Source organism: Talpa occidentalis, unplaced genomic scaffold (genome assembly GCF_014898055.3).
Source record: "Talpa occidentalis isolate TD23 unplaced genomic scaffold, MPIMG_talOcc4v2.1 talOcc4.2, whole genome shotgun sequence".
Taxonomy (NCBI): domain Eukaryota; kingdom Metazoa; phylum Chordata; class Mammalia; order Eulipotyphla; family Talpidae; genus Talpa; species Talpa occidentalis.
The window spans coordinates 103,556,648-103,628,736 of record NW_023602073.1 but is presented as its reverse complement, the minus strand read 5'-3'; the positions used below and the strand labels follow the sequence as shown (position 1 = coordinate 103,628,736).

Genomic DNA, 72,089 nt, shown 5'->3' with positions numbered 1-72,089 from the left:
ACCTTTAGAGACATGTCACTGCATTAGAATATTGATCTCAGAAAGCATGCATAAGGGATCTTTGCCCTCTGTTGTCAATACTTCATGACCATGAGCATATAGGATCAGTTTGCCTGGTTGCTTGGTTGTCATTGGTGAAATAAGAAAAGAGTCTTTGAGAGAGCAGATGCAGAAGAACAGGTTGCCTGAGGAAGCCAGTGCCCCAAACAGAGTGTAGCCAGGGCTCTCTCGACTGCAGGAAAGGAAACGAGGACTTTGTCTACCACTGGCCCTGCCTTACTAGTCCTCTGACAGCCCTGGGTGATGGGTGCCAATTAAGAAAGAAGAAGAGAAAAATGGTTTTCCAGAACAGGGGAAAACCTCCCTGTCTATATCTAAACCTTCAACCTCACTTGAGTACAGTGCATGGCCAACTATAGCAGGTCTTCCCAACCAACATTCTTCAAACCCCTAGCATTTATTTTTATATTTTTTAAAAAATTTGGTTTTTTTAGGGGCCTCCCCGGTGGCACAGCGGGTTGAGCGCAGTGCTGTGAAGCTGTCTGCAGCCTCTGCAGTGCAGGTTCCACTCCCCACCGGCCAGTGAGGAAGATTCCCACATGGCGTGGCAGACCTCTCACCCGCTGCTCCCCTCAGCAGTGTCTTCAGTTTGTCTGCCTGTTCTGCTCCCCATTCTGTCTCTGGTGAATCCTCTCACCCTCCTGCACCTCTGACTGTACCCCAGTTCTTGTACAAATAAATAAATCTTTTAAAAAAAAAAGATTTGTTTTTTTATATACCTACAAGAACTGGGGTATAAGCCAGAGGTGTGAGGGTGGAGGGAGGTGAGAGGATTCACCAGTGACAGACAGAGGGGGAGCAAAACAGGCAGATCTACTGAAATACACTGCTGAGGGGAGCAGTGGCGAGCAGGAGAGGTCTGCTGTGCCATGTGGGTTGCTCCCTGGCTGGCTGGGGATTGAACTCATGCTGCAGAGGCTGGCGGTAGCTTGATAGCACTGTCTTTAAACCGTGCACCACCAAGGAGACCCCCAAACCCCTAGCATTTAATAGCAATAAAGATATGAGGTCTGCTTCTATTTTTCAATAACACCAATATATGTACCATTAATCTGAATAATTTCTCCAATAAAACAGAATGATTTGAGAGCCATAAGTATGCATCAAATGACCAAGACTGATAATGAATACTCTTCCGCAGTACCAGTTATTTAGTCATTTGTGATTTATCTAATTACCAATTGCCACATTGTGGTTTTGACTATTATGCAGTTCTAGATGTTTTCATTCTTAATCATGTATTGTTTAATTTATAAATAAAGAGCAGTCATTAAAAGCAACAAGCATAAGGGTACAACTCCCTACCCTCACTCCTGTAGATCTCATATCTATGGCCAGCTTTCCATGATTGCTTTTAAAGTTTGTCTTTGTCTAATCCTTTGCTTGGTTTCCCTATATTGCACACATAAGTGAAACTATCCAGTATTTATCTTTCACCTTCTGGGTCACTTCACTTAGGATCATCCCAATTCCATCCATGTTGCTGCAAATGGTATGAGTTTCCCTTTTACACTGTTGGTGGGAATGTAGACTAGTCCATCCCGTATGGAAAGAAGTATGGAGTGCCTTCAAAAGACCTAAAAGATAATTGTACAAAGATGATCCATACAAAGATAACCCCCAAAATGCAGTTCTTGCAGGGGTTTTCCAGATTACAAGTACTATGAAAGGGGTTCATGTGTCAAAAATATTTGGGAGACAGTGATCTGTAATGTCAATGGTTCCTTACGAGTGACAATCTTCCTGTCCACCATCAAAGTCACATGCAGTCAGAAAGAGCTGATTAAACTCTTTAAGGTTCAGTTGTTACATTTATAAAATTAAAAGAATAGTGCTTCTTTCCCAAGATAACAATACCCATAAGTGAGGTGAAAAATGGAAGGAGTTAACTCAGCTCAAGGCATATGCTCAGCATTCAATAAACTGCAGGTGGGTGTGTGTAACACTTGCACATGAAGATCTACATCCCTAGAAGAAATGCACTAACTTGAATTCTCACTGTAATCTAATTAACTTGCATTAGTGACTTTACTGAGAAAGAAAGCAGAACGTGAAAAGAGGAAGATAAGGGTCCAAGAAGTGATGACAGAATAGGTACGCAACATATTTTATGTTTACAATAAACAAAATATCTACAAGTAAATGCACTTGCCTCCCTCCAAAGCAGTGGAGCACTGGCATCCACAGAGGCCTCTAATGTTGAGAAGGAAAGATTATGTGAAGATCAACCAACTTCTGGAAAGTTGCTGCCTTACAACTAACAACAATCACTAATTAAAACACCGCTAACTGAATACAATCATGGGGCCACAGGATGGTACAACTGAAAGGGACTCGACCAACCATTTCAAACATTTTGTATAAGGCTAAACAAAAATCCTAGGTGACCCATTCAATGTCACCTAAACCAATAAGAGGCAGAGGCCAAACTTGAATTAGGATTTACAATATAGTGCCCTCTATTTTTTTTTTAAAGATTTATTTATTGCATGGGCCTCCCCATGGCGCAGCAGTTGAGCGCTGGGCTGCAAAGCTGCCCACAGCCTCTGCAGCACTGGTTCAATCCCCAGCCACTGGCGAGGGTCCCACATGGCGGGCAGACCTCTCCTGCCACCCGCTGCTCCCCTCAGCAGTGTATTTCGTCAGTCTGCCTGTTCTGTTCCCCACTCTGGCTCTGGTGAATTCTCTCACCCTCCCACGCTTCTGACTGTACCCAGTGCTTGTATAAATAAATAAACAAATCTTAAAAAAAAAAAGATTTATTCATTGCATACAAGAATTGGGGTACAGGTCAGAGGTGTGGGGGGTGAGAGGATTCACCAGAGACAGAGCGGGGAATAGAACAGGCATGGATCAACCAAAATACACTGCTGAGGGGAGCAGTGGGTGAGTCAGGAGAGGTCTCCTGTGCCATGTGGGTCACCTCCCTGGCTGGTGATAGAGCTCATGCTGCAGTGGCTGCGGATAGCTTCACAGTGCTGCTTCTTGACCTCTTGTACCACCAGGGAGGCCCCTAGTGCCCTCCCTTGTTTTGGGGACATGGGGGGTAGACACTGTGTAGGTGTCAGGGAAGAGCGCTGGAGAGTATTGCGAGGAAGAACCTCCCGAGTATACAAGGGAAAGATTTCTAACACTGCAAACAATGTGTGCTTGGCGCTGGCAATAAGGTCCAAGTTTGACAAGGCAGCAAGACTTTCCCCCAAGGACAGAAAACATGCTAATTCTTCCCCCTACATAGCAAATTGGGTAAGCTCTCCCTGCTTTCCAAATGACCGCTGCTTTCAGAAATGTTTTCCACCTACTCTTCTGAATGGAAATGAGCCCAGACCTCTTCCTTGGAAGAGTTAAGCACAGAATCATCACTCAGATGGAGCAAGCAGCTTGCAGAATGGCTGCAATGAGTTGGTTCCCCAGTAAATAGATTGAACATTATCACTGTACTTCATACCCTCAATGGAACTCGGCCCTATGAATGGGATGGTATATTATAACTGGCATAAAATAGGCCACCACTTTAGTTACAACACAGGATTGTCCAAATAAACAAGCATTAATCATGCATATTATGTAGAGCATAATGCTTCAGAGAGCTTCTGCAAGCAACTCCAAATGAACTCGACCAAATTATACCATCTGACAGCTGTTCCGTGACCTGTGGGAAATGAGTTGGTGGTCTCAGTCCAGTTCCTAGTGGACAGGTGTCCAAAGCACAAAAACTACCCTCACAATTGGGCCTAATTAGCAACCTGGTTGTTGCAGCCGCAGTAAAACCTGGAGCCCATGTCACCGCCGTGCTGTTGGAGCTTGTCTCGACATCAGGTGGCATGCGCTGAAGGTTTAGTGCAGAAATTCTCACAATGGCTCCTACACAAGATGTTGTTGCTTCAGGAGAAACAGACAATGTCCAGAACTGGCTCTCAGCCTCCTGCCTGACACCTCTAGGTCAGATGCCAGAGACAGAGATGGAGTCTGAGCACGGCTTTAGTAACCAGAGTGACTATGCTTGTAACACAGTGTTATTATGAACACCTGCCTTTCATAAGAGCAACAAACTCACCTATGGCACAAAAACTCATATTGCCTAGATTCACAGTCTTTTCTCAAAATCTTTTCCTTCACCTCGTTGTCTTAATTGAAACCTTTCTGCTTCTGAGGATGCCAGCTCCCCAGGTGTCATCCCAACTGTGCACTTGTTCTCCCAGGCTCTACATACTCAGCACCAGCAAAAGGAGAAGGATTTTCCTTGTTCCTAAATATCATTCCCAGGCCATTTCCTCCCTGCCTTTTCAAACTCCATCTCTGACACCCTATGCATTTGGCTCTGGCCCTCTCTGTAGACTTTCCATTCAATTCTCTTACACAGAACAAACACTAACTCTTCACTTACAAGCTTCTTTGCTTATCCTCTCTTCTGATATCATCAGTAATAATTTCAATGCCCACTTGGGTGAATGATAAACACTCTCACTTCTGTTCATTATTATCTTCTTCATTTAATGATCTTTTTCCTATCAGCACCACAGCCACCCACTACTGTGGCTGTTCTCCAGGCTTTGTCATGACCAAACTGCACCATCTCCAAAAATCAAGTCCTCTGCTACTCTCTTGGACTACAAATAGCCATTCTTGGATCAGTGGTGTCAGTACCCTTCTTAGCAAGTCCGTGCCACATGCAGGCCAGTCACCCCACTGGCAACAGCTTCCTCATTATTCACTGACTCCTCTTCCTTTCTCTTCTCTCATGTCATTATCTCCCTTTTTCTCATCCATTATATCCAATCTAACTTCAAGCTCTTTCAACTTTATTTCTAAATCATATTCACTTACTTTTTATTCACAAGTGTATCCCCAGTTTGTGATTCACAATATAAACTTAATAATACTGGCTTAATGAGTGAAGCATTATTTTTTTAATGCTGGCTGGGGATTTTCACTTCTGCTTAGAATATAGAAGCTAAAGATAAGGGCATTCCCACACTAGCAATGGGAAACAAATGGATCTTCTACAAAATCCTACATTTTATTCATCCCAAAAGATAGCTAAAGTTGCAAGAAAGCAAAATAAACTGCATTCCAAAAGGGGACAGACCCCAACAAAAACAAAATAGGATACATGTAAAGTTTCAGCTTTGGCAAAGCATTTGATAGAGAAATGGCTGCCACTGGGGTGGGGTAGGAAAACTCAGATAAAAATTTTTTCCTAAAGACCAGTGAGAGTAAGGGGTCTCCCTGGTGGCACAAGGGGTTAAGCACTGCACTATGAAGCAATCGTGACAGCACGAGTTCCATCCCCTCTGTCAGGCAGCTTTACAGGAGACAATCATCAGGAACGTCTCCCCTGCCCACTTAGGACCAACCAGAGATACATACAAGGCAGAGTTTGGCTGCCAGGGGAGGAAAAGAATAATATAAGAAAACACCAATTCGGGCTTCCCTGGTGGCGCAGCGGTTGAGCGCTGGGTTGCGAAGCTGCCCGCGGCCTCTGCAGCGCCGGTTCAATCCCTGGCTGCTCCCCAGCCACCAGAGGAGGATCCCACATGGTGCAGACCTCTCCTGCTGCCCGCTGCTCCCCTCAGCAGTGTACTTCGCTTCTGCCTGCTCTGCTCCTCGCTCTGGCTCTGGTGAATTCTCTCACCCTCCCGCGCTTCTGACTGTACCCAGTGCATGTATAAACAAGCAAACAAACAAACAAACAAACAAATAAATGAGTGAATAAAACATGCCTCTATAAAAAAAATAAAAAATAAAAATAAATAAAGAAAGAAAGAAAAAAGAAAACACCAATTCTATGTTCCAAGCACAGAGAGCTGCCTATGACTAGGGCTAGCCCAGGACGACAGAGAACACTCCAGTAGCCCCAACACAACTATGACATTAAGTAACAAGGAACATCAGTCTACTATGAGGGAAGGAGAGAAAGTCTGGGGGGAGTCCCTTATGATACAAAGTGGCTGAAAGCTAAGGGTAGAGAAGGCACATTTACTTTCTTTAAAGCTACTCAGTCCCAACTCAATGGACAAAATAACAACAGCCAACCACAGAATTCTACACTAATGATGTGCTTTAAAGGGTGGAGCCTTATGAACACAAGCCTGTATTAAAATGTGCCCACTGCCTTAAAGACATGTCAGATCTATAATTTTACCTTAGTACAAAATCATATAACTGTGTCAGTGTAAATAAAACCAAGCCCTTTCATAGTTTTACTGAATTGTTACAGGATCACCAGGGCGATTCCACATGGCTGTGTCACTTGCATCTTCAAGAAGGCAAGAGGCCAGCGAGTGTGGATGTGGTTTGCAATCCTGCCCTTACTGGACTGCCAGCCTGTGTCATCACTGATAGAAAGTGGCACCTTTTCTCTAATGATATTCCTAAATAGGAATCTTTATGTAATTTGTGAGCTCAGAGGGTGCATCTTCTTTAAGACACACACAAATACTATAAATGTTTGAAGTGGCCCTCAGAACCATTACCCTTTCTAAAAATAAATAAAGCAATCTCAGTATAACCACCCACCAAGTTAGGTATAAAACGCTCTTTAAATTTTTCTCCGTTCTTTCAACATATTGTGTACAGAACATCTCTGACAAATATAAGTAGAAAAGAACATTCATTTTGCACAGGAACCATTGACTTAACCCTCACATTGCCCCGTACTCTTTTTCATCCCAACCATTAGCTAACAAATGTCTTTTACACATATTCAAAATTCACCTCCTCATGGAACCCTGATGTAAATTCCCCCCCCTTCCTTAAAGATTCTCATTGCTCTCACTAAGCTGTGAAAAACTGATCACCCTGTATATACAGAAAAAGTCTGAAAATAACAGCAAAACAAGATAGTATGGAGAATTTGTACTTTTAGCTTAGTGATACCAGATAAAAGTATCATAAATATATGTTACCCTCCCTCATCCTGCCTTCAGCAACCATAACAATAACTTCTAAAATCTTTTCTTCCTGATACATCTATAAACAATTAGCATCTCTTTGTTATACTCTAATTGCTCTTCTTACACAGCTGTGCCACTGTACAGCTCAAGAAAACGGGCCCAAGTGTTAAGACAGTTATTAATAAAATAATGCCATAAACAACTCAAAGGGACCGGGGCATTTAAGAAAAACAGGTCTCCCCCACATGCTTGCAGAAAACCAATTCATAGATTACAGCTTAAATACTGAGCTTCTCCAACTCTTTCTCTTAAGTATAAATCCACCTTGAGAGGCATGAGGATGTAGTTTAGAACACAATCTCTTCAGCTAAATTGCATGAATCTGAATTCTAGCTTTTCCAGTGACAACTGTGTAACTGGGACATGTTACTCAAACTGTGTTTCATTATCTTCATCTGTAAAATGGGACTAATAATAGTTCAGACTATTGTGAGGATTATATGGCTTACCACCTATCAGAGCTTTTAAAAGTGCCTTACACATATTAAGTGCTCAGTATGTGTTAGATAAACCATATGTATTATTTGTTTTTATTGATGTATGCCTTCCCTTTACTAGTTTCCTTATTTGTTTTGTTTTTCATATTTTTAACTCACAATCTGCAATCTGCCCAAGTCCTCAAAGACTGACTGGTAAAACTGAGGACTAGTACTGAAGTCTGCACCAACTAACCATTAGTACTTCAATATTACTGCTGTCTGTTAGGGCTGCCATAGCAAAGTACCCCAGACTGGACAGCTTAAACAATACAAATTTATTTCATTACAGTTCTGGAAGCTAGAAGTCCAAGATCAAGGTGTTGGCCAGTTGGTTTTCCTGAAATCTCTCTTGGTTTGCTGATAGTCTCCTTCTTGTTTCTCTGTGTATGTACACCTGGGGCCTCTCCATGTGTCCAAATTTCCTCTTCTTGTAAGGATACCAGTCAGATTGGATTAGGGCCCAACCTAATGACCTCATTTTAACTTAACCACCTCTTTAGAGGTCTTATCTCCATACACCCATATTCTGAGTTACTGGGGTTTAGGAGTTCCAATGCATGACTTCAAAGGGGGAACCATTCAATCTGTAACACCTGCCTCACTTAACAACCCTACATCATCAGCTGATGATTTGTGAAACAAGTCAAACCTACCTCAAAAGACCTGAAAATAAGCAAAAAATTAGGTCAATTAGCTCTCAATAAATTCTAGGCTTCCAAAAGTTAAACCAGGCCTAAAAGATACATCGTCAAGCAGATAATGAGAAATATTAAAAAGAAATTGGGGTATGCAGTTAGTTTCCCATTCAACCCAATGAACCTGTCGAAGCTTGGATAGCCAATGTCTTTCTGACTTTGCTTGAGGCACCTATCCCATGCAGAGAATGGATGTGTGTGGAGAAAAAACGTCTTTGCCTGCCTACAAGGCTGCAAATAGTCGACACAAACCCCTCTGTGTACCATCTGCATTAACAGGGAGAGACACAGAAAACCCTGCCATGAGCAACAACAGAGCTTACCCTTCAGCGCCTCACAATCCCCCAAATGGCTCTCACACATGTTCTCTACCTGGATTCCCTGCCAACATCTTCTTCAAGGATTCAGCCAGAACAAACAGGGCATTCTGTTCACAGGTGGTTGGGTTTGTCCCATTCCAATTTTTCCAGGCACCTAAACAAATCACAGCACTCTTACTTCTCTTATTCTCTCTCCCCTCAATCTGCCAGCGAGGCACAAAACTGTAGTGGTTTAATTGGACATTGTTTTGCCACCTTAAATAAGGTTACATTTCCAGGGACACACACACACACACTCTCTCTCTCTCTCTCTCTCTCTCGCTCTCTCTTCTCCCAATTTTTATGAGAGCTTACTTTACTCCAAGATTTTATCTAATCAAATATATTGGGTAAGCTGGCATCAGCATCAGTTTTAAACCAACCACTGAAGCCTGTCCAACCCAACAGCATTGTCTTTTACCTTTTCACATGAGCTGAAATATTGGAGTAATTTTTCCAAGATAGATCGACACAAGTATGTACATTTATGTAAGGACTTGCACAAGCGTGTACTCCCGTGCTTTCAGATACATTAATTGCTAGACTTCTCCTTGATGTAAAAGGGTCCTTGGTCCTTCACTGATGAGGCTGATAAAACAAGTTACATGTTGCCTTTTATGAGACTACTGGAATTCTTGCTGCCAATAAGCTCCAATCATTCTGTATTTCTGATTTCTCCCAAACTCTAAAACAACCCAATTAGTATCATGGAGAACCCAATATGCAAGAAAAAGATGAAATATGTACCAGGAAAGGGCTAGTGGGGAGGGGAAAAGGAAAAGACCTAAAAATTAAAGTTTTTGGAGAAAGCCCAGTAGTATCAATGGTGGGAGCAAAAAAAAAAAGGGTTGTGCAGCAGAGGACCTGCAGTGAGGAGCCTGGGGACCCTCCACAGAGGTGTGGCAGCAGAAAGTGTCTTTGCCCCCAACTGCCCCAAACACACTGTACTCTAGAAACCTTTTCCTCTCATGCTATCCAGGTTATAAGCATGCAGTTGTGGAGATCAGAAATCTAGGCTTCGATCAGGGCATCTATCCAGCAGCTAGAGCATCTATCCATCATCTATCCATCCCGCATGATGGGAAACCCTTGTAAAAGTTCCCCCAGGGTATAACAGGAGGGTGGAGAGAACCCTGTTTTAGAGTCAGGGAAGCTTGGTTTCCAGTCCAGACTCTTCTACTTGTTATCTCTATAGGTTTGAGCAACTTCCCTGAATCTTTGTGCTCTTGTATATAAAATGCTGATGTGGTCAAAAGATTATTTCAGGGATTAAATGAGATACTTTAGGTGAAGTGCCTGCTATATGGTACAACTTAATAAAAGTTTTCCCTTCCAGAAAACCTCTGAGAGATAAGATGAAAAGGGAATCATTGGGCTTCCCCTGGTGGCGCAGTGGTTGAGGGCTGGGCTGCGAAGCTGCCCACAACCTCTGCAGCACCAGTTTGATCCCCGGCCGCCTGGCGAGGGTCCCACATGGGGTGCAGACCTCTCCTGCCACCCGCTGCTCCCCTCAGCAGTGTACTTCAGTCTTTCTGCCTGCTCTGCTCCCGGCTCTGGCTCTGGTGAATTCTCTCACCCTCCCGCGCTTCTGACTGTACCCAGTGCTTGTATAAATAAATAAATCTTTAAAAAAAAAAAAGGGGGGGAATCATTAACCATGACATCTCTTTCATTGTCTAAAAATGGGAGCATATCAACATCTCAGAAGAGACTAACTTTTCCTTAAAACTAAAATAATGAGAGAACTAATTGGATGAAAAACTACTGAATTATATTAGACCAAGAACTTTATATTTAGTTTTCCCACCCACCACATTCCAATGGGAGATTTTCAGTAACTGTGGAGTAAAACCGAAAGCTCAGGGGGTAGAGGAGATGCAGGATCTTTTAGGGTCCAAGTGTCAATGACATCATAGTAGTAAAGTGCACAGAAACTAATATATAGTCCAGCTGTGTGTTTTCCTGCAGTAAGACCCTATGTGACCCGCAAAACCATCAGCCATTGTTCTGGACAGGCCCCTCCCCAGATCAAATGACTTAGAATCCTGGAGGACTGGTACAGGGAATCAGTCTATTTCAAACAAGCATCAGCCTACTTCAAATCTCCTTACATAATTATAATAAACTGCCAGAATTGAGCCTTCTGGTATACATTATCAATAGAAAGGTGATCATGGAGGCTTCTAAGAGGCAAACAAGACTGCTGCTACCTGACCCTGGGACTGCCAAGGAAACAGGTTCTAAAACTGGAACCAAGTCCACAGTAGGGAGGAAGCTTGGTCCTTCAAGGAGAGGCCCCATGAGTGAAAAAACTGTGACCAGATCCTCACCTCCACCAGCAAAGAGCAAGCGGGGAGCCTAGACTTACATCCTCTTTCTAGGCTATAACAATGCTTCCCAATATCTCTAGAGTGGTGTCAGAAAAGGCTAACTTTTATCTCTAATAGGTGATAATGAGAGATTTCCCTGGTCCCTCTTGCCAGTGGTAGCAGAAGAGACCATATGGGGAGCCTGGCAGTAATAAAGCACCCCCCCTCACTTCCGTCTAAAATGATGTCAGGGTCTCCATGGTGGTGCAGGGGTTAAAGACAGTGCATCAAGCTACTGCCAGCCACTGCAGCATCAGTTCAATCCCCCGCCAGCCAAGGGGAAACCCACATGGCACAGCAGACCTCTCCTGCCTCGACGCTGCTCCCCTCAGCAGTATTTCAGTATTTCAGTAGATCTGCCTGTTCTGCCTGTTCTGCTCCCCACTCTCTCTCTGGTGAATCCTCTTACCCCCTGCACCTCTGGCTTACACCCCAGTTCTTAAATGCATAAATAAATAAATCTTAAAAAAAAATAAAGTGATGAGGCTTGGTGAAGTCAGAACTTACACTAGCACATCAGCACCCCTCCATGGTATCACTGGAATTCAAATGGTGAGTGGAGGAGCAAACCCCTCCCCTCATGCTCATCAAAGGCCAACTGGGGAACCTGTACCCCTACAGTGCCCCTGGCACAATGAGGATGTGCCCCCACTGCCCTTCCCAGAAGGTGTCAGAGGCATCAACCTAAAACAATAGGGAAAAGCAAGAGGAGAGGTTTATTGACAAGTTACCTGATCTACAAAATCACCTTTCTAATTTAATCACAGATACTCTAGAGCTAAAAGAAAAGGCAAAATTACCTATCTGTTGAAAAAATGAAAACAGACACAATGTCTTTCAAAGGAGGTAAGGATAAATAATTATGATATTTAATAGCAATGAAAAATGAATGAATTATATCTACGTGAATTAACATGGATAGATTTGGAAGACATACATTTAAAAATACTGCTGAAAGATAAATACAGTACAATATCACTAAGTAAAATTTTAAACACAAAACAATAATCTGTATTATTTTAGGCATATGACATATACCTAACAGTATAGAAATATAGAAAAAGGTTTAAAAAAGGTATTGGTTACTTCTGGGGCAGAAAAGGACTAGAAAGATAACAATTAACTGCAATACATACACTTTAGCTCTTTGCTGCAGGGAAAAAATAGCTATAAAAGACATTCTTGGGAAAACTAGAGAAACTATAATATGAACTGTATACTAGATAATCTCATCAAATTACTGTTAATATTTTTAGAGATGATGTTATGATTTATGTTAGAAAATTAGCCTTACTTCTAGGAGATACAACCCAAAATCTAATGCTCTCTATAAATTATTTTAAAATGAAATAACAAAATATATGTTTTGTGTGTACACACACCTCAGACAGATAAAAGTCACCCTAGAGCCTAGGAAACTAAAAAGAGTAGAGGAGTCCCTAAGAGTCAATCTTAGAGAACCGTCACAATGGTCATTTCTAGAATTGCAGATGAAGGTTTTTGTTTCCAGGCCCAAAATCTCCAGGAGAGCAAAGGCAGAGCCCCCCAGGCTGGTTTCTCAAACCTAGCCTATGCATGGATGATTTCTACTACCTGCAGGACCAATCTGTCCTCTCAGCACACTCTGCTCTCTGCCATTATCATTCCAATTAACACAGAGAGCTATTTTCTGTTTATTTGTCTCTATCCCCTACCAGCGCATGAGCTTTATGACAACAGGAACAATGTCTGGCCTATAGTAAGTGTTTAATAAATATTTGTTTAATCAATCAATTGTGGCCATCTTCCATGGGAAGGTTACCCAATCTGTTCTCCTCACTATCCCTCCATGCCACAAGACACAGTAGACCCCATAAATAAATGCCTTAGAATACATTTCTCATGAACAAATGTTTGTCAAAGTACACAACTGAAGTTGCTACAATTCCTGTGCCTATCCAATAGCTACATTGAAAAGGTTTATTTGTACCCATAGAAAAGGCTACATGGTATGATCTGATGAACCTAAAGATTCTTTTCTTTCCTGCTTATGTGAAAGCATTTATTACCTTTCTGAACCTCTAGTGACAATGTAGACAGATTTATTATACTGTATTCTATTCGTTTACACATATAAATTAATTTATTTCAGGAACTCTTTATTCCATAAATCAGTTACAGATTCAGTAAACAGAAATCTTCTCTATGTAATGACATATTTGATGTTTGTAACCTCATTATTAAGTTTTTATAGACCTATACATCTGTATATATCCACAACGTAAGTGCATATATTTCATTCAAAAGATTACATGGAATAGTCACAGCTGAGGAGCCAAGAGCATTCTCATTCCTTAGATGTCCAGAGAGATCAGCCTGGATTACCAGGAAGGTATTAACAGAGAAGAGATGGTGGCATGAGGAGAATCTGGGAGAAGAATTATATGAAATAGGTCAAAAATAAAATCCCCATAAAAAATTAGGAGGTAAGGAAATAAGAGAACTGTATTTCAGCAGGTAAGTATGATTCTCAAGGAATATGGAGAGACTAAATATAGAGAGGAAAACAAGAGAAGAAAACAAAGAATGAAGACATCATACTCCATGGTCAACAAAACAAACAGATGAAAAATACCTAAAAAGACAAGTCAACAGGTACAGGAAGCTGATAAGCCAGGCATTCCCACCTAACTGAACAATCACTCAGTAATTTTTCTTTTGTGTTGACACAGATTTTCATCAATTCATTTTATTGGAACTATAAAACCTGTGATTCACTCCTCTCTGAATTTGTGCCAAAATATCAAAATTATCTTTCAAGAAACCCTGAAATTTCTTTTTGGTTACTTGGGACAGGAAAACTGATACTGTATTAATTCATTTCTTAAACCAATAAATGACAAACAAATGCTCTTAAAAATTAGATGTTTTTCATTTAAAATTACAAATGCTACTCACATCACATAAAATATTAGATACAAACTATGATTTCCAATTAAGTCTTCATGGAAATACTTTTCCAGTATATTTACTAGCCCCATACCCTGAAAATGCTTTATGTAAAATGTTTTTAATTAATATTATATTCTACTTCCCTTAGGAAATAACATTTTTAAATATAAAATTCTATCAAAAATATTAAATAAATAGTATTTTAATTTAATTTAAGCAAAAAGACTTTTGAACATGTTACAGCACAAGTAATCTTTTGCCCAAAAAAAAAACCCCTCATAGATATCAACCTTCAGGAAAGTTCCTCTATAGCAACCTGTGGCCTGCCCACGAACCTTAATTAGTTTGAGAGATCATGATATGGAGCCTCTTCAAACTGGATAGGAGTGGTAGCTATCTGTGGAGAAATAGAGCAAGCTTTTGTACCAGGTAATTTAAGGAGCAGCAACAGGCTAATATGTAGACAAGAGAGGGTGTAGCATGTGGTGTGGTTCTCAGCAGAGCAGCAGGCCTCTAATGAGGCCCAGTATTGGATAGCAGCTGGTAAACTTGGGGCTCAAAATAGGAGGCTCTAAGGGCCTTTATTTGCTAACAAAAGACTGCAAATTGCTCAAAGGCCTGAGTAGGCAATGAGAACATGTTCATATGGTGAGCCAGTATATAAATTTTCCAAACAAATATTACAATATATGAATTTACATTGCAATGAGAATCAGAAGAGTCCCATGATTGTAGACATTTTGGTAAGAATAGGTACAAAAATTGGCTGTTAAATTTTGTATAAAAAAATCACCACCTGCTCTTCTGTCAGTTCTGGAACACCCAGACTAAAATGCATACAGTGCACATTGTAGCTATTCGTGTAACCATGTGATACACTCTGTCTGCAAGCCCAGACAAAAGGCAGTGAAAGCTTGATATGTTTCTTAGTTACAAAATTAATAGAATTTATGCATGATTGAATTACTTCCTTGTTACCCAAAAATAAATGAATAATGTGAAAATTTTTTCTGAACCACAAGGAAAAGCTCAACTCCCTTGGGATAATAACCAGAGACTAAGATAGACCCAGATCTTAGAGACTGATACTACATAAGAATCAATCTTTGACGATTTGTTTCTGAGTAACAAGTGTTTTTTTTTTTAATTGTATTACTTTTTTATTGAGGTAACATTGTAAACATTAACTTCAGTAGGTCTACTAGCAGGGAGGCACAAGCAGGGATGATCAATAACTATACTATTTGGGTAAATATTGAACTTTTGCACTTGTTCTGTAGGTCCACTCTTAGAAACCTCAGAATTTTGCTCTATTATTCTATATATCTTAACAAAATATGGAAGATGACATGCGTCAAGGTATAAAGATAGAATGAGGCAGGGGTGAGGGCATTTTACAGGGAAGCAGAGGGCTCCCGGGGGCAGTAATGTTTGCAAGAAATGGCAACACAAGACTTGGACATTAGCTAGATCCTTCGGGAAACAGGGAGCTACTGTAGGTCCCTGACCAAAAGTGACACAGCAGACAGCACAGAATCTGAGGTACTCAGGGCTGAGCAGTGAGGACAAATGGGGAGCCAGGGATGTAGCAGCCCATTAACTCATCACTGACCAAGAGATGACATGTGCTCTGATGGGAGTGGAGCTATAAAGGTGAGACATGTTTCTCACCTGCAAAAAGACATCTGTAAGAACTGCTCCAAAAAGTGGTGAAAAGCTACATGTAGGGAGGATGGAGAAAACACAAGTCAAAAATAACAAATTTAATGATCCAAAATGTCAAAAGAATAAAAAGTCCTGCTATTGGGATCTGTGTTAAGAATTTTTGAGGGGTTTTCTCTGCAATTAATAAGTGATTCAAAGTAAGAAAGTGGGAGTGATGTGTTTTTTTGAGTCTGAATCTTTTCTTTTTATTGAAGTAATATTGGTTTATAACACTGTAGAGGTTTCAAGTGCACAGTTTCTCACCTCAGCAATGATATACAACATGCCATCCCCACCACCAAATACTCAGTCACCATCCATCATCTCTCATTGCCCCCTCTATCTGTCCCACCTCCCCATCCCCTCTGGTAACCACTAAACCACTGCCACATTGCCAGTGTCTGAGGGTTTAATTTTGTTTTGTTTACTTGTTTGTTTTTTTTTTATATTCCATAAATGAGTAAAATCACCCGGTATTTGTCTTTCACACTGGCTTATTTTACTAAGCATAATCCTTATACATTCCATCCATGTTGTTGTAAATGGCAGTATTTCATCTTTTGGGATGGCTGGATAGTATCCCACTGTGTATATATACCGCATCTTCTTTATTCATTCACCTGCTGATGGACACTAAGATTGTTTCCATGTCTTGGCTATTGTGGATAGTGTTCAATGATGCACTATTCATCTTTTATCATGCATATTATCTTTTTGAATTTGTGTTTTCATTTTCTTTGGATAAATTCTCAGAGGTGGAATCACTGATTCATATTGGTAGTTCTATTTTTAACTTTTTGAGACACCTCCATACTATTTTCCATAGTGGTAGCACCAATTTACATTCCCACCAACTGTCTGGGGATTTCTTTGGATCTATAATGGTTTCAAGAAATACTCTTCTTCGGAGAAATCACAACGGACACAGCAGAAATCAAAAGAATAATCAGTAACTACTATGAACAGTTATATGGAAACAAGTTCAACAATCTAGAGGAGATGGACAAATTCCTACAACTCTACAATCACCCAAAGCTAGATAAAGAAGAAATAGAACACCTAAACAGACCAATTACAAGCAGCGAAATTGAAATGGTAATTAAAAACCTCCCCAAAAACAAAAGCCCAGGACCTGATGGATTTACAAATGAATTCTACCAAACATTCAGAGACGAATTAGTGCCTATCCTTCACAAACTCTTCCAAAAAATTGAGAAGGAAGGGACAATACCAAACACGTTCTATGAAGCCAATATTACACTAATACCAAAACCGAATAAGGACAACACAAAAAAGGAAAACTATAGGCCAATCTCCCTAATGAACACTGATGCAAAAATCCTCAATAAAATTTTAGCTATCAGAATCCAACAATGTATCCATAAGATAATTCACCACGACCAAGTTGGATTCATTCCAGGGGCACAAGGATGGTTTAACATCCGAAAATCAATCAACGTTATCCAACACATCAACAAAAAGAAATATAAAAACCATATGATAATATCAATAGATGCTGAGAAAGCTTTCGACAAAGTGCAACACCCATTCATGATAAAAGCCCTTGAAATTCTTGGGATACAAGGAACATACCTCAACATCATAAAGGCCATCTATGACAAGCCAACAGCCAGTATCATTCTCAATGGTGAAAAGCTGAAAGCAATTCCATTAAGATCTGGAACAAGACAAGGATGTCCACTCTCACCACTGCTTTTCAATATAATACTGGAAGTCCTAGCCAGAGCAATAAGACAAGAGAAAGACATCCAAGGAATCCAAATAGGAAAAGAAGAAGTCAAACTATCACTATTTGCAGATGATATGATAATATACATAGAGAACCCCAAAATCTCCACAGAAAAACTAATTCAACTCATCAATCAATTCAGTAAAGTGGCAGGATACAAAATCAACATGCAAAAGTCAGTAGCCTTCCTATACACAAACAATAAATCTGAAGAAGAAGAAATCAAAAAAACCACCCCTTTTATTATCGAAACAAAAAAAATCAAATATTTGGGAATAAATCTAACAAAAGAGGTAAAGGACCTATACAAAGAAAACTATAAAACACTGTTAAAAGAAATAGAAGAAGACACAAAGAAATGGAAAGACATCCCCTGCTCATGGATTGGAAGAATAAACATTATTAAAATGGCCATCCTACCAAAAGCAATATACAGATTCAATGCTATTCCAATCAAAATCTCAATGGCATTCTTCAAAGAAATAGAACAATTATTGATGAAATTCATATGGAATCACCAAAAACCCCGAATAGCCAAAGCTTTACTGAAAAAAAAAGAAGGAAATGGAGGCATCACACTCCCAGACTTCAAACTATACTACAAAGCCATAATCATCAAAACTGCATGGTATTGGAACAAGAACAGACATACAGACCAATGGAATCGAATAGAAAATCCAGAAATAAACCCACAGATTTATGGTCAACTAATCTTTGACAAAGGAGCGAAGACTATGCATTGGAGCAAAGAAAGTTTGTTCAATAAATGGTGCTGGGAAAACTGGGTCGCTACATGCAAAAGAATGAAGCTTGACCACTACCTCACACCATACACAAAAATCAACTCAAAATGGATTAAAGAACTAGACATAAGACCTGAAACCATAAAATACATAGAAGGAAATATAGGCGAAACACTACGGGATTTGCACATCAAAGACATCTTTACAGACACATCACCCAAAGCAGTGATAGTGAAGAGAAAGATAAACAGCTGGGACTACATCAAATTAAAGAGCTTCTGCACAGCAAAAGAGACAATAACAAAAACAAAGAGAAACCCCACCAACTGGGAGAATATTTTTGCACCCAACACTAATGATAAAGGACTGATCACAAAAATCTGCAAAGAGCTGATGAGACTCAGCAACAACAAAGAAAATAATCCAGTCAAAAAATGGGCAGAAGAGCTAAAAAGAAACTTCTCTGAAGAGGAAATGCAAATGGCCAACAGACATATGAAAAAATGTTCAACATCACTTGTAATCAGGGAAATGCAAATCAAAACTACCATGAGATACCATCTCACACCAGTGAGAATGGCACATATTAAAAAAACTAGCAACAACAAATGTTGGCGAGGATGTGGAGAAAAAGGAACTCTTGTGCACTGTTGGTGGGAGTGCAAACTGGTCCAACCACTATGGAGAGCTGTGTGGAGATTTCTGGACCTACTAAACATAGAGCTTCCATATGATCCAGCAATTCCACTCCTTGGTATTTACCCAAAGGACACAGAAACATCAATTCCAAAGAGCACCTGCACTCCTATGTTTATAGCAGCACTGTTTACAATAGCTAAGCTTTGGAAACAACCCAAATGCCCAAAAATAGATGACTGGATCAAGAAGATGTGGTACATATATACCATGGAATATTACTCAGCATTCAAAAAAGATAAACACATGCAATTTGCAGCAACATGGATGGCACTGGAAGGGATCATGCTCAGCGAAATAAGCCAAAAAGAAAAAGAAAAATACCGGATGGTCTCACTCATAGCAGGAATCTAGAAAACTTAAATAAGGGACCAGGAAAATGAATATAAGAAAGTGAAAATCAAAATCAACAAAAAACTATGAACCAGAGACACTTTTTGGGGGTGGGGGGCGGGAGGGGAAGGATTGGGGTCAGAATGGGGCATTTGCAATTGTATGGGGGAATATAAAAATAAAATTTAATATTTAAAAAAAAAAAAAATGAAAGAAAGAAATACTCTTCTTCTACTTTAAAAGAGGACACACATAATAATTACTTATACTGGTGCTTTTCTTTATGATTTAAAAATGTTTCACTAAGAGATATAGAACAATAGAAGCAAAATTCTGAGATTTCTGAGTGGTGCTAGGAAATAAGTGAACAGTTTCGATATTCACCCAGTTACATATTCAGTATTCATAAGGATGGCTTTCCTTTGGGAATCCTTCCTTCTGCTTCCCTGCTAGTAGAACTATTGAAGCTAATGCTTGCAAGGTTATATCAATTAAAAAAACACAATTTTAAAAATGTTTGCTATTCAAAAATAAGCTGTCAATAGGTCCATAAGAACCTATTTGGGATCAATCCATAATATATGGACCCATCTTGTTCTCTGTCTTAACACAAGGGAATTGAGCTTTTTTCTTGTGGTTCATTCAATTTGTCACATTGGTGGAATCACAGCACCCTGCCTCCTACTGTCTCTAAACCTTAATTCATGTGATCCTCCATGTAATTGTTTCCTAACTGTTGTGTGTGTGTCTTGGTACTCAAACTAGATTATAGGCAGGAAATTCTCTTCTGACCCTCAAGAAACTTAACAAACATGTATTGAGAGCACTGAATGCATCAAACATGATATTGTTAATGTCCAGTAATTCAGATATACACCTTTGAAATGCTAGCTACAACCCACAGCCATGTGAGATATATTTTAAAGTCTCGTTCTCCATTTGGGATGATTCACGCCACAGCTTCTGTCTGTTAGAGAAAATAATCACACTGACTGCACAGTGACAAATTATTTCACCTCACTCAAGACACACTTTCTCTCAGCCTCTCCATCTCTCTCCTCCCCCTCAACTATGCAATTCATTAAGCTGTATTCATTTTTCACAATATTGTATGTAATAGCCTTGCTGGAAAATGTATCATCATTCATTGGTGAACAGGGTAAGAATTCAATCAACTTAAGAAATGTGGGCAATAATTAGCTTAGGGGAAGAGCAGGAGGACTTGTAGGTTCACTCTTCCTGCTCACACCAAGTTGTCCCTATCCAGGCAAACTGCCTTCATTCCAGTCACATCTTGGGGTCTATGACAGCTCATGAGAAAGAATCTTAAGGGATAGTTCACTTCTATCTATAATATACGTAGCTAACTGATCTTGCTATAAAAGAATTCTTTTACCTCTTTTCAGTCATCATTGTTAGTCTAAGACACAAAGTTTTGTTTATGATTGATGCCATAATAAACTCATACAACTCCTGGTTCTGACTGATTCAGTAAACGTCTGCAGAAACAGAACAGAAGCGAGCAAGTGTGTCCCTCGGCTGCCATCTCAGACTCCCCCCAGCCCCCACTCTCCCTCACACAGCCCTCTTCAAATCCTGATGAGCTGAGCCCATCAAAAGTCTCCAGTGCTATGATGTTCTTTCAATTACAAAGTCCATTCGCTGTTATTATAGATCATAATGAAAATACCCGCCTCAGGCTAGAGGAGTGGTCCATTCGGAAGTAAGAGAATAGGAGCCACTCGGCAGGGACCAAGGAAAGCACCAGGCAGCCGGGGTTGGTGGCCCTAGGGGTCAGTCATTTGTCACAAGCTGCAGTCAGTGAGCTTCTGGCAACATTGCCTAACCTCCTAGATGCCACACTGCAGCTTCCCTACTGACAGATGTAGCCTTTGGTTAAAATACTCTCTGACTTTGGTAAAAGAGTTATGTTTGGTTTTCATATTAACAACTTGCTTTAACCCATAAAATGATCATTTCTAAGATTGATTTAACTTTCTTCTATGCCAAATTTTACTAGGAAGTCCCAACGCTAATGACAGCGGCCTCAGAGTCACTAGCTTTTACTCTAGCTGTGGGAACAACAGTCTCCAGGCATCTTCTCTCACACATATGAGCGCCCTGTCCGCCACTTATTTTTAAAAATAGCACAAGCATACTCTTACTCAGACTAGTTAGAATGCCTATTGAACATATGAAATTGTATTTGCTTTTTCAATTTTTTTCTTCCCTATAGGATAAGAAGCTCCAAAGGGTGCAGGGGGTAACAATGGCCTGTTTTGTTCATCAGCATATGCCCAGCTCCTAAATGCCTGCTCATGAGAAAGAATATTTGTTGAATAAATGCCTCAAACTGTGTAAATGACATATTAACCTCAGCCCTCATTGCTTTCATCAGAATATCTATACCCAGCAGTTAGATGTAAGACAATGCTTTCCAGGCAACTAATAGGACCATTCATCACCAAGAAATATGTCTTATACAAATATAAAGTAAAAAAAAAAAAAAAAAAAAAAAAACAGGAAAATCCTAGGGAGTAGAGAATCTCAACCATATCTCCTCAGATTTCTTCATGTGATTTTTTCACCTGCCTTGCTGCCTTTGGCAAAGATGAATTGTTGCTGACATCCTTCAGGAAGCCATCCAGTGTGAGTAGAGTTTATGTGTGAACAAGATACAGAAATGCATCTTCAGTTTCTCTTTGGTCTCACAGAGGTCACACTTCAGCAATACCAAAATACATGTAGCTTATACCTCCATGACTATGTCTATAATCTTTCCTCTGCTTATAAAACCCACTCTATATAACATTCCCCTCTTCATCTAGTTATTTTCTACTTGTCCTTCAAGTCTCAGTTTAGGTAAGTTCCTCCAGGAAGCCTTTCCTGATTGCCCTAAATTGATTATAGCAACCTTCCCTATACTCCCCTTAGAACACTTTGCTACCTTTATCATCACACTTTGTATTATATTAAAAGGTGTCCGTTATTTACCTATCTCCCCCTAGAGTATTAGTTTGGAAAGTGCAGAGATCAAGTCTTATCCTTCTTACTTTCCTTAGCTTCTAACTAAATACTGGACTGGGTAGATATTCAATAAATGCCATGAACTGATCAAACCAACAGCTCTCACTTGGAAAGATGTAGATGGTAAGGCGTGGGTACATCCATGGACAATACGCTCATCTGGAGAAACATAAGGGCATGAGAAACAGTGAAACTATATGAGTCAGGGCAAGGCCAAAAAGGATGCTGAAAACCCCATGTAGGCAATGAACAAGGAAAAGGGACAGAGCAATGACCTTGAAACCTTTACGCCCACTGAAGGTATGAGTACAACCGAGCAGCATAAGAAATAAAACAGACTGAACATATAAACCAATTCAGCAAAATTCAGGAATAATAAGAGGTTTACAAGACATTATTGTTGCAGGTAAAATCTGGGTGCTGGCTCAAGGTATAGGGGGTGAAAAAATTTACCTGAGACAGAATGGAGAATAGAAAAGGCAGATTTATTGAGATACCCTGCAAGAGAGCAGAGGGCAAGATGCGAGATAGGTTATATGCAGGAAAAAGGGTTTGGGGCTCTCTTTAATAACCTGTTTTCATGGTTGTTGGTTTTTTTTGTTTTTTTTTTTTTTTTCATGGCTGGAGTAGCTGGTCTCTGCAGGTTGCTATCTGCTGGAACATCAGGTTTCAGTGGCCTTCCACAGAAGAGATATCCTGCCTGGTTCTGTTTCCCTGTTTCTAATTTCTTCAGAATTCTCGATAGCCCCCTATTGATCATGTGGGCCAGATTCCCATGGCAACTTTGTGGAGTTCCCTTATCTACTTTATGTCTCCCAGCATTGTTCACCTGAGCTAAGTGCAGAGACTAGGTTTTAACTCTATTAAAAGGTACCCTGACAGTATGGAACAAAATGATAACCCAAATTACATAACTAACTTATCAAAAGGAACATATATTTTTGCCAAGAAAGACTCCAGAGCTGGATGACCCACAATTAAACACTGGGATCTGAATACTGAAGCAGATTGTTTTGTTACCAACTAGCTGACTTTCCATTAGAAAAAAAAAAAAAGTCTGGCTTATCAGGAAGGTAGAAAGCATCTTGTTTCTGGGTTATCCACCATAACATCTACAGCCATAATCACGTTATTCCTTCTACATAAAAGGTACAGAATAAAGTTTCAGAAGAGTTACAAGGACTTATCAGAAAGAACATATTATTTACATTTCCCTTAAACCTCCATGACTATAAATTCTTTCTGTTGACTAATTAGTACCTAGTACATGAAATTCATCATAACAAGAGAGTAAATTTGCATTGCGAAATGTATTTTTAAAAAATTATTTTTAAATTTCATAAAAAGGAATAGTCTAAGTCAGATTATATATATATATATATATATATATATATATATATATATTGCAGAGGCTGTCTGCAGCCTCTGCAATGTGAGTTCGATCCCGGCCGGCCAGCAAGAATCCTACATGGCAGACCAGACCTCTCCTGTCATGCCCACTGCTCCCCTCAGCAGTGTATTTCGTCAGTCTGCCTATTCTGTTCCCTGCTCTGTCTCTGGTGAATCCTCTCACCCTCCTGTGCATATTGCCTGTACCCCATATATATATGATTCTTTTAGTAAACTGCAGGAAGATGTTACTAAATAAGGGTGATTTGTGGGGCTCTGGAGTAAAATAAAATTTCAGAAATACTTAATTAAATACAGATAGACAGCCTTCCAGTAGTTATTGGAATCTTTAGTATGTTAGTTTGGATTTTAAATTCCTAAGAGGATAGTATCTTATGCAGCTTTTCACCTTTTTCTTGGCACATGATTTGGGAAATGTAGGCTAAATCTATTAAAAGGAACTGGGTATTCCTGACCCAGATAGTTGATGGGTGGCCAATGGGGTCATAATAGAAAAGGTAAATACTAGGCTCTGAAACCATAAGCTAGCTACATCGCTATTTATCCACTTCCATATATGATAACCCTAGGCATGGTCTGCCCCCAGCTTCCCAGATACCCACAAAGCAGCAGACGCAAGATGAATGGGAAATCAAGTATTATAAGTCAAAAACATTGACATGCCCAAAACTCCAGAGGAAATTTTTTAAAGATTTATTTATTTATTTATGCATACAAGAAATGGGGTGTAAGCCAGAGGTATGGGGACGGGGTGAAAGGATTCACCAGAGACAGAGTGACGAGCAGAACAGGCAGATCTACTGAAATACACTGCTGAGGGGGGCAGCAGGTGACCCAGGAGAGGTCTGCTGTACCATGTGGTTACCTCCCTAGCCAGAGGGAGATCAAACTCCTGCTGTAGTGGCTGGTGGTAATTTGATAGTGCTGTCCTTAACCTTTGTTTTGCCGCCAGGGAGGCCTCAAAGGAAATCTTAATATGTATTAAGTGCTTACCCATCTTGACTAAATTGAAATATCAAAGAAAGATTGCACCAGAATTTTAAATAGTTCACCTAGTTTTATTTCCAACTGAATTAAATTGAAATTATGGATTGGGCCTCCCTGGTGGCACAGGTGGTTGAGCGGCACAGGTGCGGCGGCACAGTGAAGCTGTCTGCAGCCTCTGCAATGTGAGTTCGATCCCGGCCGGCCAGCAAGAATCCTACATGGCAGACCAGACCTCTCCTGTCATGCCCACTGCTCCCCTCAGCAGTGTATTTCGTCAGTCTGCCTATTCTGTTCCCTGCTCTGTCTCTGGTGAATCCTCTCACCCTCCTGTGCATATTGCCTGTACCCCAGCACTTGTATAAATAAAATAAATCTTTAAAAAAATTATGGATCAAAAATGTGCTTAGGAAAATCTTCAGAAAATTATGGGCATACAAATTAATTTGAAGGAAAATTGAGGAAAAGCAGCAGCACCCGAAAAAGCGCAGCAAATTGCAGTACAGGCTGGAAAGTCAGCAGACAGGAGATGGAGGTAAAAATGTGAGAGACAATTGCAGTGGATTATCAGTGATTTTGTGAATCCTGCCTCACACAGAGCTCCCTCGTAAGAAAAACCACCGCTGATGACTGACTGCACATACGTTGCCTCACATTATTTGTCAACTGACCACACCAGGCCACACAGCTAAATAGGCCTGCGATGGAATGAAACCCACGGTGACCATATGACTGGAAACAGGAAGGCCAAGTTGGGAAAGCTTATTCCCCACTGCTAGCTCATCTTTTGAATAGGACACCCCACCTTCTTAGGGAAATGTCTCTGAGAGAAGCTATATGAGCTAAATTAGGTGGGATGGAGACAGAAAAAATTTACCTAATTATTCCATTCTGTTTCCCTTCAAACTCTTCTCAACCACATGCTTTATTTCCTCTATTCAAAATGTTGGTAGTGTATAATCTTACCAGTCAATGTTACTTTGATAATGAATTTTAGATGTTTTTATCATAAAAAATGGAAAAATTCAGTCAATGCTATTCTCACAATTAAATCCAAGTTTTCTCATTCTCCCTAATAAGTAATTAATATCTTGAAAATAGGAATTTTATAGAAAGAAATACATTTAAGAGCCATTATTAAGGGAGACATTCTTGCATCATATGATTTCATATTTTTTCTCAGTATTTCAAATTTAATTTCCAGGAAATCTCAGATCCAACCTTATCTTCTGTTCTTTTTCAAGCTTCAATATAGAAAGCTGCTCCTCCCAAGCTCTTAAGTTTGGATGAAAGAGAAACTGCTAAAAGAAACAGAAACCGGGCCTCCCCTGTGGTGCATCGGTTGATCGCTGGGCTGCGAATCTCCCCACAGCCTCTGCAGAGCCGGTTCGATCCCCGGCTGCCGGCTGCCAGGCGAGGGTCCCACATGGCGCGCAGACCTCTCCTGCAGCGCCTGCTGCTCCCCTCCGCAGTGTATTTTGTCAATCTGCCTGTTCTGTTCCCCGCTCTGGCTCTGGTGAATTTGTTCACCCTCCCGTGCTTCTGACTATACCCAGTGCTTGTATAAATAAATAAATAAATCTTTAAAAAAAAAAAAAAAAAAAAAAGAAAAGAAAGAAACAGAGGGCCTCCCCGGTGGCGCAGCGGTTGAGCGCTGGGTTGTGAAGCTGCCTGCGGCCTCTGCGGCGCCGGTTCGATCCCCGGCTGCTCCCCGGCCACCGGAGGAGGGTCCCACATGGCGCGCAGACCCCTCCTGCCGCCCGCTGCTCCCCTCAGCAGTGTACTTCGGTCCTTCTGCCTGCTCTGCTCCCCGCTCTGGCTCTGGTGAATTCTCTCACCCTCCCGCGCTTCTGACTGTACCCAATGCTTGTATGTATGTATGTATAAATCAATAAATCAATCAATAAATAAATCTTTAAAAAAAAAAAAAAAAAAAAAAGAAACCATAGATAACTCAGAGCCTTGTATATGCTCCATTTATCCTAAAACTTCAAGTTTCCATACATTTATTGTCCAGGTCATTGATATATGAGGTGAGATGGTTGCAACATTACACGATGGAAGCCAAATTAGATTCAGTGCAATTTAAAATAAAACATCATTTGTAAGACATTAACCTGCATTTTCCTGCATTCCATAGGAACCATGTTCACATGCAACCCAAAATTCATCTTTTAAGTACTTCCTCCAAATATTTGGATTTATTCATCAATTTGCAAATCACATTACATTTTTAAACAGGCCTTTATAAAAATATTAGTCATTTTTCCCAATGAAGCTCTTTCTTTCTTGCTAATTCATTTCAAAAGATTTCATTACAATAGATATACTATCCCCCAAAATACAAAATGTTGCCAATCTTCAGAGAGATGGCACACATTTGCCCTTCTACATGTGCTTCCTCCACTCTGCCATGAACCAGCTTCTACTATCTGAAGTCAGTTCCAGGGCAGCCTTTTGTTTGTTTGTTTGCATCTGCCAGAGGCAAGGCCAGAGGGCCCATGTATAAAACTATCTCACATTCAGAAGGAAACCCTCAGGCCTTTGTGCTGTAGATGTGCAAAGAAGCTTAAGTAAGTGTGGGAAAACAGCAACTGTGGCTCAAAATTTGCCATAAGGCGAGACATAACACAGTTTTTTTCCTGTTTTGCCACAGGCAGATGGAATAAATAGCATAATAAGCTTGGGCAAAGGGTCTCCTGAGCTATTTTCTCCTTTATACACACACAACGTAAAGACACAAAGAGATAGGTACTTAGGAAGGAAGTGTCTCCTTTAGAGCAAAGCCTTCTACTGATCATTCTTTTCATTAAAAAGTGGGAAAGAGGATTGATTTTGCAAAATGCTCCTGTGCTTCCTCCTGGAAGGTCAGCACATTAGTTTCTGAGTGTCAGACTTGTCCCATGAGCACCAGTCTTCACAGGCAGCAAGGGAAAGCACAACCAAGGCTGTGTCTTAGCTCATCTTCACCTAAAGACCTAAGTCCTATCTGTTGGAAAAACAACTGGAATCAGCTACTGGATGTCATCAAAAAATCCACAGGAATAGTTTCAGCCACACTCATCCAGCTGAACTGTATCTTTACAAGGCACAAAAATGAACAGTCACTAGCAATAAAAGAGAATAAGAAGGACAGTAAAATAACCTAAATATTCTCTATTGCTGTCTTACCAAGCACATTTCTTAAAATCTGTTAATTTATGACTGATGAACAATTGAATAAAGAAAGAATGAATAGCAGAAAAGACACTTTTCTCAAAATGACTTAAGCAGATGAAATAAGATTGACCATGAGGGGCCTCCCTGGTGGCGCAGCGGTTGAGCGCTGGGTTGCAAAGCTGCCCGCAGCCCCGGCAGCACCTGTGTGATCCCCGGCCACTGGCGAGGGTCCCACATGGCGCGCAGACCTCTCCTGCCGCCCGCTGCTCCCCTCAGCAGTGTACTTCATCATTCTGCCTGCTCTGCTCTCCCCTCTGACTCTGGTGAATTCTCTCACCCTCCAGCGCTTCTGACTGTACCCAGTTCTTGTATAAATAAATAAATAAATCTTAAAAAAAAAAAAAAAGATTGACCATGAATTTATCTTTGTGGAACTAGGAGATGGACACATGGGGCTTCATCATACTATTGTGTATACTTTCTGTATATGTTTAAAATGTTTTATAATAAAGTTATATCTGTACAGTTTTTCAAGCAAAATATAGCATTGCTATACATAGCGTAAGTAATATAATGTTCAATTTAAAGTTTTTTTCAAGCCTGAGATTCAGAAAATAGTTTGATTAAAAAAGAACCTGCTCCCATACACAATTCTTCCCACAAAATAAGTAGCCAACAGACACCTAAGATGGAGTAATGTAATTATAATACATGTTCACAGAGGTTTAAATGGGACTTGGGATATTTTTCCAAAAAAATAATTTTAAGCTTTTCTGAAAGTTCGATCTTGAGTCAAAATATGTGATACAGAAGACATTAAAAAATGAACATATTCTTTTCCACTTGTAACCAGGAGCTGAAGGGCAAAGCTGAAGCCAAAGGCTATTATAGGTGGTGCCACCACCCCCCTCCAACCCCAGGTGAGGATGACTAGCCCCAGGTGGAATATGCTGGGTTAGGAAGAATCAGTGGGGGTGGGGACTCAGGTAGGGAATATAAGGGACTGCAGAAGCAACCCCCAAGGTCATTGGGATTGGCCCAGAGCAAGACCCCAAAGCCTGCCACAAGTCTAAAACATCTTCCAGTGGGGACCCACAGAAAAGAATCAGAAACAACCAGACAAGTCTGGAGGGAAAAGAGCAAGCTCAAAATCAAGACAAAAACTGCCATTGTCACCTCCCCACGGGTCTCTCACCCACATCTGTGTCAACCAGTCCATGACCAAAAAGGCAAGTGCAGTTTCTTCACGTGTCTCTCGGCTCCATGTGCCTCCTCCAGGTCTCCTTCTGGCTCTCCATCCTGCTTTTCTCCTTCCTCAGTCTCCTCTGCAGCTTCTTCTCTCCCTGCTCAGCTCCACCGTCCTTTTGGGAGGGGCGAGAAACCTGGAACCTCCCCCTTTCCTTAACAGAGGACCACCCTGTTAGTTTTATTCCAGATGTACTGAGGTATAATTGACAAAGAAAAATTGTATGTATTGAAGATATACAAAATGATGTTTTGATATATATATGTACACATACATACATGTACAGTGAAATAATCACAAGCTAATTTTGAATGTTATTCAGAAGTGATATTTAAACACAAAAGGTTTATGCTAAAATCTCCTAATATTTTTACAAGCAGTTTCCATTTATGTCATTCAATTAAAGAAAACTTCTATGATTTAATGCTACTAATATGTATTACTATCTGTAGGGGCAGGAAGGACACTGCAGGTTTTCTATGATTCTATGCAGACAGGGTGAAGGAGGAGTCCTGGAGCCCTCGGTGGCTTTTGCAGGCTTTTATTGGGATTTACCAGGTACCCAGTAGGCAAGGGTGCTGAGGGGGGCTGGGAGGCTGGCAGGGCTCTCAGCCCCCAGCAAGTCTTCACTCTATCTGGGCTCTTTGGCCTTCTCTCATGTTCTCTTTGCTTTTCTTGTGGTTGTGGTTCTGCTTCTCTCGGCTTCTCCTGGCATCCCTGTGACACCGCCCTTATAAGCCCAGCCTCAGCCCAGATGAATCCCATCTACCTATGCCCACACCCTCCTCCAGGTGCCTGCCATCAGACATGCATTCAGGACCGCAGGTTTCCGTCATCCATCCTAATGGCGGGAGGGCAGAAAAGCCTGATCCCTTTTACTTTACCCTACACTATCTTTAGACTAAGAACCAAAATAACATGACTTTATAATAAGACTAATGAGAGAAGATTTGTAGTTAAGCCTAAAAGTGACATCTGAATAACTCAGAGAATAGCTGGATTGATTTGCCTTACATATTGAAAGTAATTAAATAAATTTTTTTCAAGAATAGGCTGTGGCCATTTTAAATGAACTTAAAACACAATTGTAGGGTAATGAAAAAAATGTCAGACTTTTCTGCCCTCCCACCATCAGGATAGATGATGGATCCTTGCAGTCCTGAATGCATGCCTGATGGCGAGCACCTGGAGTAGGGTGTGGGCATAGGTAGATGGGATTCACCTGGGCTAAGACTGTTTTTTTTTTTAAGGGCAACGTCACAGGGACACCAGCAGAAGCCGAAAGAGAAGCCGAGAAAGAAAGCAGCAGAAGCCGAGAGAGAGAGAGAGAGAGAGAGAGAGAGAGAGAGAGAGAGAGAGAGAGAGAGAGAGAGAGAGAGAGAGAGAGAGCGAGAGAGAGAGAGAGCGCGCGCAAGAGAGAGAGAGAGAGCGCAAGAGAGAGAGAGAGAGAGAGAGCAAGCAAGAGAGAGAGAGAGAGAGAGAATGCCGGAGAGCCCAGATAGAGTGAAGGCTTGCTGGGGACTGGGAGGCCTGCCAGCCTGCCGGCCCCCCAGTACCCCTGCCTGCCGTGTACCTGGTAAACCCTAATAAAAGACTGCAAAAAGCCACTGAGGACTCCGATTCCTTCTTTACCCAGTCTGCTGGATCATAGTAAACCTGCACTGTGTCCAGTCCTGACCCTACAACAATGAAAACAGAATGGCTCCCACTTTGTTAAAGGGCAGGTAAAAATAAAAATTGTCATTAGAAATTTTACCAAAAACATTAGAAAAAATGGAAATATTACCACCTGTAATCATCAATAAAATAAACCCATTGTGCCAAGCAAGTATCCAGAACTCAGAAAGACACAATCCTGGCTCTCTGAGCAAGTGCATTTGACAGTGAGAAATTGGTACAGAAACACTGACATGGGCCTCCCCGGTGGCGCAGCGGTTGAGCGCTGGGTTGCGAAGCTGCCCGCAGCCTCTGCGGCGCCGGTTCGATCCCCGGCTGCTCCCCGGCCACCGGAGGAGGGTCCCACATGGCGCGCAGACCTCTCCTGCCGCCCGCTGCTCCCCTCAGCAGTGTACTTCGGTCCTTCTGCCTGCTCTGCTCCCTGCTCTGGCTCTGGTGAATTCTCTCACCCTCCCGCGCTTCTGACTGTACCCAGTGCTTGTATAAACAAAACGAACGAACAAACAAACAAATAAATAAATAAAAACATGCCTCTAAAAAAAAAAAAAAAATTTAAAAAAAAAAAAAAGAAACACTGACAATTGGTACCCTTTTCATTAAAAATAAAAACTTGGGAGGAAATTAGAATGTAATTTTCCTGACAGTTTCCTATTCATTAACATGAAATAACATTTTAAACTTCATAGGTTTAAGAGTTTCATGATTAACATTTTAATTCTAAGAATGAATAAAAATAAATAATAACATTAATATCTATTAGTAACAATTCAAAATAGATCATTTATGTAACATCTCTATGTATTACCTATACATTTTCATGAAGCAAAACTGAAAAGTATTCACATCTGCTTTCAGCAAAATCAACTACCCTTATTCTCATTATACTGAAAGTATCCACACCTGAGTATCATTCTCACTGTGTTCTTGTGTTTTGTAAAGAAGAAAAGACGTAGAAGTGGTTGGTCTAGAAGCTCCCTACAAACAACAATAACTCCCATTGGACCTGGGGGGAGTTAGAAGAAACAGTAATAGATGTACCACTTAGCCACACAGCATCACAAAAGTGGTAATTACCTACAAAACCTGCTGCTTCCCTCTCCTTTCTCTGATTTTCATTCCTGACAGTCCCAGTGGTGTGGACTGTGAAACAAACAAGCCTCACATAAGATCCAGGAAACAGAGGCAGAGTTATATGTTGACATTTTAAAAGAAGGAAAAAAAAGAGAAATAGATAAAAGAAGAAACAGAAAAATGAAAAACAAAGTAACCTAAGGGGAAATATTTCTTTTATTAGTACAGGAAATACAAAAATTGATACAAATAAATATATGATACTGATTGACTTGAGCATTAACTTCCCTTGGTTTTTAATGTGTGTTTCAGTACATCAGCAGTGAATATCTAATAAAAACAAATTCCAGAATGCTGCTTCAACAGTAATGAATCTGGGAAGGAGGTTCCTGGATAGGATTCTTGTCTATCCACATGGTTCCCCCCCCACACACACCAAAATGATAGCCCTAATTCTTTTTTTTTTTTTAAAGATTTATTTATTTATTTATTTATTTATATAAGCACTGGGTACAGTCAGAAGCGCGGGAGGGGGAAAGAATTCACCAGAGCCAGAGCAGGGAGCAGAGCAGGCAGAAGGACCGAAGTACACTGCTGAGGGGAGCAGCGGGCGGCAGGAGAGGTCTGCTCGCCTGGGCCCCTCGCCTGCGGCTGGCCAGGGATCAAACCGGCGCTGCAGAGGCTGCGGGCAGCTCCGCAGCCCAGCGCTCAACCGCTGCGCCACTGGAGAGGCCCGATAGCCCTAATTCTTAATAACTGTGGCTGGTGTTTTATAGACAGGTTATAAATATTTATACACCATCATTCTTATGAGGTATTCATTTTTATTACATGGTGTGGTAAGTGTGGCATCACCCAGCTCTTCCCGGAGGACAGGGACGAAACGGGGGCTGTCCAGGAGATCTACCTTGAGCTGAGACCTAAAGGATAAGTCAGAACCCAGTAGTTATACATAGGAAGGGTGCCTGGCCTCCAGTCAGAGGGGACAGCATGTGAAAAGACAGAGAGGTGTGAGCAGAAAAAAATAATTCATTGCTGCAGCAGAGAAGAGCACTGGTGGCTGAAACTAGATATGCTGAAAAAAATCATGAAAAGTTAGGTACCAAGGTAAAAGGTATTTAGCTTTATGTTTCAGGCACTTATGAGGGTCTCTGCAGACAAGTAGATGATAAGACATACATTTTAGAAAGATCCCTCTGATGAAAGTTTAAAGGATAGAGCTGAATGAAACCAGGTTGAAAACTAAATGACCATTTAGTTTAATAGTCCAGGACAGAAATGAGGAAGTTTCATTTTAAGTCATGACTAGACAGACAGAGAAAAGAGCTACTTAGGAGACAGAAGTTAGAGAAATTCCCTATCATTTTTCCAATTCTAATATAACAGGTATAAATTAACATGTTCACAAAGCACATTTTTATATATTGTATACACTGATCCTTGCAATAATCTTGTGAAAAACAGAGTATTACTATCTCAGTTCTACAGACAATGCAACTGTGACTCAGTGAAGTTCAGCGAGTTGCCCCAGTGCCCAGGGTCAGCAAGTAATGGTGCTGGGAATGAAATTTACAGCATTTGGTTCTAAAACCCTTTAGACACAAAATTCAAAGGCTTTGTGACAAAGTCACAAAGAGGGAAAATGCATGACAGTAGTTGCTCATGAAAAAAAGTCATGAAAACTGTTGAAACAAAGAGAAAGTGGGTGCTTGACCCACGAACAACACAGGGATTAGGGGCACTGACCTCTGGGCAGTTGAAAATCCATGTAAAACTCCTGACTCACCAAAACTTAACTACTGAAAGCCTACTGTTCACCAGAAGCCTTACAGATAGCACAAAAATTAGATTAACACATTTTTATATGGTATATATTATGTGCTAATATTTTTCTAGCGTAAGTATACCATATTAAAGTATAAATTTGCATATTGTTTAACACATAGACTATTTTCACAGAACAAACTTCATTTAGATTTATTTTTAATTGTCATTGTGTTTATGTCAGACTAACTTTATTGTCTGCCCTACAAAACCTAATAATGTAATACTATTACCAAAAAATTTTTTATTCTTTAAAGAAACAGCCCAAACTGAAATGATGTTATAAGGATCATTAGTATTCCATGAGCTGTTAAGAGATATTTCTGAAAGAAATGGCTCCATAGTCAAAAAACTGAACATTCTGCTACTTCAGCCTACCTCTAGAAAGTCATATTTCAGTTAAGAAATCTAAGTTGAATTTAGTATTTCCCAAAAGTATTTGACCATGAAAACATTTTTTCAAATAATATCTACTAATAATCTTAGACAAGAGAGACTGCAAGAATTCCCCTTTCTTTTAGTAAATGACAAAGGTTTTTCAGATCATCCAAATTTAGTTTGTAAAGTTCAATTCAAGTCAGGTACCATGTGCAAATGATTGAGTTACCAGAGTCAGATAAAAGGCCTTATAGACCTGACCTAAAATTTAAACACCAAGAATTCAGGCAAATCAACTTGGCCACTAGACAGGGCAGTGCAATAATGTGTTGTCTAATTAGGAGACCTAGACCTCAGGGAACACTTGAAAAAAGAGATACAAACCACTTATACTTCAGTTAACTTTCCTGGTACATAGGACAACAATGATTAGGTCAGGCTTCATACAAATGAAGCCTCCAGACCTGAAAGACAACTGACATTAACAGGCAAAGACAAAGAAAAACAGGATCCGTGTCCTTGGCTGTGGCCTAGGATGGAGTTACAAAATCACATACCGATCAGGAGCAAAACTGGGTAGGAAAGAACATCTAAAAGTCAAAATTAGTACCCGTAGGTTGTACCTGGGACAAGATGTTCCTGGTAACAGCATTAATGCTAACTCTAGAAGTAGCAAAGATGATCAGCAAAGTAATCACTGAACTCAAAATGCAGGAAGATAACTCAATTTTAAGCTGCACAAGATGACAGGGCCAACATTGCCAATAAACATCCCTTGTCTCAGAAGAACAGGCGCACATGGTTAAGATTCAGCAAAAAGAACAAGCATAAGTGGTTCTAGCTCTGAGAATATCAAAAGGCAGAGAAAAGATGAGGTAGAGACTGACATTCTGAGATTGCCCTCGACTTCTTAAAGAAAAAGAGCTGGGTAGTTGTTATGATTCAGAAAAGATTAACAGCCCAGTTCTTTTCTTTCTAAGTCATTTCTATTCTTACATTTCTATTGTTCCCATTCTGCTCTTAAAAGACAATGAGAAGAGAACTGAAACATAACCTTCTCCCAAATTATTCATACAAGGGAACGAAACATCACAAAAGCAGTCTGGCATATGCTATTCTAGCAGAAAACCCTGTTCTATGGAATCCCTGGCATATCATACCTAACAGGTCACCTGGTTTCACCGCTCTTCATTTAACATAGCGGTCATTCACTGCCTGCCACTAACACTGTTATCACCCAGCACTGTAGTACAAAAGGAGAGCCAAGGGCCTCCCTGGTGGCTCAAAGGGTTGAATCTCAGCACTATGAAGCTCTCTGCAGCCACTGCAGCTCAAGTTCCATCCCTGGTCAGCCAAGGAGCAACCCACATGGCACAGCAGATCTCTTCTGGCTCACCTGCTTCTCCCCTCAGCAGTGTATTTCAGTCAGTCTGCCTGTTCTGTTTCCCACTCTGTCTCTGATGAATCTTCTCACCTCCTGCACCTCTGGCCTGCACCCCAGCTTATGTATACATAAATAAATAAATCTTTTAAAAAAAAAGAGAGAGAGAGAGAGCCAAAACCAATGTATAACTCCAGAAAAATTAAAAATCTAGCTAAAGAGGCAAGAATTTATGAAAGACAACTTATAACCAAGTGTTAAATAATCTCACTGTTTTTGTGAAACAGTGAGGAAATCCTTCATAAAAAGTAAACATAGAAACCACAAAAGTTTACAGTAGAGATTCATTTATCTTCAGCTAGTGTATCTACATGTATGAGACATTTTCCCATATTCTATAACCCATATTACAAATGTGGGAGAAATAGGAAAAGGGTCAATTTACACTGGAACAATAGGAAAGAGCTTTATGAAAGGTTATATTTGAACTAAGCCGACAAGAGAGAGCAGAGATATTCCAGGAGTGGTAGACTAAAAGAACACAGCACACACCAGGGCAGAGAAGATATCAGCAAAGATTTTGTTTGTGGAATTATGGAGGCAACAAAAGATGAAATATATCAGGCAGAATTATACATAGAAGGAATGGGAGTTGGAAATAGAGAGGCTGCACAACTGCAAATTCTTAAGGAAAAACTCAAAGAATCATTGAATCAGAAAACATTAGGATTAAAACAACCTCAGAAATCATATAATATAATTTGTAACTCAGTGGAATAATAATATCTGTATCTGATCACATAGCCACTGCCAGAAATTTCCCAAGGAGAGAGATAAAAATTGCCATCTCAAGAGAAAGAGAGCTCAATTTGTTAGAAACATCTTCTTTATGGATTTACTATTGTTCTCTTATTGATTCACTTATTGATACATATTATTATATAGATCATCCTATTTTCACGTAACAGCCTATTAAATTTCAAGAATAAATCAGTGTTTATGGCACTGCTCAGCAGGATATATTAGAAAGGACAGTGACTTCAGTTCCAAGGAGATGATAACACGTAGTTCCAGAGCCACCTCAGTCCAAGAGTCCCTAGAAATTGGGCCTATTCAAACAAACTCTTTACAGTCAAGAGAGAAATTCCTATCTGAACCTCTCCAACTTACTCTGAATTACACAGGGATTAGAGTCATACAAGACTACACTGTTAGGGCTTTCCCCACAGAGAGTCTAATCTCAAGAAATGAAAGACACAAGCAGACTTTGGCCACAATATATCTGATTACATTAATGTACCACACAATTCCTCCCTGCTAGTGAAGGAATGTGGTTCTATTAAGGAATTTGTTGGTGACACTGAAGCATATTAGAGTTCAGCATATTGCTTCCATTCCACTTTTGCAATAGAAAATAAACAAATCGGGGCCTCCCCGGTGTCGCAGCTGTTGAGCGCTGGGTTGCGAAACTGCCGCAGCCTCTGCAGCGCTGGTTCGATCCCCGGCTGCTCCCCGGCCACCGGAGGAGGGTCCCACATGGTGCGCAGACCTCTCCTGCTGCCCGCTGCTCCCCTCAGCAGTGTACTTCGGTCCTTCTGCCTATTCTGCTCCCCGCTCTGGCTCTGGTGAATTCTCTCACCCTCCCGCACTTCTGACTGTACCCAGTGCTTGTATAAATAAATAAATAAATAAATAAATAAATAAATAAATAAATAAATAAATAAATAAATAAATAAATCTTTAAACCTACTGTAATTATAAGAAGGTGCTTGTTGTTGTTGTTCCTTTTACCATTTTCATTCCTATTTCTTGTCCCCCATAAGAGGATATGGAAAATCAGTTCACTTTGCAATTCCAGTTTTCGACTCTACTATTCTCCAAACCATACAAATAACTGATTTTTGAAAAGGTCATCATATAAAGCACGATTTCTCAACCCTTGCCCTACTGACATGTGGGGTCAAATAGTTCATTATGGATAACCTGTCCTATGCATTATAGGATGTTTAGCAGTACCCCTGCCCTCTGCCTACTAGATGCCAGCTACACCTTCCCTCTCCAGTCAAGAAAATCACAAATATCATGAAACATTGCCAAATAGCCTGAGGGAGTCAAAATGGACCACTAATATAAGGACACCATGGTCTTAGTTAAAACCTGCTCCTGGGGCTTCCCTGGTGGCACAAGGAGTTAAGACATAACCTATGAAGCTTCCCACAGCAGCTGTAGCATGAGTTCAATCCCCAGCCAGGGATCTACCCATATGGCGCAGCAGACCTCTCCTGACTTTCCCGCTGCTCCCCTCAGCAGTGCATTTCACAGTCTGCCTGTTCTGTTCCCCACTCTGTCTCTGGTGAATCCTCTCACCTCCCCCACCTCTGGCCCATACCCCGGTTCTTATATGCATAAATAAATAAATCTTAAAAAAACAAAAACCTACTCCTGGCTCTGCATTCAGGCACTCTTTCAGAGTGGTGGTGACTGACATTTCTGGCTTGTGTCTACATAAAATCTGCTGTTTATTCCAATCTCTTCAGAGAAAAGTGTGAATACCCTGTTTCTTGACAAATGACTTTGATTATTAGATTGCACCACAATGTGCATCAAAGTACAAGGACAGAGCTTTAGCTCCGCTGTCAAGACAACCACTGCCTCTTCAAGCAAAAGGAAAATCAAAGACTTGTAGATGCCAGTTGAGTCGGAACCTTAAGCCAAAGGCAAGTGCTATGGCCATGACTGAGCACCTGGCACTTTCCTATGAGAGCTGAATACTCAAGAAAATTGAGACTTCAAATGAGCTTCCACCTAACAGGCTGCAATTTTATTTCATTGGGGGGAGAGTAGGGGATGAGTTAGGGGAAGAAACCAGAGGGAATTCAACATGACAGTCCATTTGCTAATTCAGCGAGGAGTTCAAGACAATCTTCAGAATGTGGCAAGACAAAAGCGTCATTATCTATAATTACTGCTTACCAGTAGCATGGATTGATAACAAGCTTCCTCTGCCAATCTTAGGCCACCATTATGAGAAGAGGCAATTAAACTAATTAACAAATCAACTTTTCTGTGCAACATTGGTTCAATAGCAGAAAATAATGAGTCAAAGGTAGTTAGTCGAAGGGGTGAAATGAGATAGAAACTGAAGTTAGCAACAGTATAGCTTAAACAACTGACATATATATACAGTTTGACATTAGAAAATCTGAGTACTCTTTGGGCAATATTGAGTTATTGTTTAAAGCCATGGTTTAAATGGAAAGTGCTTTATTTAATCATGAGAATATATACAATTTTAATAATTTTGCACAGTCCTGTGTAATATCACAGGCAAATAAAAAACAATGCCTCTCAATTGAAAAGTTAGGCTGTCAGGAAGCTTTGTCATCTTGGCCATGTATACCAACTCAAAAGGAATCATAAAAAGTCTTGCCAGTCAATAAGTCACATGACCAAATAGGAAGAAGCAAAGAACTTCTCAAAGACCACTGCTATAGTGTGTACAAGAAAATTCTCCCTTTTCCTCAGTCAGAGAAGGGCACCATGTCTTATAACTGTCTCTAGTCTAATGCCTTTTAATATATCACAGCTCCTCAGCAAGCAACTTTAGCCATATTGTCCATTGTAGTAGTCACAACCACATGTGGCAACTGGGCTCTTGAAAGATGGCCAGTGCATCTGCAGAATAGAGCATTAGCTGCCATAATTTAATACTACGGAATGTTTAATGTGCTAGGTGTTGAGCTGTTTAATTTCTGCTTTCTATTCATTGTCTTGTTTTTTCTTCTTGGGTGTTATTTTTTTTTTCCCTGAATAAAAATAAATAAATAAACTCAAGAGTCCAGGTATTATAATTTCAAGACCTGGAAAATTACATATTTGTCATTGAGCATCTCTGATTTTCATAAAAGAAAAATCTGAGGGCCTCCCTGGTGGCGCAAGGGATTAAGACACAACCTATGAAGCTTCCCACAGCTGCTGTTGCATGAGTTTGATCCCTGTGGGAGCTACCCACATGGTGCAGCAGACCTCTCCTGGCTTGCCCACTGCTCCCCTCAGCAGTGTATTTCAGTCAGTCTGCCTGTTCTGTTACCCACTCTGTCTCTGGTGGATTCTCTCACCATGCCCCACACACACCTCTGGCCTGTACCCCAGTTCTTATATGCATAAATAAATAAATCTTTAAAAAAATATATATTTGTGGACCACAGAATACCCAGGATTCTGTGCATGGCAACCACTATTATGCTTTGTTCTATAAATTCCTTTGGAAATATCTCATATTCCTTTAATTTTCTCCTAGAATCATTTCTCTCTTGTTAGGAAGGAGAAAGAAATCAATTTTTTCTTTAATTTCATAGGTCCCCACAGTGAAGGCCAGCATTCCCAACAATTGTTTACTGATTTTTATTTGCTACATTTTTCCAAATAGGTGACATAAAGGAAAAGAGTACTGCGTCAATTTTAGAACCTCTGCTGACAGGCCAGGCTGTCCTCACAAGGGTTTGCCCATCTTGATTTACAGGGCAGCAAAGTACTACAAACCAGCACCTGTGAGTCCAGCAACTCTGTAGCTGGGAGAAAAAATCTGACATGTCACCAGGTCCTGTGACAACACTGGCTGGAATCAAAAAACATTACTTTATGGAAATATTAATGTAAAAGACTTTTAAACCCTTAACTGAATTGTTTTTATCTTGAAATGGTTTATTTCTCAGGATTCTTTGTACTACTTAACTTTTACAGGACTCCTTATGATTCAGTCCCTTGGAAAACAACATGTATCTTTAATGTTATTTTTTTCAAATCTGTTATGTATAAATCCTAGAACAAGTTATTGAAGAGTCATGATAACAGCTGCAATTCCAAACAATCTTATTTTAAAAAATCTACATATAGAGATGTGTTTGCATTTGATTTATTGTTTAGTGCTTATAAATATTCTAACTCCTTTTTATCTTGTTTCTTTTAAATAAGCTTTTGGACCTTCGAAAAGAATATACTTTTTTTGCATTCATTTGAACATCTTTTCTGGTTTAGAACTTGTCTGAAGGGAAAACCTTGAAAGAAAATTAAAACTTCTTTTTTTAAAGCTCACAACAATTTATTAATATTTTATATCTTTTCAATACAGTTATATTCACAAATTGAATTTACAGTGTTTGATATAAAACAATTGTTTTAGCTCCACTTCAAGTGCTCCACTGTTTTCAAGCTTGTTAATTAAATGTTTTATTTTTAAAAAAATATTGCACAAGTTTCTCAAAACTTCATCTGCACCTGCTCCATTAATGAAAAGATGTCCTTGGAACAACTCCAGTTTATTAAGTGGGAAGCCATTTATTTCACATAAGAATTCAGTCTTTTACCTGTAAGCTTTAACATGATTTATTATGCATTGTATACTTTCACCTTTTATTTGCTGTCAATTAATACAAGCATTTTTAGTGTGTGGAGGGGAAAAAAAGACATGTCATTTGAAATGTCATTTCCATTGCCTGATGCTCCTCTGTGTGTGTTCCGCTGACATCTCTGTAAAGCTATTTGGTGTTTTTATCTTTCAGCCTGGCCCTTTTGGTCTTTCCCCATCATTCTTTTACCCAACAAGATTGTGTAGTGTGATCTGATGAGATATAGGGAATTGTGTGGAGCAGTAGAACTGCCACAATTTCTCAGAAAATTTCATATTAGAGCCCAAGTGAGTAAACTTCTTTCTACCATAGGAAAGAAATGAAACACATTGAATCATATGGAATCATAGAGCACCACTGAGACCTCAATCTTGCCAGGAGCATCTGAAATTGGTAAGATTCAACACCACTAAAGATATAACTTAGGTGAATGAATTTTAGTCACAGATTAATTTAGGATGTCTAAATATCACAATTATAGTGCCCAACTACCTAACCCTTGCCTTAGTAGAAAAAGCTCACAGCTTCTGCTAAAAAAAATGCAAGACTAAGAATTATCAATGACATATTGTTAAACTTTTTTCAAAAAATAGATTGCAAAATCATGTAAGGTAGTTTCATTTAAATAAAAACCACATATGACCATATATATGACAGAGGAGAGTCTAGGAAATAACAGACCAAAATATTAGCACTGATTTTCACCAGGTGAGTCTTATGGCTCTTATTTTTAAATATTTTCTATTTATTTGAACTTTCTGATTTTTCTCTAACAAACATGGAATTCTATTCTGCCTTAAAAGAATAAACTTTTCTAAAATATTCTTTAAAGATGTGTTGAACTATTATATCAGTTACAAGAATAGTAGAAAAACAAATCTTTAATCATCAAGAGAATCCATGAAATAAGCCAAGAGAATTCCTTTGGGGAAGATATGTCACTATTTAATAAATAGCTTTAAAGATATCCTAACAACCATAAAAGTATAGCAGAAAAATTTTTAAGTATGAAAATGTCTTTTTCTATTTTCTAGATGTCATAAGCAACTGACATTGTTTTACAACTGTTTCTTTTTTAATTTTACAACTGGTTTTTTATTTAACAATTTACTGATTCAGACATCTGAACCCATAGGGGACTCTTAATATCTCTTCATCCTATAATCAAAAAAAAAAATCAAGTCACACATTTTTTCAAAGACAGATGCATTTTTTCCATTAATAAAGGGTAAGAATGTTTTCTTAAAATTAAGAAAATCTTCATGTGGTTCCCTCAATTACAACAGCCCATGTGGTGCCCGAGGTAGATCTCTCAGTACCAGCTGGGTCCTACCAAGAACGTGCTGCCCAGAGAAAGATGGAGGGACTGCTTTATGCTTCTCTACATTTAAATTTTTTCTTGTTGTTGAAGAAAACATACAACAAAATCAACTATAAAATCAAATCTACTATATAACCAGTTTTTTATTATATCTTTTATTTTATATATTTTTACATCATTTTTCATTTTTATACAATGTATGTATTTTCTTTTTTTATTTTTTTTACATCATTGTTCATTTTTAATGCCTTTTCATCTTGGTTATAGTCCCCATAAAATTCCCCCCATCCTTGTTTGAAACAACTCCCTATTTTCCCTACTCCGAGTCATTGGTAACACTATTCTATCTTTTTTTCTTTGAATTTCACTTCTTTATATACATCCCCATGTGTGGAATCACAAGATATTTTTCCTTTTAGGACTAGTGTATTTTACATAGTATATTGTCCTCAAGTTTCAACCATGTTGTTACCTAATCTGGCACTATTTCCTTCCTTTTAAAGGTTGAATAATATTGCATTGCATGCATATACCATATTTTGGTTAGCCATTTATCTCAAGATCAACATGTGGGTTGCACCTACTTCTGTGATTGTGAACAATGCTACTATGAACCTGAACCTGTTAAAGTCTCTGAGAATTTGCTTTCAGTTACTTTAGATATGTATCTAAAATTTGGATTATTAGGCCATGTGAATGTTCTATTTTCAGTTTTTTTAAGAATTGCCATAACTTTTCTCCATAGCAGTTATTCAATTTTTTTAATCCCAGCAACAGTGCACAAAGCTTAGATTTCTCCACATCCTCACCAACAGTTGTTATTTTCTGCTCTTTTTCTTTTAAAAATAGCTACCTGGATGTGTGGAAGCTGATCTCACTTTGGTTTCATTTACATTTTTCTAAAGATCAGTAATGTTGTGCATCTTTTCATGTTAGCCATTTGTGTATCATCTTCAGAGAAACATATATTCAAATCATTTGCTCATTTCTTAATCAGGCTCTTTGGTTTTTGTTGTTATGTTGTAGGAGTTCTTCATATATGTTTAGAAACTTATAACTTATCAAATATGTGATCATAAAGTATTTTCTCCTATTCTGTAGGTGATCTTTTCACTCTGTTGATTGTGTTCTTTGATACACAGAAGTTTTTACACTTGCTGTAGTCTCATTTGTCTATATTTGCTTTTTTACCTCAATTATCTTTATTTTCTTTTTCCCCCAGCGTTACTGAGATATATGGACATGTAATATTGAGTAAACTTAAGGTGTACAACCTAATAATTTAATACGATGCTCAATGGTTACCATATAAGGTTAGTTAACACACTCATCACCTTATATAATTACATTTTTTTAAAGATTTACTCTTAATAACTTTCAAATATACAGTATTGTTAACAATAATCACCACAGTATACATTGCATTTTCAAGGCTTATTAATCTTATTAGGAGAACTTTGTACTTATTTTTTATAGTGGAAATCTATATTCTTTTCTTTTTTCTTACATCGCTGCTTGTTTTTGTACAATATTTGATTTCTCCTTTTAGGTGTAGTCCCCATGGTTCTCCCACCACCACATCACCCATGGACCATCACCAGAGTCCCTTGTTCTCTTCCCTCCCCTGTTTTAATCCCTCTCCCAGCCCCTCCCCTGCTGTATGCCTCAGATCTATGCTCAGCTTGCAAGTTTTGTCTTTTTCCTAACCCTTTGTTGGGTTTTCCTATATTCCACCTATAAGTGAAATCATTCAATATTTTTCTTTCTCCTTCTGACTTACTTCATTTAGCATAGAACCTTGTATTTCGTCCAACCCCCAGCTCTCCTCCCTGGCAAGAACCAATCCATTTTTGTGGTTTTTTTTGTTTTTTTTTTTAGTTTTTTGATTTGCCACTAGTTTACATAACTGTATAATTTGGGGAGTACAACTTCATATTTTGGTGCCTGTGTTTTTCATATCATATTCAAGAAATCAAAATCACTGACAATCCAGAGTCAAGAAATTTTCTCTTATGTTTTTCTTTAGGAGTTTTATAGTATTACATCTTATAATTCGAGTTTCTTTTTTAAGATTTATTTATTATGCATACAAAAGCTGGGGTGCAGGCCAGAGATATGTGCAGTGAGAGGATTCACCAGAGACAGAGTGGGGAGCAGAACAGACAGATCTACTGGAATACACTGGTGAGGGGAGCAGCGGGGAAGACAGGAGAGGTCTGCTGTGCCATGTGGGTAGCTCCCTGGCTGGGGGTTGAACTCGTGCTGCAGGGGCTGCGAATAGCTTCATAGTGCTGTGTCTTAACCTCTTGTGCCACCAGGGAGGCCCCAATATACTTAGAGTTTTAATACATTTTGAGTTAATTTTTGTACATTCTATAACATAAATATCCAACTTCTTTATGTTTTATGCGGCTATCCAACCGGTCCCACATTGTTTGTTGAAGATTGCCCTTTCCCCGTTGAGAGGTCTTAGCGCTCTTATCAAAAATCATTTGATCACACAAGCAATGGGTTATTTCTGGCTTCCCTATTCTTCTCCTATCCTCTCCTGACAAATCTGCTTCCACACAATTCCTTGAGGGCCATGCCATGCCTCTGTGCTACCCTCTAAATCCCTTCCTGAGTGTCATCTCCTAACCTCAGGATTTTTCCTCCCATGATCTTGGCACCTGGTTACTTTCTTTCCTCTAACTTTGCTCCTTTTGTCCTTCTTTGGAACTTCAATATCCATGTTTTGTTTTCAAATTTTCAACAGTACCACATTTCCTTAACATTTTAAACCCCAAAGATTTTACTTCCACTGTACTTTAGCAGTCCATATGAATGACAACATCTTAGAGCTACCATCACCCAGAAAAATTCTACATCTAAAATCTCCAATAACCCCTCATCGTTCTACCTTCCCCTCAACTGACTGTACATGCAACTTTTGATTGCATCATGCTACCATGCTGAAGCAATTCAACTCTTTCTTCTTCTCTGAGTACATAACCTATGCAAACTCTTTCCCTGTGAAAATGCAAGATTGACACCTCCTCACTTTGCAAAGACTAAACTATGGAAAGAACCACTCACACCCATTCTCTTACTCTTAAACTGTAGCTAACCTGTTCAGGGAAAACAATAATCACAAAGAGCTTGTTCCTGCTTGCCTTCTGCCACTAGATTGTAATCTCCTTAAGAGCAGGGCCTCCCTGGTGGCTCAAATGGTTAAGCACAGCACTATGAAGCTCTCTGCAGCCTCTGTGGCACCAGTTCTATCCGACAGGTCAGGGAGCAACCCACATGGCACAGCAGACCTCTCCTGACTCACCCACTGCTCCCCTCAGCAGTGTATTTCAGTCTGCCTGTTCTGATCCCCGCTCTGTGTCTGGTGAATCCTCTTAGCCCCTACACCTCTGGCCTGAACCCCAGTTCTTGTACGCAAAAATAAATAAATTTTAAAAAAAAAAGAGCAGGGACTTACCACTGTACCCACTTGCACTTAAAATGCTGCCTAGCATTTTTTCAGCCTTTGTTGAATGAATACAGATTGGAAACAAATATAAATTTGTGGTTTAATATGTTTTCTCACCAATTAAGTGGAAAATAATATTACCTAACTCACAGGATGATTAAAAGGTCAAAATAGGTAATATAAATAAAGGGCTTAGAACAATGTCTGACACACCATTTGTTATATTACACTAAGCATTAATATTATTTCATGTGAAAAGTTACAAAGTATTAGAAATAACTGAATAAAGATACTATGGTATACGACATCTGAACATAGTACATACAAAAATAAGATGTTAGCCATCCAGCTAGATATAAATATGTGTAGGAGAGGGGGAAATTTAAATATTTATAATTAAAAGGAAAATTATTATTCTAGTATTGCTCTTGCAATGAATACAGAGTCAACACCTGATGCTGTCACTAAATCGGAAAAGAAAGCTGTTGGATCTTGTTCTCTTCCATTTCCTGCCTTATTTTGAAAGACAGAAATAACCAATAAAGCCAAAGTTAATGGGGGAAAAAATGTGTTTGTATATTGCATGCTATCATCTACCAATCGGAAGAGTTGCAGGTAATCAGAAATTGTTGGCTTGAAGTGACCATATTTTTTGACCAAGAGCCACTTCTCCTGAACTGGCGGATGTTCACTGGTTTGTCCGAATTTTGTTTGCTTGCACTAGATCTGACTGGCAAAGAACATAGCCAGCTGGTTTGCAGAGCAATATGCTTCCTGGTCTGAGGAAGGCCTCTAAGACATGTCATAAAACAGCTGCCTCTATCGCCCCAACCAGCCAGAAATAAGCTGAACAGAACAAAACCTTGAATAAAAAAACCTCGACTTTTCATGAAGGACAAAAGGTGGTTATTAGGCATACCAGGAAGGTTCTTTTATAGCTGGTAATTACATATAAATTGAGGGCATATAATAAGAAAAAATCATTTCCCTCTTCATTTACTTAAAAATGTGATTTCTACAGTCATTATATAATTACTGGTATTTTTCAGTAACATTGTTAGGGATAAATAAGCTACGATTTCTGAAATTATCATAAAGATAAAAATACTAAAACTTCCTTATTAGAACTGTTTGTTGAGTAGGTGGAAAGGGAAAATGGTCTGTTTCTCTAAAATGCCAAAATGAACTTTCTTCTATGGCAAAAGGGATTAATGTGCCATTTCTTCACATTTAAAAAAGCGATTCCTCCTATTTCTCACATAATCTCTCAAGCTCTCAGTTTCACTTAAATTCTGCCCTCAAACTTCTTGTTCTCTATTACTGTTGACCTACGTGGAAACTCTGCAGCATTTAGAAAGCCCAACCCCACAAATTCCATGCTTCCTGGCCAATATGGTCATAAGGAAAAGAATAGGAAGCAGGTCCTGTTTTTACTTCCTGTGATTCTTTGAGAGCTGAAGTAAAATCATCCACAATGAAAGTATAAAACAGTAATTTGTTTTCACATCCATATCTTTCAACATTTTTTTACCCTGCCTTCTATTTCAACAGTCTTCATTCTTGGAGGTGCCCACATAAAAACCAGAACCAAGACCCAGATGTACACATTGTCTGTTCCAATGGAAATGTCCTTCCCTCATCAAGCAAACAGTCCCAGGGTCCATTCCCAGCTACATGGTCCACACCCTTCTGTGGAGACAAGTGGTAAGTGCTAACTGTAAGAAAAACAAATTCCTATTAATATGTTCATTAAAGTGCTGGCCTTTGTTTCTCCCATTCTCATCTCCAGATAAAATCATACCTGACCTGGTTATAATTCACGAGCATGCAGAAGTTTCCTTTAGAGAGAACACCACTGGTGGGTGTGTCTGACACAATAGCAGGAGAAGGGGGAAATATTTTCATCAGGTTGATCTTTCAGCTCTTCTCAAATCACACCACCCAAACATCAAAATATGCCAGGGCATAAAGTTGACACTGTTTATAATTCTCATTACCTCAAAAGTTTATGGCTAAGGAAGGGAGGATCTCTCTCAGAAGCGCTGGTGCAGGCTATTTCTTAAAGTAGCATCAAAGTTAGAGCAGCCAAGTTACAGCTGTGCCAAGAATTTAGCCATAGTCTGCTCCCAGGGGAAGTGTGAGTGAACTGGTAATGCAACCAGCCACAGACTAAATAATCAATGCAGAAGGAATGGCTGGATTAGAAAACCACTGTTTGGCACCCTGTAGGGTAAAGAAAATGTCAGGCTTTTCTGCCCTTCCGCCATCAGGATAGATGATGGATCCTTGTCCTGAATGCATGCCTGATGGTGGGCACCTGGAATAGGGTGTGGGCATAGGTAGATGGGATTCAGCTGAGCTAAGACTGTGCTTTTAAGGGCGGCGTCACGGGGGGACGCCAGCAGCACCAGCACCAGCAGCAGCAGTCGCCGCAGCCGAAGCCGAAGCCGAGAAGCAGCAGAACGAACGCTAGAGAGCCCAGATAGAGTGAGGACTTGCTGGGGGCTGGGAGGCCTGCCAGCCTCCCAGCCCCCCAGCCAGCACCCCTGCCTGCCATATGCCTGGTGAACCCCAAATAAAAAACCTGCAAAACTACTAAGGACTCTGACTCCTCCTTTACCCGGTCTGCATGGGATCAGAAAACCTGCCTTGTGCCCTGTCCTGCCCCTTACAATTGGCGTAGTCGGCAGGATCCATGCAGACGGGTATTGGAGCCCTCCAAAGACCTGGAGGGACTAAGGAGTAAAAGACTGCCTGTGACGACGCTGGAGGCGCCATGGCGGTATAGAAGATGGATACGTCCACGAGCTACAGGATGAGACCTGGCGTGAAGGAGACGCCCGAAAGGACCAGCCAAAGACACCGGAAAGGACCAGCCAACGACACCAGAAAGGACCAGCCAATGACCCCTGAGGCAGCAGGCCGTTGCTGAAGTAGGGAGAGGCCAATGGACTTGGACTGATGGACTGATGAACTGATGATCTTGGACTGACAATCCCGCCAGAAGGCGGAGGACCTTGGCAGGTTATGTTTTTTTTTTTTTTTTGAGAATCTGGGGGTGGCCAGTGGGCCTTGATGGCCAAAAGCAGCCTGTGCATGCCCAGCAGCCAGGTGGAGGAGAAAAGCCAACTAAGGCAGCAAAAGCTGGTGCTGATGCTAAGTTGAGAAGCCCTAAGCGGCTGTTAAGCAGCCTGGGTATGCTGAAGCACTGTGAGTCTCGTAAAATCACCTGTGGGTGATGCCCTGCTCATTCTTGAGTGAGGGTGAGGAGCTGAGGAACCTGTCCTTGGGGGACGGGTGGGGAACGTGGCTTGGGGTGGAGCCCAAGCCGAATGCAGAGTTTGGATCCCGACCCATGTGATTGTGCAGTGGGTTGGCTTGAGTGCAGGGGTCTGCGAGTCGCATGGGTGGCCATGAAGGCCGAGTGTTGGAGCGACTGCAGACAGAAACCCTGAGGGTTGGCGATTACCCCCAACAGAATAAAATTGCCAATCCCAGAGCTAGTGCATCCTGGGGGTGGATGCTGTGTGTGCCTTGTAGCCGAGACTACAGCCAGAGAAGGCCCAGGAAGCCTTACGGCTCCTGGTGTGATATAGTAGATGCCGTGAGTGATTCCCCTCCCTCATATGAGCAGTGCCTTCGGCAGCAGATTTGGTGGCTTATCTGCTGGTACCAATAATTGTCTTTTGCGCTAGGTTGGTGCCCTGCCTGGACTTATTTGTGTTCTGTTGTATTTTGTTATATTGTATTTTGTTATATTTGATGTATTTGCTTTTGTGGGTCATGGCTGCATTGTTTGTTTGCTTAGAAAATTGTATATATATGTATAGACTGTATGGCAGAAAATCCTGAGGGGGTGGACTGTAGGGTAAAGAAAATGTCAGGCTTTTCTGCCCTTCCGCCATCAGGATAGATGATGGATCCTTGTCCTGAATGCATGCCTGATGGTGGGCACCTGGAATAGGGTGTGGGCATAGGTAGATGGGATTCAGCTGAGCTAAGACTGTGCTTTTAAGGGCGGCGTCACGGGGGGACGCCAGCAGCACCAGCACCAGCAGCAGCAGTCGCCGCAGCCGAAGCCGAAGCCGAGAAGCAGCAGAACGAACGCTAGAGAGCCCAGATAGAGTGAGGACTTGCTGGGGGCTGGGAGGCCTGCCAGCCTCCCAGCCCCCCAGCCAGCACCCCTGCCTGCCATATGCCTGGTGAACCCCAAATAAAAAACCTGCAAAACTACTAAGGACTCTGACTCCTCCTTTACCCGGTCTGCATGGGATCAGAAAACCTGCCTTGTGCCCTGTCCTGCCCCTTACACACCCCTAATGAAAGACTAGAATAAAGTAAGTTTTATCAATGATGCCAAACTATTTGCTGAAAAAGATGACATCTATACTGAATCCAATAATAAAGTTTAACATAAGCAAAAGTAGAACATCCTCCTGGTGTGAGACAATAAGTATATAGCACCACCTAGGAGGTAGTCTCACCTCACCCCCCCCAATAAAAATATGGAACCCTAATCTAATCAATCTTTTAGATGAAACTACCAACTGCCTAAAACATGCCTAGAGGGATGTGTTAAAAAAAAAAACAAAACACGATGGTAGAAACAATCTGACAGGAGGAAGATTCAGAATGTGGGAAATCCAAAGCACAAACAACCTGGTTTCTTCCGCAAATAAAAGTGTGAGGGCTGGGGGCGAGCGTCAGGTGGAAGGAGAAGAACCATTGTAAATTTAAAAGGACTTTAGAGCATGAAATCAATGCAATGAGTGGCCCTTGTTTTGATCACAATTCACACAAATTCAACTGTAAAAAGTCATGCTATGGCAACTGGAGAGATTTCAACATGAACTGAGAGTTAGATGACACCGGGGAATAACTGTCAAATCTGTCAGAATAACAGTCAAATCTGTCAGCATTGGATACAATGCTTGGAATTAAAAATACTTAAGAAAAGCAAATGAAACAAGATTGGTTAAATATCAGGAGGCTCATTATACCATTGTCTCTACTTTTGGGAATTTTAGAAAGCTTCCACAGTAAAATGTTTTTTGACCCATTTTTTTTTTTTGTTTTCGTTTCTTGGGTGGGAGTTTTCTTGTTTGTTTGTTTCCCAAAGTTACAGGACAGCCTTTATAAGTTCACTAGATACTCATACCCCTAACCATTGATTTTTTTTAAAGATTTATTTATTTATACATATAAGATTACAAGATTACATTATTTATTTATACATACAAGATTTATTTATTTATACATACAAGAATTGGGGTACAGGCCAGAGGTGTGGGAGGTGAGAGGATCCACCAGAGACAGAGTGGGAAACAGAACAGGCAGATCGGCTGAAATATACTGCTAAAGGGAGCAGTGGGCCAGACAGGAGAAGTCTGCTGTGCTATGTGGGCAGCTCCCTGGCTGGGGATCGAACTTGTGCTGCAGTGGTTGTGGATAGCTCCATAGGTTGTGTCTTAACCCCTTGCGCCACCAGGGAGGCCCCTTAACTATTTATTTTTAAAGCCTTATTTAATCAGAATTCCAGTTTACATATGGTTCTTTGCACAAATGATAAATCAGCAGCTCAACCAGCTGTTTAGGAGCTGGCAGTCCCAAGCACAGTAAGGAGGGTTGTGTGAAATCTTGGGACTTTCCACAACTGGCTTGACAAAGACAGTGTTCCAAAGTTCCTCACCCTGAGCACAGACCTGCTGGCTGGTTTCCCACTCCTCCCTGCCAGCTGGCTGCAAGGGTCTAAGAGCCTATGCCCCCCAGCTCCCAGGAGCAGAGGGCAGGAAAAAAGAGGCAGCTCCACTTGCAGATGGAGCCGACCATCTCTGAGCCAGCTGTCCTTCTCTCAGGACCCCAAGCTGCGAGCCCCAGAGGGGTGATGGCTGAGTGCTCAGGGCCGGCCAGCCTGCGGCCACTCAAAGCCAAGACACCAGGGGCCGGATCCAATCAGCAGTGAACAATTCCACTGGACTGGGCAGAGTTATTAAGTTATTTCACTTTTGAAAAGAAACTGCAAGTTGGGGAAATTTGAATGTGGACTGGGTATTAGATGTTAAGGAATTGCTAACTTTGTTGATACGGTTATGGAGGAAAATGTTCTCGATGCATACTAAACTACTAGCACTATGTCATGATAACTATAATGTACTTTAAAATGCTTCAGTAATGAAAATTACCAAAATGTTAACAATTACTACATAATAGCACAGTACTAGACTTGCTAAATTAGAATCTACAAAGGTATGTGAAAATACGCATACCCACAACTACTCTCATGTTTTGCATATCTCTGTCCAGTTATTATCTAAATAAATGCATATTAAGTAACTACAGTCACAATGGACAATCTTTTTTTCAATTTTTTGCAATAAATATTTTCATAAAGTTTTTCATTGTTTTATCTTAATAATTAGTTTAACACTACTTCATAATATGCCATTTTGACCTTCTAAATAAGCATACTTTAATTTTGAACACATAGATCAGTTTTTTTATTTTCCCTTTTTTTTGCTATAGGATTTAATGTTAATGTGAAAAAATCATGTGGATCTAGCTTTATATTTTTGTTAAATTGCTAGATTGTTTCTCTAGAATAATTCCTCAGAAAAATGAACTCTGAATGCAAATAAATTCAACACAGGCAAAAATTAGCCAAAGTGCTGGACAAGTGGTTTTAGTGACATCAGCAAAATGCACTTGCATCAATTTCAGTACATTACTAGCATTTCCTTACATTTTTATCCAATTTTTATATTTAAGGATATTTTAATGGGCATGTCTTTGATTTCTATGAAAAAACATTTGCACATATTTGTTTACCAGCAATTTGCTTGATTCCACTCGTCTTTGTTTACCAGCAATTTGGTTTCTTCTTATCATTTGCCATTTATAGTGGAATAAAGAAGCTTTCACAAAAAAATTTTAATGAGCTATTTATATATTGCTATTACATTCTAATATTGGCAAAATGAATTATTTTCCTTACACTATAATTATCTTTCATTTATTTTAGCTTTGCTTTTGTGAGGGGATGACATAAATTTATGTTATTTACATATTTAAATGCATAGTCTTTTTTCTCTTTAGGCTATATTTCTCAACAAAAAGGAATAACTAACTCTAAGATCATCTTTACCTAAAGTGCAATGCCCATGAACACAGTGATACTACTGAACACTTTGGGTTTTTTCTTTTGTTTCTTTTTTTTAAATTTATTTTTTATTTATGCATACAAGAACTGGGGTGTAGGCCAGAGGTGCTGGGGCGGGGTAGGGGGGAGATGATTCACCAGGGACAGAGTGGGGAACAGAACAGGCAGACTAACTAAAATACACTGCTGAGGGGAGCAGCCAGCGAAACAGGAAAGGTTTGCTGTGCCATGTGGTTAGCTCCCTGGCAGGCTGGGGATGGAACTCCTGCTGCAGAGGCTGCAGGTAGCTTCATAGTGCTGTACTTAACCTCTTGCACAACCAGGGAGGCCCTGTAATATCTAAATTTCTATACAAGTGTACTTTTTTTATATCCATATCACAGTTCCTCTGTCAGAAACGAGACTTCAATCAAGTAATTAACACATTTGTTAAGATTTAAAATTTCTTTCCAGTTACAAATTTTTCTATACAATAAACAATAAAATAAAATCACTACAAATAATATAGCCCAATATTTTCTTTTTTTTCTCAAAATTACTTACCTCATTTCTGATTTAACCAATATCACATGTCCATAGATTACCTGGCAGAACATTTCACCTGAGCTAAAACCAGCCACAAGGTTCAATTTAGAACTACTAATCATTGAGAAAACAGTACTGTTTCTTTTTCTGTATTTTCTCCCTCCACTGAACCATGAACTGTATTCATAAGATTGAGACTATTGTAAGCATCCTGTATCCTTAACAGAACAGAGTTTGGGGGCCTCTCTAGTGGCACAAGGGGTTAAGCGTTAGCACTATGAACTATGAAGTAATCTGCAGCTACTGCAGTATGAGTTCAATCCCTGGGCAGGGAGCTGACCCACATGGCGCAGCAGACCTCTCCTGTCTTGCCCGCTGCTCCCCTCAGCAGTGTATTTCAGTCAGTCTGCCTGTTCCCCGCTCTGCCTCTGGTGAATCCTCTCACCCTCCCGCACATCTGGCCTGTACCCTGGTTCTTGTATGTATAAATAAATAAATCTTTAAAAAGCAACAACAACAACAGTAGAGAACCTGGCATGTAACAAGCCCTCAGTGCTTCATCATAGTATTCAGAAGAATGAAGAATTCAGTTAGTTCTCAAATATTTATGAATATATCTAAAGTTTTATGCCAGGGATATTTTTAAAAGCAAATGACATAAACTATGCTCAGTGTATGCCTTTGACAAAATAAGTGACCAGTGAGTATCATAGACCTCCTGTGGTGGAAGTTCAGAGAAGGAAATGACTGCGCTAGACTGGAACAGCCAGGAAAGGCTAAGAGAAGAGGAGAGATTTTTAAATGGGAGTTGAAAGATGAATAAGGCTCAGAAAGAAATGCCACAATGTAGTCATCTAAGTCTAATGTTTAAGCAAGTATCACCATGGGGACCCATGGCTAACAATGAAATGCAAAGTCAGGAAATTGATCTTCCTTTTCATCCTGAGCTCCATCAGATCAGTCATTCCCTATCTACATGCAAAATGCTAGATGCAAGTTTTATTCCAGGTTTTTAACATTTCTTCTCTAGCATGAACATCTTACCTTAATTCTCAAACCATCTCCTAGGACAGAAAATCACAGAGATTCTGCTAGATAAATTTAAAACCTAGGGATTGTTTGATCATAAGATACACTAATAATCCTAAAATGCCAGAAACATGTGCAGCCCCATGTAACGAATTCAACAACAATCCTAAGGTCATAGAGATCTTCCTGCAAAATACATGTCATTCTGTTTACATCAAACACAGAAAACTCATTTACAAGTGAATGTCATTTTCATCTTTGTTCCATGGCCAAGTGCATCTCATTTGCATTCGTTTGTTTCCCTACTGAAGTGCTTGCCACTATTCTACAGCTGGTGTGGGTGAAACTCTGTACCTGCTACTTACCACACTCAGTCATCCAGTTACAGTTCTGAATCATAATTCCAAAGATGGCTTATATAAGGTACTTTAAATAATGCACCTTGTATGACATCAAATTTTGATGGCAGTGTTCACAGGAAGGAATTTTAAAGTTCAAGTGCATGTGCACCAAACATACATTTTCCGTGTTAGCAAACATTAGGATTTCCATGTTGCCTAGCCTGGAGATGTATGGATCTATAGTTAAGGTTTTTCAAAGATTCTTTGTCAAATTCTTAAGAGAACAGGGCCTCCCAGGTGGCACAACGGTTGAGCGCTGGGTTCGATGCTGCCCGCAGCCTCTGCAGTGCCGGTTCAATCCCCGGCTGCTCCCCGGCCACCAGGGAGGGTCCCGCATGGCACGCAGACCTCTCCTGCCACTCGCTGCTCCCCTCAGCAGTGTGCTTCAGTCCTTCTGCCTGCTCTGCTCCCCGCTCTAGCTCTGGTGAATTCTCTCACCCTCCCGCGCTTCTGACTGTACCCAGTGCTTGTATAAATAAATAAATAAACAAACAAATAAATAAAAATAAATCTTTAAAAAAAAATTAAAAAAATTCTTAAGAGAACAAAAGAATGGATGGAGGCCCCACTAATCTCTCCCTATTGCAGAAGGTAGTCAAGAGCTAAAGGTAACTCTGGGTTTTATACCTATGGAATGAAAGGAGTAAGTTTAGCAGTCATTAATCATCCATCTCCTAGAGGCTGGTACAGCTCTGACATTGTTTTGGCCAGCTCAGAGTCCTCACTGACCATCTCCCCTCTGCAAGCAGTAATACCTTCTGAGAAATACTTGCACCCCCACCTACAAAATCACTTAAGCAAAAGTTACTCACTGAAATATTCTTTATAGAAAAAGCCAATTGTCCATCAACAGAATTATAGACATCCCTATATGTCTATGCTATAGAATACTATGCAGCACTACAAAGAAAAAATTAATGAGAAAGCCCTCTCAGTTCTACTATGGAAAGAATACCAGAGTATATTATTTAAAACAACAAGACTCAGAAAAAAATCTTTACCTTAAGGAAGAAAACTAAGAATATATCCACTAAAACTACAGAAGAAACTAAAATAGTTACAAAGTTCAGGTCCAGATTTTACAGATCCTAAAACTCACAGAGATGTGGAGGAAACTCTTTAAAAAAAAAAAAAGAAGAAGAAGAAGAAGACAAAATTAAGTACAGGTCTTAGAAGGAACTTCCCAACCAATCTATCTCTAGCAATGACCTCTGGGAAGACAGAAATGTACAAAAATGAGGTAGTACTAATAATCCTGAAAATAAATTTATATTGGCAGTTTTGTCTTTGAGCATGTGAGCTTTTACCTACTTAAAAAGCAAAATTAACTCTTTTTAATGGCTATATCCAGGCTTAGTCATTCAAGGTCTCACTCCTCTCTTTCATTCAATCCCAATTTCTTACTCTAGTTCGGTTTCATTCTGCTCCCTTGTATCTACTGGGATTTTGCCTCAGCCTGACTTTTTCCAGGTAATAATATGCCTGGTATTTTTATTTTGCCCCTGATTTCTCTCCTTTGGATCACTCTCAGTCTACCACAATGAGGGCAGCATCAGGCCAACCCAGCTCTACCACTGCACACAGCCCACTCCAGACTCTAGGAATCCAGCCTGCTACACGTAAAGAGTTTGACAATTGACTGAAATACCACACAGGTGATCAGTCCTGGGGGATGCAAGGAGACTGGGGATTTATTTTAAGTCCTAACTTGGGAATTGGGTGATTCTCTAGCAATGTGCAACTAGTCTTGAAGTTATTATTTTCTTTCCTCAGGACCACAAGTAGGCCACTTCAGACTCATTCTCATATACCCCTTGTGTTTAATCAGACCAACCCAGGTTATACTGAACTGACCCCCAACTTCATAGGTGTTAACCAGAATTGGAATGATTTCAAGTACAAAACAAGATGGTGTCTAATTTGACCCTGGTTCCAGCTGAAAAAACTTGGGAACTGACTAATTTTTCAGGTCACCTCATCTTTGCCTATAAAATATTCAGTGGAGGGGCCTCCCCTGGTGGTGCAGCGGTTAAGCCTCTGCAGCGCAGGTTCGATCCCTGGCCCCCCGCAAGGGTCCCACATGGCATGCAGACCACTCCTGCCGCCAGCTGCTCCCCTCAGCAGTATACTTCTGTTGATTTGCCTGTTCTGTTCTCGGTTCTGGCTCTGGTGTCATTCCCTCACCTTCCTGCGCTTCTGACTGTACCCAGTGCTTGTATAAATAAATAAATAAATCTTAAAAAAAAAAATATTCAGTGGATCTCATTTTAAAGGTTTTGTACTACATTTCTCCACACTTTCTACACCAGATCACAATGTTTTAAAAAGGATATATAGCATGTGGAGAATGAGGTTATGGAGTGAAGAGGTCTAAAGTTGAATTGGGAATGTCTAGCTGGCTGTGCAACATAAGCCTCATTTCCCTTGTCTGTAAAATGGGTTGTTATTAAAAACATAAATGAGAACATGAAGACCTAATGAAACAAATGCTGTCAACGAAACCTTAAAGCAATGGGTTTTTCCCTCACTTTATCAGCAGAATATTGGTCAAAATAAATATGTCATCCCAACTTGTAAAGTCAAGCTAATACTCAAATTGATTTTGGAAACAAGCATAGAGCACAGTATATGTACAAACACCTATAATTTGCAAAGGCAGTACTCTGAGACCACATTTCAGCATGTTAGCCTCAAATAATTCAGAAAGGCTACTCTAGTGTATTTTCTTTTCTCTACGTCTCTTTGGTGCTAAGGCCTTTCTCCTGCTTTCTGAAAATCACAAATAAGCTTATAACATGTGACATCCTGATTGACTCATTTCTCATTGGATCAATTTTTATCCTACCTGAAAGTGTTTTGTTGCTTACAGATGTTTTCTGCTATGGTCCACTGCATTCAAGTGAGCTTAAACCTGACCTGGTCTCCATATACCTTAAGGTGATTATTCAGGAATCAGCTGCTCAGTGTGTCAAGTATACAATTGTATCTTTCTGTGGGTTGTCAGAGGTTGAGAAAGAGATAAATTAAAAATCATCTTTGCACGTCACTGTGTTCTTATGTAAAGCCATCTGTTATCTCATCTCTCTTCACTATGTCTCCTGCCACACAAGGCCTTTCCACATAAGGCGTTCTACAGAAATCACTAGAACTGAGTGTCTCATTCAAGTACACCTTGCCATGTAAGAATAAATTTTAAATCATTCCCTACTTTATGCAATGTCCAGAAATATTACTGTACTGTCAACATTAAAAATAGAAAATGTGTATTTTCAGTCATTTCCTCAATATTAATCACACAAAAGAGTATGTGAATAGAAGGCCAAAATAGAGACTACTCATATTTGGATCTCTAACATTTTATTTTGAATAAAGATTCCCCACTCTACATGTTCCTCTTAATTTGTTTAATTCTAATTACAAAAAAAAAACCCTGCCCTTTATGCTAACACCTTTATAATCTTCAATGGACCTTTGCTTTAGTTTTTATCTACTTCCATGAATGCTAAATTTTAAATAATTAAAACATTCTGTATGTGAAATAAAATCAGTGTCTTCAAAATGTTTACCCACATACATAGTTCACCTAATTGTGTCCCTTTTTGAAGGGCCCTCGGACGGTTTGCAAGCCAAAGGCATTAACAACTTGTCTGTCCTACAATGGTTACACCTAATTTGAATTAAACTACGGTCGCAGATGACAGAAGCGCTCCTTTCATCTTTTGTAGGAAGGTCACCCAGCCCAGATCGAGCGCCACGCTCCTTCTGGAACTAAACACGTTGGCCCCGCCGTCTGTTGAGTCCTCCCCTTCACAACTCACACCTGGGTGGCCAAGGGTCACGTCTGACCTCCCGACGGTGCCAGCGCCTCTGCCCCTTCCCTTTGGGGAAGCAACAGATGGCGAGGGCGCGCGGCGCTGGTGCCGCAGCTCCCCGCCACGCAGGGGCACTTAAACAAGAACTAGCTTGGCAACGCAGGGGGAAAGCAGAGGAGATTCCCGCATCTCTCCCCCCTTCCAGGGCTCCCAGACCGTACGCCAACATCCGGGGAGACCCCCAGACCCCTTCCCAGAACCCAGAACCTCCTGTTGCCACGGAGAGCGAAGTTTTAAGCCGCGAGAGAGGCACAAGGGACTCCAGGGCACTCACCCAAGCGGGGGCACCGACACTGAGCCCGGGGTTCTCCCCAAGCAGCACCTGGCCAGCCCAGACCTTCCGGAGAAGCTGGCCCGCCACCAATAGCAACCCGGGCTCCAAGGGATGAGCCAATGGGAACGCTCGAAGATAAAGAGGTGCAACCAATGCCCTCGTTCGGCTCTGGAACCCCAGCACCAGCACCCGCCCGGTCGACTGCCCCGAAGCGACGGTGCTGTTGCAACTAGGAGTAACGCTGCCCTTCACCTGTTTCCCTCCCTCTCGCCTGTAAACAGACTCACTAGTCTTGAGGAATTGCAGTTTTTGCTCCACTCTCTGCTCATGCACTCACCTCTCCATTCTTCTGCTTGAAGTCCTCACCAGCCAGTCAAGCATTTCAAAAAAGTGAAAGGAGATGAAGAATATTGTTCCGGTTCACTTAACCACTGTGAGCCATTTGAGCTGGTGTCTGAGCTTGACATGGAACGAGGACTTGATAAGGAGTCTGAAAAAGTTTCTCCTTTGCAGAAAATGTGAAAGGCCTTTATTTGCTGAAGTTGGTGCGAGTTTATTCCTGGCTAGAAGTAAAGGGAGAGAAAGGCTAGTACCCAGGGAAAAAATGTTAATACTTATAAAGGGGCATCGACCCTTATCTTGTTCGTTGATGTCACCAACAGTAAGTTGCTTGAGAACTCACTGTACCTCAGGCTAAGCAATTTACCCACGTTAACGCGCATGATCTTCACTACTAACCTATTATTTATTCCTATCTTAAGATGAGGAAATTGCGGCGAGAGAGAAGCTTGGTCAAGCTATTCAGTGGTGGAGGCAAGTCTAGAAACCCGTATCTATCTGATTCATTCAGGTTAGCAAAATATTTAACATTCAAATTAATTACACCCAGTCTAGTTTTTCATTTCCTAAGATTATGGATCCCCCTTGTTTTAAAACTCAGAAATCCTCAGTAACTTTAGTGTAACCATCAAAATCAGTCGTGTTTACTGGGTGTGGGAGTGGAGAGAAAGGAATTGGACACTTGAAGTAATTTGAGAAGCACTAATTCAACTGAGCCATTTAAAATAAGTAATGTTATTGTTACTGATTGCATAGCACTGATTTTATTTCACCACGAAAATAAAGAAATGCCTTCATTTTATATGCTAGTGTATATACCTATAGGCAAATATACGTGTTTGCTGAGGCAAAATACAGAGAATTACAAATAACCTGTGATTAAGAAGAGCCTGTTACATCTGTGTTCAATATTTATTTTTTATATCAGGGTTTGTAATATAACAGTAGATACCAATTTAAAGAGGGGGGAACAGATGGAGTGGTTATTGGTTTATTAAATATCAATTTGAAATTTATTTCCTTTGATCAAATATTATTTCTGTATGACTATTTTTCAGATAAAACAATAACTAACACAACTTAGTACTGAGCTAGTAAGTAGGAGAAAGAAACATGACTTAAAAGTCAGCTATAAAATCTGGGCAGCCTTTCTTACTTTTCCTGAGGACCTATGCAGTCTGATTTCAGAAAGGTTTTCCAATATTTCTCTATAGGGTGCTTTGGTTTCAAGTAAAATTGTTTCAGAGGGCAGGACCATGGCAGTAAGCTGGCATTGAGAAGCCCCTGGGCAGCCCTAGGCTGAATGTGCAGTTATTCTTGTTCACTTCTAATTTTGTGTAGCAGAGCCATCACTGACCCTAGTGAGCCAAGCCCACTGTCATCCTCTGTGAAGAAAAAAAACCTGTAGATAGCATAAGGATCTGACACAGAGTGAGTCCTCAATAAATGGTAGTGTCATGGTCACCATTTGTACCTGTTAACCCAAACATTTGTTGTTTCTCTAGTGGCTGACAAATTCTCAGCATAAATTTTGTCATAAAAGAAATCTGTTTGCTGTCATCACTCATACTAGTCGTATGCCCTTCCCTACCATAATTCCACGCCATGATTCCTGAAGTGATGGGTCAGGGGGGAAAAAAAAAATCCCTCCAGTCACCAAATGACAGAGACCATGTTCCCAACTGGGAGAAATCAGGCTGCTGCTATAGTCAGAAGTTCAAAAATAAAGTACATGTTTAACTGAATTAAATAATCAGAGTCATATCCAGGTACTTTATTGGCCTAGTAGAATCTTCCCTCCATCCTCTGAATCTTGCAGACGTAGATTCTTAGGATATTTGCCCTTAGCAGAAGGGTTGACTAATTCTCCACTCCTACAAAACTGCAGTAAAATCCTGGGGAAGGGGACTTAGAGAGAGGAAAGTGTGCTTTACAATTTTAACCCACTAAGATATATTACATACTCTTTGTCATAGCTTTCCACTAGCTACAATTTTTTTATACCCATCAATAAGTTCACTATTTCTAACTTTGTTGTTCTAACTGTGGGCCTCCCAGTGACCTTGTAGAGCTTGTTTTGTTTTCTGTAAAATGGGAAAAATATGACCGCAGAGATTGTTAAAGAGTACATGGAAAAAAGAAACCAACAGAGCAAATAGAACCACATCTCCAATAAAATAGATTCTCCTTTAGTATATACTTTGAAAGTCAAAGTGTATGCATCATAAAAGGCATGAGGCAAGCTTCCTTATTTTGCATCCCAAGGAAACTTTTGTCAAAATAGCATATAACAACCAATAGTGAATCTACAGTTCCCTCTGTTTTTGAGGAGGAATCTGTGTGTGTTTTAATTGAAGGTCATTTAATTTCTTTGCATAAAATGAAAACACTTAGCATGATTAACTATAGTTTCAAAAAGCAATCATTATACCCACTATCTTGAAATCTGTGAAATGCACATATTGTAAATGGTAGGTTTCCCTATTATGACACTGTTTAACATTTATTTCAGGAATAATCAAAGCAATCAAGAGTCCTATGATTTATTTATGAAAATCATGTTTAAGTTAGCCATTTCTTTAAATGACCCTGCTGAAATTACTAAGTGAACAAACTCTCCTTTGTAACTTTATTTTTATTAAAGATTGCACAAACTGGAACCAAGACCAAAATACTGAATTCACTGTACATCATTCATTTTAAAAAAACATACATTACATATGTTCTCTACCAAATAGGACATTTTCTTTAAAATTATATATTGCGTGCTCTTAGATTCATGCTTTAGATATTTTACATTTGTCATTATTCTCTTATAAATAATTGCAACTTGACCAATTTGTACACCTGCTACCACTATATATTCAATGCGGCAAAGCCATAGTCTTTGACCAGGTCGGATTAAATGGAAACAAGTGTATGGATAAATGTCACATCTACAGAATTGTGACTACTGTTTAGCCTACGCAGTGAAATGCTAACGTAAATCACACACACACACACAACATCGTTTCAAAAGGCACAATTTCCTCCACAGAAAATAAAAATTTAAAAATTCGTGGCAGTTTAAATCTACGCCCTCGAGGGCGCTGAGATGTTCCCATTAACATGATCCTAAACCTGGAGAGAAATCCTCCTGAGCGCTCGGCCAAGAGTGGCGCGGAGGTGCAGGCGTGGAGGATGTGCCTCTCCAGAGCCTTGCAGCGCATCCGGCCCGCCGCCCTCTGCCCAAGAGGGCAGATTTCTCAACGCCACCTCTAAACCTTTGCTCTGAGTTTCAGCAACGCACCTGGGATATCTCACAGTTCAAATTTGGGGCCCGATCTAAAAAATAAAAAAATAATAATAAAAAAAAAGTTTTGTCCACTGGTTCCCTCTTCTCACCACCAGGAGCGCCTCTTCTCCCAGAAAAGAACCCCTACTTCTCCCCATCCACGCCCCCCACCCACACACACCCCTTCCCGGGAGGACACGTTATGGGTCTTGTTCGCCTGCGCCCCCAGCGTCGGGGTCGCTCTGGTCGTCCGTGAAGCAGACGTCCACGTCGCTGTCGTCGCTCTTGGCCTCCCCAGGCTCCGGCGGGTAGTCAGTCTCCGGCCTCGGGCCGTCGCCCGGCTTGGCGAGCAGGTTCTGCCCGGGGTGGCGGGACTTGACGTGGCGCTCCAGGTCCCGGCGGCGCACCAGCACCTTGCCGCAGAACTCGCAGCGGTAGGGCGTGTTGCCCTCGGCGTGCAGCCGGATGTGCTTGTTGAGATTGCTGGGGTCGCCGAAGGGCCGCAGGCACACCTTGCACTTGAGCGGCTTGTAGCCCGTGTGGGTCCGCATGTGGATCTTCAGCCCGTACTTACGCGAGTACAACTTGCCGCAGTAGAGACACAGGTGACCCGCCTTGGGCTTGCCCGCGCCCGCGCCGCCAGCCCCCCCTGCGCCCCCAGCCGCCACGACGGCGGACGGCAGCGTCCCCGCGTCCAGGCGGCCGCGGCCCTTGCCGGCGGCCATCTCGGAGAGCTGCTGCGTGTGCATGGCGATCTCTCGGTCGATGCTGGCCAGGGGGCCCAGCTCCGCCGGGCTCAGCGCAGCCGCCGTGGCGGGCCCGCCAAAGTAGGAAATGGACTCGGGGTACTTGAGCAGCCCGCCGAAGTGCAGTTTGAGCGGGTAATAAGCGGCGGCGGCCGGTGAGCCGTAGAGCAGCTCCCCGTTGTAGACGGTGAAGGCCGGCATGACGGCGGGCAGGTGGCTGCACTCGCCGCCCGGGTAGGCTTTGAGCCCGCCGGCATCGAGGGTCGGCAGAGCGCAGCGCTCCAGGGGCAGCGCGCCGGCGGGGGGCTGCTGAGCGTAACGCGCTCCCGGCAGCGCGGCGCCGGCGGAGGTTGGGGCGCGCTCCACGTGCGTGAAGGCAGACCCCTCCTCCGCGGGGCCCGGGAGCAGCGGGAAGCCGCGCAGGGCCCTGGAGCAAGGCAGGCCAGGCGGCGGCGGCGGGTCCCCCGCGAGCAGGCACTTGGGGTGGTGGTGGTGATGGTGGTGGTGCGCGTGGTGGTGATGGTGATGGCCGGCGCCGCCCACGGCCGAGCTGTCCCCGCTCCCGGGGCTCCCGCCGGCCCGGCTCCCGACCAGCAGCCTGCCTAAGGCCAGGCCGGCCCCGGGTTTGCCACCACCCGCCTCCCGGTAGGGGTCGCCAAGCGAGGCCGCGGCCGCCCTGGCCAAGCCCGCGGGCTTGAAAGCCGAGCGCACGCCAGGATAGAAGGCCAGGCCGCCGCCTCCCGCTGGGGAGCCGCCCACGATGCCGAGGAAGTGGCCGTGCCCCCGGGCCGCCCCACTCATGTCTAGGGCGCGATGCGGCTGCTCCTTGCCCTTCTTGGACAGCCCCCACTTGCCCGGGGGCGACGAAGTGGCCGAGGGCGCAGAGGAAACCTCGCGCTTGATGCTCTCCCGCGCTCCGCAGGCCTGGAGGGGCGGCAGTGCCTGCGGATGGGTCCGCAGAGTGGCCGCGGGAGCGGCCGCGGTGAAGTCGGGGGCCGAGGGTTTCGGGGAGAGGTGAAGGCCATCCGCGGCCGGGGCAACTCCTGGGCGAGCCGCGTGCTCCTGGTGCAGGAAGGCGCGGCCCCCGCCGCTGCTGAGCACGCAGTGGAAACGTAGGTGAGCCTTAAGGCTGTTGGGGTATCTAAATGTCCTCCAGCAGTACCAGCAAATGTAGCGCTCCTCCCCTGGGCAAGAAAGAGTGGAAAAGCGACCCCGTGAGAGGAGAAAGAAAATGAGAAAAAGAGAAAGCGCCAACGCACCCAAGGCAAAGTCCAGGTTTTGGCCATCGGTTTGGGGAGAAGGTCGAGTATTCTTGGCTCCCAGCGGGGAAAAAAGTGAGGCTGGTATACCCCCGGTAGTAAGGACACCCACCCCACCCCACCCCACCCCCTCTCCCCGCAAGCTCCCAAATGGCCAACTTTGTTACCATCTCCATCCTCCGGGATTGCGCAAAGACCCAGAGGAGTGATCTGAGCCTTTCCAAGGAAGATTTTCTACAGGCCTTCGAGCAAATCTTCGTTGGGAGGGCAAGACTCAGGCACGCTGGCCAGGGAAGAGATGAGAGCAGAGAGCAGCTGTTGCTTTAAATCAAGTGTTGAGACTGCTGTGCCCGGGCCCATCTGTTGGCGTTTGCAGAATAGGTGGCGTATGTCAAGGAGTTTGGGAAAACTGAACAAAGGCCAATCTAATGGTCGTGAGCGCCTCATTACCAGGCGAGACAAACAATATCCTGTATGTATGGGCCATATGTAATCATTCCTTTTCATAGAACAATGTCTTTTATGTTACACTACCCACCCTTTCCACCCCCTCCCAGACTTAAACACTTTGCCTAAGGTTCTCCTGGAGCGTGACCAACCAAAGGGCCACATAGGGACTATGATTTGCTATTCTTCAAAATTATTTGTATCTTTATTTCCTTTTTAACCCCATTTAATTTGATGGGAGAAAAGAAAAGAATCGTGTCCTGATGTCTAAAAACTGAAAAATTGATAAGATGTTATCTTATGTTCTTGTAAGTTGTTCCACCTGGTAATTCATTAACTCTTAGCTGCACAAGTCCAAGCTTAGTAAAATCCTTGGAAAAGAATATAGCTTATTTTATTACATGAATATATACAGTTCTATATAGTCGATAAATAGATATGGATACTTAACTTTTCATAAGGGCACAGGAACTATATACATACTCGGTTTTGTGGGGGTTGGTGTCCATTTTTGTGTGTTTATGATTAATATTAGTTGTTTATAATTTTGCTAGGGTCTGTGAACACAATCAAGAAACATTGTGAAACAAATTCTGATCACGTGGTGGAAGTTAATTTTCACTCAAAAAGGTCATGTTACATCTTACAGAGAACAACAATCTTGGAGTTTGGTTTCTTTTTAAATATTGTGGATGATAATACTGAAGGGAAAGATGACCTTCAGAAAGAAGTTAGTTGCAAGGAAGTATCCAAAGTATATGTAAATCTCATTTAATGAGATTTAATGTAATGGAAAAGTTAAATTTTCCCTACTTGCATATAAGCAGCTTAAACTTCTAAAACATCACTACAGAAATAACAATGGAAAATTTTTTCAAAATCTTCCTCCTTTCATTACTTTACTTCTGGCCTTGCATGAAGCAAGTTGTCACCCCAGGTAAGTAAGGTAGAAGTTTGAGTAAGGAGCAGTTTATTTAGCTGAAACCAAGGGAGAGCAGCTAGAAAAGGAAGGGGGAGAGAGCCCTGAGATTGATCCTATCCTAGTTGTTTATAAAAGACTTAAAGTTTTTTTGATATTTCTGTTACCTTATATTGATCATCCGTGTAAAATAAATCTTGAAAAAAGAGAGATGAGACATGCTGGGTTCTCTTGGTACATGTTGATTTAATACCTTAGGTAATCCTCCTTCTCCTAAATTCAGAACCTCTCTGTCATCACCACTTTTTAAAGAGGGAGTTTTCACAGCCTGCCCCAGAATGACTCAGCTCAATGTAAAGCCAAGTAAGCTTTGTTCCTAAAACAAAAGTAATGTTTTTCTTAATCTTACTTGGAATTGAATGCCACTAGAGTTAGTCAAAATTGGAAGAAGCACAACCATTCCTACTTATTTCTTCCTCTTTTTGAAATTTAAGCAAATTTATGTTTTCTGTATCAATACAATCTCTTTTTAGTTTATCCGAATCAACTGACATGTTCTTCAGAATCTAAAATTCAACATATGCCAAAAGTATCAAACATACTTCATAAGTGACTTTGCCCCCTCTCCATGTAACCCTAATATTGTCAAGATTTCAAGTATCTTTTAACTGGGGCCATTAAGATTCAAATATTCCCTAGAAGGAAAATGGTGTCTAGCTTGACATTGATTACCATATTATAAGTTCAATTGGCTGAAATAAAAACTTAAGATTGGTCACTCCAGTTGCTACTGTACTAAATTTGAGAGTGCCTAAGGGAGGTGGTTCTGTGCAGAAATGACTGGCCCCTAAAGGCTAGTAGCCTTCAGAGTTGTTCTGTAGTGGCAGATTTGAGAGTGCTCTGCTCTGGGGCTGTTGTTATGTTCCCCTTTTACTGGAAGAAGTTGACAAGAGAATATAATGGGATGCAAGTAACAAACTACCTTAGGATAATTTTTATGACTACAAATCTACATATACACAAAAATCAATAGAATTAATTTACAAAAGACAGTGATATATTGAAGTGATTCACTGTTCTGAATAAACTTCATTCTCTCTTAATCATGAAGTGTTTCTTAATTCCCTACATTTGTGTTAATTTCTGTAACCCTATTTCTAAGGGGATGAGATTAAGCAGGTAATTCAGGAGAGCATATTAAAATGTCTTGCAGCATTCATTATGTTAACTTTAAACAACTATAGTTTCAGAAGAAATTACAATTTAGCAATGAAAAAATAGTTATACTAGCTTTGTGTATTAAAAGGAAATTTCAAGATCTTCACTATTTTAGCATCTCCCAGTCTTCTATCCACAAGAAGTATTCTTTAGTGTTCTAAAGAAGGTTAGAAAATGTTTTTCTCTTTAGTTACTGCACTTTAATTTGCATAAGTCCGCTCTTGGCTTTGGAAGGGATCAAATAAATCTGAGAAGAAACTGGGATACATCCCAGATTCAATTTAAGTAGGGAGAGGGAAGTGAATAAATACTATTTAAATGGAAGGGCTTCAATACCTGACAACCGACCAGCTGTAAGTACCGTAATGTTTCTAAAATGCTGTAGAAAATCATTGCTTTCCTTCAAACCAATGGAAAAGAGATGCCCTCCCACCTTCTGAAAGCATTCCAGGTTTGAGTTATGCTTTTCCAAGTTCATAATATAAGTATTTTGATATGTGAAGCCTTTTTTGTTCATTCTTAATTAATTGTCTTAATTAATTGTCTGTGGGTATGCAATAGCAAAGAATGACCCCGTGAAGTTTATAAAGAGTAGTTTTTACTCTATCATAGAAAGCCAGATTATTAGCATGGCTGTTTATCATTTACTGTTGATTTTAAGGAGGTAATATGAAGTTTCTCTGCCTGCACAATCAGGAAACTTGAATTCAGTTTTCCACAAGCGAAAGGCCCTTCGAATCTAGGGAGCCCCCGCCCAAACCAAGGAGGGCTGTGTTCTTGTCCACCCCCGCTGACCTTGAGGCCCTCTCGGAGGCAGTACCTTTCTCGTCATGCGTCGGAGTTGCAATTGTGGGGATGTCGAACCACTGAGCCAAAGAATTGGAGTACCAAACGGTTAGCTCCTCCCCTGGCTGGACATCTCTCAGCGCTTGGTAGAAGATCTGGGATGCAAGAAACATGATAGCCTGCTGTCACTTCCTGGGTAATTGGTCAAAAGACAACTGGGAGGAAATGTTCAAATCCCCACTGTGATCCGGTGTCACTCTGGAAAAGCTATTGGACCACTTTGAACCTCATGTCTTCAAATGAGGAAAATGAGGTTGTTTGGGACATTTAATTGAGACCACTAGCTAGAGCTCTTTTCTCTTACAATTGATGGCCACCTCAGAGACAGGGAAGTAGATAAGAGTTGGCAGTCAGGAGGCGGAGAGCACAGTACCTGTCCTCCGGGTAAGTCTGCAATAGCTTCCAGAGTCTGTTCCTGGGGGTTCCTGGCTGCTCGGATTAACCCTATCCACTCCAGAGGGGAGCCCCCCGACTCGTCCACCAGCTCCCCTCTCACCATGCGCACCTGCAACACAAGTAGTAGTGGTTCTCCCCCGCCAACCCAGAGGGAAAGTTTATCCTCCACCCCACCCAACTAGGGACAATGGTTTGTGTTCGCTTTGGTCAGACTGCTATAGCTTGCTGTGGGGGAGCATAATGCCTTAGAACCTTTGTTTGGGGAAAGAAGAAAGAAAGGAGCCCTCCCAAGTCACCCCACCTTGGCAGCACGAGGAGAGCATCATCCTTCCTGAGCACCTGGTCGCATCTTGTACCAGGACTTCCCTGCATCCCACCCAGCTCTGCCTCTTGTCTTTCTGAGAACAGCCCTAAAATCAGGGTAGAAACGTTTAGAAGCCAGTCCTAGAACCCAACATGTGCCTCACCCCCTCCCCTGCCTCCCATTCTTGCTGCACCGCGCAGAGGTGTGGAGATACCCACGAGCCCGACAACGAAAGTGTTTGAACAAAGCGGCCTCTGCCTAGCCGGCCATTTAAAAGCAATTAAAGCGCGTTTAAGAAGAAGGCGTGGTGCGCAGCAAAGCCGGCTTCAGACTGCTGGGGAAGACCATCAGGCGCAGGAGCCAGATGCGGGTCCCTCTGGGCACCGGAGCACTTTCTTACAAGAAAGCGGCAGGCAGCGACGAGCCCAAGCTCAGGTTCTCACCTTACCCCTTCATCCCCAACGACTCCTGCCTCCATTTTTCCCTCTTTTTGCCTGCTGGGACCCCACCCTCCAATTGCGGGGGGGTGGGGATCGGAGGGGCTTTAAAACCCGAATTTCATCAATATCGCGACCCTGTGCAGGGAGGCATCTCTGGAGGGTCGGCTCTGACGCCTCCGGGCAGGGAACCTGGACTCTCAGAGCCCGGCCGCTGGTACTGTGACCCCGTGCTTTACGCGCACGGGCGTTCCTTGCCCTCGGAACCCACCTCAGAGCCACCCCGGGGTTCACTCTTTCTCCATTCACCCCAAACCCACAGGCAGACGTCCGCGGAAATACATTATGGGGAGGCGGTAAGAACTGAGAATTTCCCAAGGATTATTTTTTCGGAAGAGAGGAGATGATTTTGTGAGAAACCCAAGCTTCAATTTAGCATTTTGAGGTTTTGAGGGTAATAAAGTGAGAAAAGTCCTCCACGCTCGGTGCCCCTAAGGAAAAGACGCCCAGAGGTGGGGAGAGGGAGGGGGGAGCCTCGGCGACCCAGACCCCAGAGAGCAGGCAAGCTGCGGGTTCGCAGCGGTCCCAGCATGGAAAGAATCTGGTGCACATCACCAGTGGGCCGTCCCTCTTGGCCACGTCCTCTCCCCCTCAGCCCGGCCCGCGTCCAACTCTCAGTACGACTTTTGGAGAGTAAGCTGAGTCCCCTTCTACCTGGCAGAATTGGCAGGTAACGACTCGTCCACCCCTTTCCTCTACTGGTCCTCTACCCGGTTCCTGGGTCAGGGAAAAGGGAGGCGAATAGCAGGGGTCGGAGGTCGGAGTGGCTAATACCTTTTTCTTGGGCCCGGGTTCCCTGCGGTCTGACAGGTACTTGCCCAGCTTGAAGGTTCCTGGCACGGGCCCGAGGCGCAGGCCGGCTGGGATGCAGCAATCGGCACTCACGCTGGTGGCCGGAGCGCGGGCGGCTCCGTGCATTGCTGCCGCCGCCACCAGGCAGGCGCGCGAGCGCGCGGGGTCCTCGGCAGGGCGCGAGTGACAGAGTCCGAGGCGCGCTCTAGCCAGGGAGCCGCGCCCCGACGTGCGTCCTCCGCCCGCGGAGTGACACGGCCGGGCATGCACTGCGCCTTTTCAATCCGGGCGGGCGCCTTTTGGCACCGCGAACGCAAGGGCGCCGAGTTTGGTGAGAGAGTTGCGCTGCGGAGCAGCTGCAGAGTCCCACCCGAGAGGGTCACATGGAGTGGTTCCCTCAGCCCCCTGCATAATCGAGGCCTCTGAATGGCTGGCGCACAATGGTCCAGGCGACCTTCCCATTCCTAAAAATCCAATTTGTCAAGGGCGAAGAAAAGGCTCTGGTGAATCAAAGGTCCGGCGGGACCATTAATCCTCAGCATGGGGTATTGTCCTCGAGACAGTTACGATATTTTAAGTGACAAATCCACTGTATAATTTCTCCATAAATTTTACTTCCTTTTATTGTTCGCCGACAAACCAGTTTTGGGAAATAAGTGACTACTTTAAGTCTACTTGGCTGATTCCTTTGAGCCTTGGTCTACTTCAAAGATTTTTAATTCTCTCCCCTTGGCTTTATTGTAAGGAGATTAAACAAAGAGATGGGGACTGTTTGGAGGACTTGTTAACTTCTATTGATTTCTGGCGTGTGCCATACAGAAATTAGGCAGGTACTTGATGGGAAAACACCAGAAAATACCTACACTTTTTAAATAACGACCATATTACCATTTCAGGGGATTGGGCTCCGGCCAGTCGTCTATTTAGAACCGCTTTATCGTTCCTTCTGTCCACTCTCGCCCCGATATAGGAAGCGTCGAGGCCGTTTTGGGGAGGCGAGGTCAGCTGTGCAATAGTGCTCTCTGGCCCTCACTTTCTCTGGAGAAAGGGAAGCAGCCGCAGGGTGGCGACTTTGCTGGGGATCCCGAGCCCCGGCTATGGCACCCAAGGTTACCGAGGGGTTCTGCCATTTGGGTTTTTAATCCAGTCTCTTCCACATGTTAACCCGTCGACTCAAATCCTGATTTGCTTTTAAGTTTAAAACAGAAATCCTTTGGGGGGGGGGGCAACTTCCCCACAAATAACAAAGTGGGCTTTTCTTTTTAAAAGTCTTTTTTAAGGTCGTAAAAAAGAGGGAGAAGTGGCTGGCAACCCCTGCCTTTAGCTAGTTCTTGAACTAGGACAACAGGGTTTTCGGAATGAAAACCACAGTGCTCCTCATTTATTTTCGTGAGATAAGCAAGACACCGAGTTCATTAGATATTTGTGCAGCTCTTCCAGCACTGGCCATGAGCTGCTCATCTCAGGCTTCGCTTCCCAAGTCCAATGGACCAGGATTTGATCCCGACATGGTTTTCCGGAAGAGGGCTGCATGGTTGTGGGCTGCCCGCCAGGTGTCAGATGCTAAAGCATGGTACATATGGGTGCAGGACTTCCAGCGTCCGCCCTGAGGAATGCGCCATCAGGTTCTGCTAGCGACAGGTGCGGTTCTTAGAAAACCGCAGGCGTGGATTCTGATTAACAAGAATGGCTGGATGCAAGGTCGCCACACCTGTTATTCCGCACCTTGGAGGGCTGGGCCCTCGAAGATGCTTCTTGTGGTACCCCTCAGTGGAGACATGGTACCCCTCAGTGGAGACATGCCTTAGCCATCCTGGACAATGATGAAGAGACTCAATTCATTAGTCTGTGCTTCTCCTCAAGGCTGGGGGAGTGGGGGGCGGGGCGGGAATCAGGGAATTACTTCAGCACCTCAGTCTCCTAATCCGTGAAAAGGGAACGATGATGCAAACAGATCCTTGGTTTCCACTCCGGGGCTCGTTTGAGTTTGCTGAGACGGTCAGTAGCAATGACCTGTGGGGAGAACACATTCAGGGAACTCCAAAACTCGTGTTTTGTCTAATGGGGGAATCCAGACCAGGTCAAAGGTCTCTAATTAAAGCATCTCAAATCAGGTGCAAGAACACGAGAATGGTCAGCCTCAGTTGCTAACCCAAGACCATAGATGTGGCTGCCGGGGCAGTTAGCAGGCGCTGGAAGGGTCTGGGCAACCACAGCGGGGACCCCTCTGACAGTGCAGTGACGCCAAACCCGGGACCATTTTGTGAAGGAGCGGCCACTTGTTTTTCCTCTTAACCCTTCAAACGCTCCTCTGAGGATCTGGAAGATTGCCTGAGACAGAGGAGGGAGGCTTTGATCAAGCGGCCCCTGAATGGCA

The 72,089-nt window shown here is 41.7% G+C and overlaps 1 protein-coding gene across 1 annotated transcript; it reads right to left on the bottom strand.

The window, feature by feature from the left end:
* Nucleotides 1-62,488: 62,488 nt before the first annotated feature.
* On the bottom strand, nt 62,489-69,838 carry PRDM13 (PR/SET domain 13). Its single transcript, XM_037518754.1, has 4 exons — nt 69,695-69,838; nt 68,097-68,228; nt 67,698-67,818; nt 62,489-64,218 (listed from the first exon to the last, which is right to left on the bottom strand). The coding sequence occupies exons 1-4, from the start codon at nt 69,836-69,838 to the stop codon at nt 62,489-62,491; spliced, it is 2,127 nt and encodes a 708-aa protein (XP_037374651.1).
* Between the last annotated feature and the right edge of the window lie 2,251 nt (nt 69,839-72,089).

Bases quoted from the DNA above. Each gene is read 5' to 3' on its own strand.
- PRDM13 (XM_037518754.1), bottom strand. From the start codon at position 69,838: ATGCACGGAGCCGCCCGCGCTCCGGCCACCAGCGTGAGTGCCGATTGC. The intron at 68,229-69,694 runs GTATTAGCCACT...CTTGTGTTGCAG, and splicing joins AACCCGGGCCCAAGAAAAAG to GTGCGCATGGTGAGAGGGGA. The intron at 64,219-67,697 runs GTACTGCCTCCG...TTTCTTGCCCAG, and splicing joins TCCGACGCATGACGAGAAAG to GGGAGGAGCGCTACATTTGC.